The 71,519-nt window shown below is 42.7% G+C and overlaps 4 protein-coding genes and 1 long non-coding RNA gene across 7 annotated transcripts in view; 3 read left to right on the forward strand and 2 right to left on the reverse strand.

Annotated features, from left to right (window-relative positions):
• Positions 1-20,638: 20,638 nt before the first annotated feature.
• Positions 20,639-32,139, reverse strand: galnt12 (UDP-N-acetyl-alpha-D-galactosamine:polypeptide N-acetylgalactosaminyltransferase 12). 2 transcript variants are annotated; one of them, XM_077008737.1, is made up of 10 exons: positions 31,025-32,139; positions 30,197-30,366; positions 29,881-30,070; positions 29,608-29,793; positions 29,029-29,146; positions 28,441-28,617; positions 26,371-26,502; positions 26,155-26,283; positions 24,119-24,274; positions 20,639-23,160 (listed from the first exon to the last, which is right to left on the reverse strand). In XM_077008737.1, exons 1-10 carry the CDS (start codon positions 31,414-31,416, stop codon positions 23,023-23,025), a joined length of 1,788 nt encoding a protein of 595 aa, XP_076864852.1. In that variant the 5' UTR covers positions 31,417-32,139; the 3' UTR covers positions 20,639-23,022. The 2 variants fall into 2 exon arrangements, with proteins under 2 accessions (XP_076864852.1, XP_076864853.1); XM_077008738.1 differs by having other exon boundaries at positions 26,170-26,283; positions 31,025-32,138.
• A 1,065-nt stretch (positions 32,140-33,204) lies between these two features.
• Positions 33,205-45,572, reverse strand: poc1bl (POC1 centriolar protein homolog B (Chlamydomonas), like). The gene is made up of 11 exons (XM_077008742.1): positions 45,422-45,572; positions 42,033-42,462; positions 40,377-40,546; positions 39,526-39,715; positions 38,340-38,525; positions 37,804-37,921; positions 37,091-37,267; positions 36,139-36,270; positions 35,913-36,023; positions 35,223-35,375; positions 33,205-35,141 (listed from the first exon to the last, which is right to left on the reverse strand). Exons 2-11 carry the CDS (start codon positions 42,404-42,406, stop codon positions 35,013-35,015), a joined length of 1,740 nt encoding a protein of 579 aa, XP_076864857.1. The 5' UTR covers positions 42,407-42,462; positions 45,422-45,572; the 3' UTR covers positions 33,205-35,012.
• A 174-nt stretch (positions 45,573-45,746) lies between these two features.
• Positions 45,747-49,074, forward strand: LOC143516871 (uncharacterized). Of its 2 annotated transcripts, XR_013131815.1 has the most exons (4): positions 45,747-47,010; positions 48,123-48,322; positions 48,436-48,733; positions 48,941-49,074. It is a non-coding gene; the product is annotated as an uncharacterized LOC143516871 (long non-coding RNA). The 2 variants fall into 2 exon arrangements; XR_013131816.1 differs by lacking the exon at positions 48,123-48,322.
• A 9,618-nt stretch (positions 49,075-58,692) lies between these two features.
• rmp24 (ribonuclease MRP subunit p24) lies at positions 58,693-68,763 on the forward strand. The gene is made up of 5 exons (XM_077008740.1): positions 58,693-58,983; positions 61,245-61,264; positions 62,065-62,264; positions 67,662-67,846; positions 67,970-68,763. Exons 1-5 carry the CDS (start codon positions 58,886-58,888, stop codon positions 68,112-68,114), a joined length of 648 nt encoding a protein of 215 aa, XP_076864855.1. The 5' UTR covers positions 58,693-58,885; the 3' UTR covers positions 68,115-68,763.
• Positions 68,764-68,812: 49 nt separating this feature from the next.
• The window catches only part of rp9 (RP9 pre-mRNA splicing factor), a 4,019-nt gene continuing 1,312 nt past the window's right edge, over positions 68,813-71,519 (forward strand). Inside the window, exons 1-5 of the mRNA XM_077008741.1 lie at positions 68,813-69,082; positions 69,303-69,333; positions 69,558-69,687; positions 70,403-70,494; positions 70,715-70,776. Of these exons, the coding sequence (XP_076864856.1) occupies positions 68,934-69,082; positions 69,303-69,333; positions 69,558-69,687; positions 70,403-70,494; positions 70,715-70,776 (464 nt within the window). The 5' untranslated portion in view covers positions 68,813-68,933. The remainder of the gene's footprint in view (positions 69,083-69,302; positions 69,334-69,557; positions 69,688-70,402; positions 70,495-70,714; positions 70,777-71,519) is intronic.

Genomic DNA, 71,519 nt, shown 5'->3' on the forward strand with positions numbered 1-71,519 from the left:
TTTATTCATCATGCAGTTTCTCTACATCTTACAGAAGAAAATCTCAGGGACAAACGCAACTGCTTTATGAATTTATTTATCTGTACAGCCTACATGCATAATTAACTAGTGTACACTCTTTTGACATGAACTTTCAAAAGAGAGTCAGAAATATATATTGAATATACTTTGGAAACACAAAAACATGTAATATTTTAGAGATCTTGCATGCTATAATCATCTAGCATCGCTCCGTTTGAAAATGCAAACAAACTAAGCCATATCCATCCCCATATGGAATTAAAATAGGCCCAATAGTGACCAGCCTCACTTCACCAACAATGTCTCAATAAACACTGCGAGCAATGTGCTTAAGAGGCAAACGAGTGTCCCAGCAGTGTCCTTCCATCTGTCATCCCCATCACCTGCTCAGCTGAGCACCAGCACCAGAAAGCCCCCAGTGCATTCAAATGAATGACACACTGTTACCAACAATAAGGAACTAAATTGTGCTTACCCAAAAAAAAAAAAAAAAAACAAACATCCGTGTCAATAGAACACCAAAAGACTCATTTTCCCAGCAAACCCTGAGAGTTTGTGGCATGTCAATGAGCCAGTGTCAGCACTCTGGAGTGTTGTCCCCTGTAAATGTCCAAGTAACCAGCGGTTCCTGGTCTTTCGCAGGTTTGCTGTAGGGCCGGTCCTGCCCCTCCTGCCTGGAGGAATTGGGCCGCTGGACTGTTTGCGGTGGACGCCCAGTGCAAACATTATGCAAAGAGCACATTCCTCTGTCTATCTTCAGCACGAAGAGCCTCAGGAACATCTGAGCACGTGTTGGATTTTGACTCATTCACAGTTTCTTTATTCTATTTAAAGTACATCAGAGGGGTTTGATTCTTACATCAGCAGTTAATGCATGACTCTGCCTCATTATACTGCTTGTGCTTCTCAGCAGAAGATGGTTGACCGGTAGGGAGGTGAATGACTAAACCGTCTAGAAGAATGAAGTCTTGGCTGCTTCTCCCCCTCCACTATAAAATGGCTCACCTTAGTATAACTGGGCCTCCGAGCATGATTGCTGGGCGGTGAGGACAGCCATCAGCAAACTGTGCAAATTAAAATAAAAATTTTTAAAAATCTGCAGTAAACTGAGTGGATTTTTACAAGGAGCAGCAGTGGAAGGCTACAGTCACTCCTGATCCCTCTGCCCAAGCAGCACTTCCACACTAGCGACCCAAGCTGCTCCGTCCATCTGAGCACCAGCACTGCTGTGGCTCGCCTCACCTTCACTCCTACGGCCGCTCACAGGACTCGCCCGTCTGGAGGCTTTACGTGCGACGGCCGATCCTTTAGGTGATCAAAACGGCAGGTAGGACTGGATGATTAACACCTGGAAACAGTCAGGAACCCCCCCAGCACACATCCCATAGAGTGTCAAGGGCACTGGCTATTGGCCCAACCTCCTCAAACATGGGTGGAATATTAGACTAGTCCAACTTTTTGTGACCACTAAAAGGTAAGGATACTTCCCTTCCGTAATTATTAGAGCTGATACCTTGATAGTTCACTGATAGTGTGTTAAAATACAAGATATATTCATGTGAACAAGTAGGCTACATTTGTGTCTCACTTTAGCTTGCAAGAAAGATCTCTCCAGGATCTATCATGGGCTTCTTAAATTGCATCCATATTGTTCACGCTGCTGACCTATTATTCGTTTGTGTAAATCATAGCTTTGTACTAGAGCTGCTGAAACTACAGTCTCTCCTTCCCCTGAAGCCCCCCACCCTCCCCCCCCCAGACAACCCACCACACCCCCAGATACCAACCCCACCCCCCCACCCCTCCAGCCTGTGCACCGCAAACACGGGATCTGTGGAACCAGCACTGAAGGAGCCGTGAAGAGGCACCGGAGGAGCGAACACCTAACAGTCCACCTTGTTGTTCTCACACAGTGACCTTCCAAAACGCAGTAAGAATCCCCTTTATCACCTGTAATACACAGCCTACTCTCTGCCCAATCAGATCAGCAACTGAACCGTTAGTGTCACTTAAATCCTCAACTCCTTCCTTCAGCTTCCGGTCCGACAGCATCAGATCCACAACGCGCCCTACTGCACCTTTCCAGAACCTCCACCCACGCTAACCGCTGCTGGGGCCCTAGCAAGCCACCGTCCCTCCACGAGACACAACCCTCCACAACCCTGGAATGAGCTGGATCCGAAAGAGTGTGTGTGTGTATGTGTGTGTGTGTGTGTGTGTGTGTGTGTGTGTGTGTGTGTGTGTGTGTGTGTGTGTGTGTGTGAGTGTGTGTGTTTGTGAGTGTGTGTGTGTGTTCGTGTGTGTGTGTGTGTGTGTGTGTGTGTGTGTGTGTGTGTGTGTGTGTGTGTGTGTGTGTGTTCGTGTGTGTGTGTGTGAAAGGTTAAAAGCCGGTCCATGATTTATACATGGGAAGCAACTGGGCAGGAGGACTAAATGAGGTGATGCTGGTTTAAAATATGTCCCTGCTGCTCCTGGTATGGCGTGGACTGGAAATAGCTGGGGGATGCCATCAGATTGCTAATGAGCCCAGTCTCACCACGCGCTGTCTGGGAAGTGCAGAGTAGACACACTTAAGCACAGGCGGACTGAGCATGAAGAGCCACCACTCACCACTTCGTTATATTTTCATTAGTGAACACAAGCCTACTGAGGACTGATTCAGACTCGTGTCGAGAATAATGGAGGTAGCAATGCATAAGACTCTTGGACATTTAGGAAGCTGAGACACCAGCTCAGTATATTTCAATATTTAAAGACCTTACAGCAATTATGACTATATTTTTGCACCTGAAATGAATCTTATCATCTCCTGTATGTGGCCAGTCATTCCAATTCAGATGTGTCAACATCCATACATGCAAAACCCATGTGAGATAAATGAGAACATTGACAGTTAATCTGCCAGCAATGATCAGGCTGAGCATACATTACCTCACAAACACAAGCAGCCCCCTGGCAGAGAGACTGGACTCTATCTTTTAACTTTTCATTACCCGTTCCATAGCTGTAGTAATGATGCATACATCATTACAGATAATTGTATATAGATGTTCTGCATAATAACATATTATTTGCATTCTATATTTGGTAAAGTGAGATTACAGATTACCCTATCCATCAAGTTAAATCCAGAGAATGACATTAAATTTAATAAAGGTTCATTAGCAATGTAAATGAGTTAATGAGCATGTTTTCTAAATGTTATAATTTAACTTTTTACTATTTACAAATTAAAAGAATTCATCATTTGTAATATCATTTGTTGAAATTATTATTATTTTTTTCGTTTGGAAGTCTTTTCATTATTTAGATATGCAAACTATTTGCTATATTACCTTACATGCTCAGTGGTCATTTTATTAGGTTTACTTACCTTACATGTGTGTATAAGGCTACACTCAACCCTGGAATATCCTAAAGTGGCCCTAAATGATCTAATCACTAGTATCAAAGTGAACAGTCAACCAAACACCAACACGTGACTCCCAAAGAAACAGTAACACACACACACACACACACACACACACACACACACACACACACACACACACACACACACACACACACACACACACACACACACACACACACACACACACACACACACACACACACACACACACATAAACCCAGTCTCCCTCTCTTTGTCAATAAAACACACACTCACACGCACCCCTGCCCCCCCACACCCACCCCCCTGCCCCCTGGGTCTTGTGGATTTTCGTCTCTGCGTGTTGCCCCATCACGCCATTAAGGAGTGAAGGCACACATCAGGTGACGAGGTCAATCGTTAATGACACATACACTTCTCATTAGGTAGAGAGAGGCCCCACAGCCAGGACTCCTATCCACAATCCTCCCTCTCCATCTCAGCCCACCACATCACACACAGCGGCACCTGCTTTGCTGGAGACTGCAGTGTGGTATAATGTAAACCATGGTGCAGGGTCCTTTGTCTAGGGCACTATTAGATATATTTGATTATTCAACCATTAGCCAAAACATTTTGAATTATGATGAGGTTGTAATATATTAAACACATTCTAAATGTTCAATCTTCAACTATTTCAAAATGTACAACTAATTAAATTCTATATATGGTTTCCAGGTCTTGGAGTGACAATGAACCAGCTTTAAAAGCAGATGAAAGCTAAAACTGACCACTTAAGGTTTGAGTGAGGGGAACAGAACGGGCTCTATTTACACGCTACTTTGTACTCAACTTCTTTGAAGCCTTTCTCAGTCCATATAGGGACATTGCATTCAGATTTCATTTAGCATATTGTGTTTTTGAAATATTGGATAATTGTGAAAAAGTATATAAAGCATAAAAAGCCTTTTTGTTTTACTTTGGGAAAGAACTGTTTTATGTGTAGCACCTAACAGGAAATAGCAAACAAAAAGAAATCCTGATTGCGTTAAAATGTGCGTTAAAATGTTCAAGAGTTTGAATCCAGTGTAACAAAATGGCTACACTGAGAGATCGACATTGCTCATTGATTAAAAATTTGTCATGTGACATCCATGGCCAGGGGTCCACAAACACGACAGACTACATCCATTCATGAGGAAAAACATGAAACGTCTGTCTCTCCACCACTGCTAAGCAACACACCAGTCAACCAGGTGACTGCCTCGTCCAATCAAACGTGAAGTCTGTTTGCTTACCACTGCTATATGACTATATGACTGTAACAGTAGACCTTTCTCTCCCAAGCTGGTAGTAGTTACTGCACTGAGAACTGGCTATGGAAAAACAAATAGAAAGAACATGAGGGATGAGAGTTGTTCGTGTGGCCTGGGCGCCCGCGTGTGGAGAAGGGCAGGCTTCGGCAGAGCTCTGGAAGGAAACCGGTGCTCCCCAGGGCAGTTGTGGACACACAGCGGGCTCCTCAGGGACACGGGCTCACACCACCTGAACCAAAACAGTGGGGGTACCGGCAACCTCGGGCAATTAGCACACTGCCGCTGTCGGTGTGAACTTCCCTCCTCCCGCATGACAGCCATAAATGTTCCGGAGCCCCTGCCGCTGGGCCTCATCGATTGCTTCTTTGAAAAGGTCGATATCTTGGCACGCCAGCGGTGCCCCCTGCCCACAATCTCTTCACAGCGCTCCCATCCTGTGGGAAGAGAGTGCTGAGAGACAGATGCAGTGGCACAAAGAAGGAATCCAGCCGCGTCAAAGCTTAAAAAGTGAAGCTTGCATTTAACATATCCAATAAAGTTCAAGATAATCCCTAGAAGCCCTGGTGCAAATGAGTGACTGAACTCATCGGCGCAACAGCACAGATATGAAGCCAGTATAGGTATGTGAACATAGCTGTAGCCTCAGACAGTAAGGCCTCTTTAGTGCTTTCTGTGGTAGTGATACAGCTAATATTAAAGCTTGTCTCAGTATTCCTGCTCTACCTCATGTGCGTTAGATAGACATCTAAGAAGTCTCTCTTGAGGCAATAAACACATATGTTTAATATTTAATTATTTTAGCAAAACACTTTTTACGTGTAATTAATGACATTTAAAGAACACATTGGCTGAATCAGGTTGGTTATTCGTGAAGATTGTATTTTCACCACATGAACACTCTTTGTGTCTTTAGTCTGTCTAATCAGGCTTCACACATGCCCAGTGAACATAACACAGCTGTGCATCCGATCACATCATGGCCAGCCTGAATGTTATATGAAATAGCAAGTGACCAAAAAAAAGTTAGTTCAGTGCGCAGTTCTGTCTACCAGCGTGTCAGTGCTGCATTGCACTGCAAGGCTGCAGGGTAAAGAACAGTCATTGCACTGCAAGGCTGCAGCGTAGGGAAGAGTCATTCCACTGCAAGGCTGCAGGGTAAAGAACAGTCATTGCACTGCAAAGCTGCAGCGTAGGGAAGAGTCATTGCACTGCAAGGCTGCAGGGTAAAGAACAGTCATTGCACTGCAAGGCTGCAGCGTAGGGAAGAGTCACTGCACTGCAAGGGTGCATGGTAAAGAACAGTCATTGCACTGCAAGACTGCAGGGTAAAGAACAGTCATTGCACTGCAAGGCTGCAGCGTAGGGAAGTCATTGCACTGCAAGGCTGTAGGGTAAAGAACAGTCATTGCACTGCAAGGCTGCAGCGTAGGGAAGTCATTGACTCCATGCTGGTGTCAGAATGCAAGAAAGCATAAAAGCGGGAGGTGTGAGTGTGAGTGTTTGGTGTGAGTGTGTGAGTGTGTGAGTGTGAGTGGATGAGTGTGTGATTGTGAGTGTTTGGCGTGAGTGTGTGAGTGTGAGTGTTTGGCGTGAGTGTGAGTGTGAGTTTTTGGCGTGAGTATGTGAGTGTGTGAGTGTGAGTGTGAGAGTTTAGCATGAGTGTGTGAGTGTGAGGTGTGAGTGTTTGCCGTGAGTGTTTGCCATGAGTGTGTGAGTGTGTGAGTGTGAGGTGTGAGTGTGTTTGCCATGAGTGTGTGAGTGTAAGGTGTGAGTGTTTGGTGTGAGTGTTTGGCGTGAGTGTGTAAGTGTGAGGTGTGAGTGTTTGGCATGAGTGTGTGAATGTGTGAGAGTGAGGTGTGAGTGTGAATGTTTGGTGTGAGTGTGTGAGGTGTGAGTGTTTGGCATGAGTGTGTGAGTGTGAGGTGTGAGTGTTTGGCATGAGTGTGTGAGTGTGAGGTGTGAGTGTTTGGAGTGAGTGTGTGAGTGTGTGAATGTGAGGTGTGAGTATGAGGTGTCTGAGTGTGAGGTGTGCGTGTGAGGTGTGACTGTGAGGTGTGAGTGTGCGGTTGCAAAGGTCCGGGTTAGACCACAGGTCAGTGCCTGGAATGAGCAGTGACCACAAACATTGCCTTCTCTCAACAACACAGGAGATCAAACACATATCTTGGGATTTGAAAGAGGAAAATTCATCTTTGATGAAGCTTGTAATGCTTGAAATTAAGAATTCATAAAAATGGGTTTTTATACTTAAATAAATGTCACTTGTTAAGAAAACATTCTGAAGACAAATTTTACTTTAATGTCTGTTTAATCCAATTTTGATACACATATGCTGGAATAAGCAACTAAAATAAAACATATCCTACATGCTACATCCTACGTCTTTTATTTGAAGTGATCAGACTACGATCCTCCATCAAGCACCAAACAAGCTGCTTCAAAAGTGTCTGCTGAATTTTACCCCCTCAGAACGAAACGTGCTTGTTTTGACAGGAAGTGCCAGGAACATTGGTTCTGGGGTGGAAGGATGAGCAGACTCCATACTTTACCCTGCAAGTGTGATATGTGTTCTGACCGTGCTCATCTCCCTGTCACCATGGAGATGATTTCTCCATTTTAAGGGATTTCAGACTGCTAAGAGTGATGACATAAATGGCATGTAAGCCATCACTATTAACCATTTTGGATTCGTGCCCTGCATTTATGTCCTGAACTTTGGTTTAAGCATATCGCTTAAATGTGTGTATTGATGTATATACTTACTGAGCGTGATGCCCATTGTGAGTCATAATTATTTAATAAAAGCTTTAAAATTATGTTAACATCATCACTTAAACCAAAATGAATGATAAAAATATGAAACAAGTACTGCAGTGTAATCAATGAATACAGTGTGACTATTTATTCTGACACTGTCATTATCTGTATTGTCTCCAGACATTTGCGGATCATTTCCATCTTCTGGTCTCTTGGGTGCCGGGCCTTAGGAGTGTGTGCGGGTGTGCCGGTGAGGGAGGTCTCGCTGAGCTGACAGCTATGTCTGGAGAACACATCTGCCCTGTGGCCACCCGTCACACCGGAGTCTGCCTGCGTGCACTTCAGTTTCCGATAGAATACTCTACAGCTGAAACCCTCCATCCACCCCTGTTCAATGTGTCCCAGCAAACTGCTCAGACGGTCGTAGTAACGGAGGGAACCTGAGCACTTATACCTCCTCTGTCCACACACAAGTTCCTGTACTGTCACCGTGTGGATAAACAGAAGGTCTGTGTAGCTCAGCACCCCCTCTGGCTAGAAATCCACCCAGTCGGACAGGTTGGACAGGCTGGACTCAGACAGTGAGGAGATGTTCTCAAGTCTTCGTAGGCTCACCTGTTGGTCTGCTGGGATGCGGACGCTGCGAGTGACACGTGGTCTGCTCAGACCTGAAGAAAAAAGGAGACAGGACTTTGGTCTGGATGGAGAGAACTTTGTGTCTGAGGGCTGTACCTTCAAACAGTCTGTTGGATTCTCACAACCTGGACAGATATCAAACGTTTCACTTACATTAATCATCGCCTAAGTCTCCTTAGAAAGTTAACAAGAAACTTCAGTGAGTGTTTAAAGTGAATTTCTTTTGGACTATTAGAGAGATTAAAAAGGCAATGCATTTTTGAAACCACCAATGAAAGGCAAAATAATGGCTTTGATTTGCTTTGACCTTTAACAAGGCTGTAAGTCTGTAATAGTAAATCCATCCAAGATACAGACTCTTTCTGCCTGAGATTGATTGCCCCTTAATCTGTTTTATTACATGTCACAGACTTTCACAATTTCCTCTCAACATGTTGACATTATATGAAAGGACACTAGCTCCACTGTAAATCAATTCATCTAACATAACACAATAATAACTGGTCAAAGGACAAAATACCCGATTTTTCTTGCACTGAAACATTTATATTCTTCTTCTTCCACAGAAAGTTCATGTTTTTGGTGTTTAATACATCTGCTACCAATTTCCTGAATAACCATTAGAAACATTCTTGGAGGAGTAATCTGATATAAACAAACCATTATAACATCACCAGTCAGTCCTGTGAGTCACAAGGGTCCCTGCAGCACATAAAAACACTTCAGTCTCTCATTATCCCAATTATCCTCAACGGTAATTTTGGAGGTTTTCATAATGCTTACAAAAGATTTATTCATGAATACATTGCTCCTTACATTTCATTTTAGAACATGAGATTACAAAACATAGAATTTGTTAACGCACAGTTATAGCAATACCTGTTTCTGAAGGGTCTGCACTACCATTGTCTGTTTGACCCACCTTTTTGTAGAAGGTCTCTTGGAAAGACTACATAATACAACAAAGACAGGCAGAATCATGAATAGCCAAGAGAATGAGAGAAACCAATGTCCATCAAGTAAAAATGCACTGAATTATTTACATGCTTACATAGCTGTTTCATTGCATCTTTCAGAACAGTGTTCTAGACAATATGTTTGCAATAAATGACTCTTAAAGGAGATGCTCCTATTCAAAAGCTTCAAGATGAAGTATTGGGATGAATATTTGACTTTAAGGAAGTTTTAAATCCTCTTAAAATCTGTATAAAATGAACAAAGTATAAATCTGGAAGAAGATACTAAATAGATGATAAATAGATAATAAAGTGGCCCAAGCAGCTAGAGGGCGATAGAGAGAAAAAGACATGTGTAGATGAAGTGGTCAGAGAAGCTCGAGCTGATACTGCAGTCAGCGCCGTGAGGAGCTGGGTAATGGTACTAACCTTCTGCAGGAAGACCGCAAACAGCGGTCAACGAGCACCTTTTGACCAGCCCAAAGAAGACTCCATTAACCACTTAATCACTTTCTTACTATAGATTTTCTTTGCAATAGAGTCAATTCTACTTTAGTTACAGTAATTTAACCCCTCTTGGAGAAAAAGCATCTTCCTTCTTCCATGTTGGTATTTTTTTTACCTTCTTGTTGCCCTGGTGACTAGAATTGTCTGTACAATTTCAGTTATGATTCTATATAGGATGAATACAATTCTCTGTAATGTTTGATTTACAGTAAACATGCTATGTGTATCTAGCTGTGGTATCTTCGAAGCCTCTGAATGTCTCTGAAGCCTCTTTTTTTACTAAATCCCTCAGGCACGTGCTCTAAAACCAAATACTGGCAGACATTTAAGATGTATATTTACTCTTTCATTTGCATTTTAAAATCACCTCTCAGTCAGTGGCGTTGTCCTTATTCTACAAAATAAACCTGACAACAAACAAGGCATGTCATAAGGCCATGTGAAAAAGAGGGGGAAAAAACGTCAACTAGTGCAGTTCTAGTGAGGATCTGCACTGCGGTCAAGCCAGCCCTCACTTAAAAAATCTTGGTCAAGCCAGCCCCCGAAAAAATTGCGAAGTTGCGCGTATACCATAGATTACGGTAATGGGTGATGCTGCCTGTGATTCCACATTTAATTCCACAAGTAAATCGTTTAATTCAGAACTAATAAATCATGACTCAAACTGTATTTAATGTCTATGAAAATAAAAACCTTGAAAGTAAATTTAAATTATTACATTTGTTACTTTTACACCGTTTTATATTTACAGTGTCATTAAAAAAAATCCTCCTGATTGCACTGAATAATTTCACTACAGAATGGTAGAACACCACCTACAGATGTCACTCAGTCAAGATCAAGAAGATCTGATGTGGCATTTCAAAGTAAAGGTCCTCAAATTACCATATTTGATAAACTTTATTCTATGTTTACAGTGTCATAAAAAAAATCCTCCTGATTGCACTCAATAATTTCACTACAGAATGGTAGAACACCACCTACAGATGTCAATCATGTAAGATCAAGAAGATCTGATGTGGCATTTCAAAGTAAAGGTCCCTCAAATTTCCATATTTGATCAATTTTATTCTATGTTTACAGTGTCATTAAAAAAAATCCTCCTGATTGCACTCAATAATTTCACTACAGTATGGTAGAACACCACCTATAGATGTCACTCAGTCAAGATCAAGAAGATCTGATGTGGCATTTCAAAGTAAAGGTCCCTCAAATTTCCATATTTGATCTTTTTTTTTCTATGTTTACAGGGTCATTAAATAAAATCCTCCTGATTGCACTAAATAATTTCACTACAGTATGGTAGAACACCACCTAGAGATGTCACTCAGTCAAGATCAAGAAGATCTGATGTGGCATTTCAAAGTAAAGGTCCCTCAAATTACCATATTTGATAAACTTTATTCTATGTTTACAGTGTCATAAATAAAAATCCTCCTGATTGCACAGGATAATTTCACTACAGAATGGTAGAACACCACCTACAGATGTCACTCATGTAAGATCAAGAAGATCTGATGTGGCATTTCAAAGTAAAGGTCCCTCAAATTACCATATTTGATAAACTTTATTCTATGTTTACAGTGTCATAAATAAAAATCCTCCTGATTGCACAGGATAATTTCACTACAGAATGGTAGAACACCACCTACAGATGTCACTCATGTAAGATCAAGAAGATCTGATGTGGCATTTCAAAGTAAAGGTTCCTCAAATTACCATATTTGATTAACTTTATTCTATGTTTACAGTGTCATAAATAAAAATCCTCCTGATTGCACAGGATAATTTCACTACAGAATGGTAGAACACCACCTACAGATGTCACTCATGTAAGATCAAGAAGATCTGATGTGGCATTTCACAGTAAAGGTCCCTCAAATTACCATATTTGATAAACTTTATTCTATGTTTACAGGGTCATTAAAAAAATCCTCCTGATTGCACTCAATAATTACACTACAGTATGGTAGAACACCACCTAGAGATGTCACTCAGTCAAGATCAAGAAGATCTGATGTGGCATTTCAAAGTAAAGGTCCCTCAAATTTCCATATTTGATCATTTTTTTTCTATGTTTACAGGGTCATTAAATAAAATCCTCCTGATTGCACTCAATAATTTCACTACAGTATGGTAGAACACCACCTAGAGATGTCACTCAGTCAAGATCAAGAAGATCTGATGTGGCATTTCAAAGTAAAGGTCCCTCAAATTACCATATTTGATAAACTTTATTCTATGTTTACAGTGTCATAAATAAAAATCCTCCTGATTGCACAGGATAATTTCACTACAGAATGGTAGAACACCACCTACAGATGTCACTCATGTAAGATCAAGAAGATCTGATGTGGCATTTCAAAGTAAAGGTCCCTCAAATTTCCATATTTGATCAATTTTATTCTATGTTTACAGTGTCATTAAAAAAAATCCTCCTGATTGCACTCAATAATTTCACTACAGTATGGTAGAACACCACCTCTAGATGTCACTCAGTCAAGATCAAGAAGATCTGATGTGGCATTTCAAAGTAAAGGTCCCTCAAATTACCATATTTGATAAACTTTATTCTATGTTTACAGTGTCATAAATAAAAATCCTCCTGATTGCACAGGATAATTTCACTACAGAATGGTAGAACACCACCTACAGATGTCACTCATGTAAGATCAAGAAGATCTGATGTGGCATTTCAAAGTAAAGGTCCCTCAAATTTCCATATTTGATCATTTTTTTTCTATGTTTACAGGGTCATTAATAAAAATCCTCCTGATTGCTCTCAATAATTTCACTACAGAATGGTAGAATACCACCTAAATGTGTCTCTCAGTCAAGATCAAAAAGATCTGATGCATTATTTCAAAATAAAGGTCCATCAAATGACCAGATTTGATCAATTTTACTCTACATTTACAGTGTCATTAAAAAGAATCCTTCTGATTGCTCAGAATAATTTCACTACAGAATGATAGAATACCAACTAAAGGTGTCACTCTGTCAAGATCAAGCAGATGTGATGTGCCATTTCAAAATAAAGGCCCTCTAAATTATCATTTTGATCAATTTTACTCTGCATTTACACTGTCATTAAAATGAATCCTTCTGATTGCACAGAATAATTTCACTACAGAATGGTACAATACCACCTAAAGGTGTCACTCAGTCAAGATCAAGAAAATGTGATGTGTCATTTCAAAATAAAGGTTCCTGAAATTACTAAAATATGGAGTAATAATCAAAAAAATGTTTAGTCCACTACAGACCTTTCTATATGTCTGTGGAGTTGCTGCACCTAAATAAAACACTTCGATTCCTGTTTTCAGAAGCTAGACAGAAATTAAATTAAAAAAATAAAACAATGGACATAAGAATACAATCACAGAATTAAAAAAGCATAATGTCTTAAGTAGAATTAAGGAATGAATAACATATAAGAGCTATACAGTTGCTTTATAAAAAGTAAAGTGAAATAAAACAGAGTATCAAATGTTTTGCGCTATATTCATATTCACAGTTCTGTATAGTATCTGTATATGAATGTGGACTGCTGATGACCAGAGTTTCTTTGGGAGTAGTGCTGGCTGTACACGCAATATTCTGTACATCTAGGTGGTCTGCTGATGTGTGGGTTTTACTAGGAGCAGTGTGGGTTGTGTAGTCTAACAGCAGTGGAAAAGATGAAGAAAACTATGAAGACTAAAGTGAAGAAACTATTGACTGTAGCAGCTGTCCAGTGCTGTCTAAGTATATTGCCATCTCTTGCACTGGGTCCAAGAGGTTTATCAGGACAGACCAGGCCCTCTTAATGAGTTGGTCATTCTGCTTCCTGTCTGCAGTCAAGATGCTGCTGCCCCATTATCATTCCATTGCTTAGTAAACCTTGATGTTTTATCATTTATTCAGCAGGTTGCTGCTGAACAATGAATGGGAATTAGTTCAAATAAGCAAACGTCTTCCTAGAATTGATTAAAACAATAAAACAGGGGCATTGGAAAGCCGTTTGCCCCAAATCCCACACACATGCCTAACATTGTATTGTATCTTCTAGGAGGTCAGGCAGTGTTCTTCTTCTTCTTTCTGCTATTCCCGTTTAGGGGTCGCCACAGCGGATCAAACTCCTCCATCTGGCCCTGTCTTGAGTGTCCTCCACTGACACACCAGCCACTCTCATATCCTCTTCCACTGCATCCATAAACCTCCTCTTAGGTCTACCTCTCCTCCTCTTGCCTGGAAGTTCCATCCTCAAGACCCTCCTACCAATATACCTCTCCTCCCTCCTCTGTACATGTCCAAACCACCTCAATCTCGCTTCTCTAACTTTATCTCCAAAACATGCTACATGTGCTGATCCTCTAATAAACTCATTTCTAATCCTATCCTTCCTCGTCACTCCAAATGAGAATCTCAACATCTTCATCTCAGACACCTCCATCTCCCTCACCTGTCTCTTTGTCAGTGCCACTGTCTCCAGTCCATACAACATAGCAGGTCTCACTACTGTCCTATAGATCTTTCCTTTCATTCTTGCTGACACCCTTCTATCACAGATCACCCCAGACACTTTATGCCATCCACCCCAGCCTGCCTGCACTCTCTTCTTTACCTCTCTTTCACTTCCTCCATTACTCTGTACCCTTGACCCTAAGTAGGTAAACTCGTCAACCTTCACCAAATCAACTCCTTGTAACTGGACCTGTCCACCGTCTGCCCTCTCATTCACACACATGTACTCTGTTTTACTCCTGCTCACTTTCTCCAAAGCATATCTCCATCTTTCCAAGCTCACCTCCACCTGCTCCCTACTCTCACTACAGATCACAATGTCATCAGCAAACATCATAGTCCAAGGGGACTCCTGCCTAACGTGCCTAACCTCGTCGTCTGCCCATGACAATTGCAAACAGGTGTCATATTCTGCCCTGCTTCATTCTTGTCTTTCTGTCTTTGTTTTCATTGTCCTGTCAGTGCCATGTGCCTGTGTTTACATTTCTGCCATGTGCTCCTAGTGTCCGCCCACTGTCACCGCACCTCACACGCTCATGAATGAATGAATGAATGAATGTTCAATTTATATAGCGCCTTTCAGGATACCCAAGGCGCTTTACAATTTTAACACTGGCAAACTCCCTTATCCAGAGCGACTTACATTTTTAGCTCTTTTTTTTAACATACAAGTGAGCAATTGAGGGTTAAGGGCCTTGCTCAGGGGCACCTCAGTCATGGCCTCAGGTCTGGGAATCGAACCTACGACCCTCCGGTCACAAGACCAGTTCCCTAACCACCAGGCTTCAGAGGTTCCAAACTTCAGAGGTTCCTGCCCTTTGTTTCTAATTGGGATTATGTGGCTGAACACATTGAGCTACCGGGGATGACAAGTCTCACACAACCAATCACACACAACGGCAAGAAGCAGCAGCCAACTGCGCACTCTCTACCAGGATCCACAGCCCCCTGTGGGACTGAATGGGGTGCAGGAAGGGGAGAGAGGACAGACCCTAGTGACAGAGCACCATCCACCATTGGACATACAAGCATAGACACTCAGACAACAGACACAGATACACACTCAGGGAGAATTTGTCTGGGACTGCCAATTTACCTAACTTCCATGTCTTCGGACTGTGGGAGGGAACCGGAGACCCCGGAGGAAACCCACGCAAACACGGGGAGAACATGGAAACTCCACTCAGATAGGGACTTGAACCCAAGACCCCAGTGCAGAGAAGCAAACATGCTTTCAGTTGCTCTGGTTGTCTCCCTCTTGTTAGCCCCAGCTGTTTGTCATTTGTGCCTGTATATATCCCTGGTTGTTTGCCTTATATTTGCTTGGAGTTTTTTATTATTTTATTGATTTGCCAATAAGTCAGTATTTCTACTTTAATTTTGTCTTTGTTCTCTTGGTTTGTTTGTTTCTTGCACTTGCATCCTGCCTCCTCAGATCACCTGATGTGATAGAAGGTAACTCAGGATAACAGGTGGGCAATGATGTCATTAAATGAGATACATTTATTGATAATGATAGACAGACTGTGACGGGCAGGTGTGAGCAACGAAAAGGAAGCGATCACGCCAAGTCTCAGGGAAAAAGGATGGTTTAATAGAAAGTGTGCAAACCAAAACCCGTGCAATAGATCCAAATTAAGGATATAATGACCAGCGGTCAACTGGTACAAAGACAAGACCTATATAGACAGACAAACGACCATCAGGTGGGAACGGATCACGGGCTCCGCCCACCTGAGGGGCGTACACGACATCACAAAACAACAACAACACAGCCGCTGTGGACGGAGGCGACCGGTAGGGGGCCGCCTCACCGTGACACAGACTACTTAGAGTAGTCTCTCTATATATAAAGAGTCCATATGAAAGAAAGTCTGGAATACAATAAGGGATGTTATTGGTTCAGTAAATTGTTATTATTATTATTATTTAATATTATAAAATATTAAAAATATTTTACATATACACTTTATTTTGAAATGGCACATAACATCTGCTTGATCTTGACAGAGTGACACCATTAGGTGGTATTCTACCATTCTGTAGTGAAATTATTCTGTGCAATCAGTGGGATTCCTTTTAATAACAGTGTAAATGCAGAGTAAAATTGATCAAAATGATAATTTAGTGGGCCTTTATTTTGAAATGGCACATCACATCTGCTTGATCTTGACAGAGTGACACCTTTAGTTGGTATTCTATCATTCTGTAGTGAAATTATTCTGAGCAATCAGAAGGATTCTTTTTAATGACACTAAATGTAGAGTAAAATTGATCAAATCTGGTCATTTGATGGACCTTTATTTTGAATTGACACATCAGATCTTCTTGATCTTACATAAGTGACACCTGTAGGTGGTATTCTACCATGCTGTAGTGAAATTATTCTGTGCAATCAGGAAGATTCTTTTTAATGACCCTGTAAATATAGAGTAAAATTGATCAAATCTGGTCATTTGATGGACCTTTATTTTGAAATAATGCATCAGATCTTTTTGATCTTGACTGAGAGACACATTTAGGTGGTATTCTACCATTCTGTAGTGAAATTATTCTGTGCAATCAGGAGGATTCCTTTTAATAACAATGTAAACATAGAGTAAGATGTATCAAATCTGATAATGTGGAGTGCCTTATTTTGAAATGATACATCAGATCTTCTTGATCTTGACTGAGTGACATCTCTAGGTGGTGTTCTACCATACTGTAGTGAAATTATTGAGTGCAATCAGGAGGATTTTATTTAATGACCCTGTAAACATAGAAAAAAAATGATCAAATATGGAAATTTGAGGGACCTTTACTTTGAAATGCCACATCAGATCTTCTTGATCTTGACTGAGTGACATCTATAGGTGGTGTTCTACCATACTGTAGTGAAATTATTGAGTGCAATCAGGAGGATTTTTTTTTATGACCCTGTAAACATAGAAAAAAAAAGATCAAATATGGAAATTTGAGGGACCTTTACTTTGAAATGCCACATCAGATCTTCTTGATCTTGACTGAGTGACATCTAGAGGTGGTGTTCTACCATACTGTAGTGAAATTATTGAGTGCAATCAGGAGGATTTTTTTTAATGACACTGTAAACATAGAATAAAATTGATCAAATATGGAAATTTGAGGGACCTTTACTTTGAAATGCCACATCAGATCTTCTTGATCTTACATGAGTGACATCTGTAGGTGGTGTTCTACCATTCTGTAGTGAAATTATCCTGTGCAATCAGGAGGATTTTTATTTATGACACTGTAAACATAGAATAAAGTTTATCAAATATGGTAATTTGAGGGACCTTTACTTTGAAATGCCACATCAGATCTTCTTGATCTTGACTGAGTGACATCTCTAGGTGGTGTTCTACCATACTGTAGTGAAATTATTGAGTGCAATCAGGAGGATTTTATTTAATGACCCTGTAAACATAGAAAAAAAATGATCAAATATGGAAATTTGAGGGACCTTTACTTTGAAATGCCACATCAGATCTTCTTGATCTTGACTGAGTGACATCTATAGGTGGTGTTCTACCATACTGTAGTGAAATTATTGAGTGCAATCAGGAGGATTTTTTTTTATGACCCTGTAAACATAGAAAAAAAAAGATCAAATATGGAAATTTGAGGGACCTTTACTTTGAAATGCCACATCAGATCTTCTTGATCTTGACTGAGTGACATCTAGAGGTGGTGTTCTACCATACTGTAGTGAAATTATTGAGTGCAATCAGGAGGATTTTTTTTAATGACACTGTAAACATAGAATAAAATTGATCAAATATGGAAATTTGAGGGACCTTTACTTTGAAATGCCACATCAGATCTTCTTGATCTTACATGAGTGACATCTGTAGGTGGTGTTCTACCATTCTGTAGTGAAATTATCCTGTGCAATCAGGAGGATTTTTATTTATGACACTGTAAACATAGAATAAAGTTTATCAAATATGGTAATTTGAGGGACCTTTACTTTGAAATGCCACATCAGATCTTCTTGATCTTGACTGAGTGACATCTAGAGGTGGTGTTCTACCATACTGTAGTGAAATTATTGAGTGCAATCAGGAGGATTTTTTTTAATGACACTGTAAACATAGAATAAAATTGATCAAATATGGAAATTTGAGGGACCTTTACTTTGAAATGCCACATCAGATCTTCTTGATCTTACATGAGTGACATCTGTAGGTGGTGTTCTACCATTCTGTAGTGAAATTATCCTGTGCAATCAGGAGGATTTTTATTTATGACACTGTAAACATAGAATAAAGTTTATCAAATATGGTAATTTGAGGGACCTTTACTTTGAAATGCCACATCAGATCTTCTTGATCTTGACTGAGTGACATCTCTAGGTGGTGTTCTACCATACTGTAGTGAAATTATTGAGTGCAATCAGGAGGATTTTATTTAATGACCCTGTAAACATAGAAAAAAAATGATCAAATATGGAAATTTGAGGGACCTTTACTTTGAAATGCCACATCAGATCTTCTTGATCTTGACTGAGTGACATCTCTAGGTGGTGTTCTACCATACTGTAGTGTAATTATTGAGTGCAATCAGGAGGATTTTTTTAATGACCCTGTAAACATAGAATAAAGTTTATCAAATATGGTAATTTGAGGGACCTTTACTGTGAAATGCCACATCAGATCTTCTTGATCTTACATGAGTGACATCTGTAGGTGGTGTTCTACCATTCTGTAGTGAAATTATCCTGTGCAATCAGGAGGATTTTTATTTATGACACTGTAAACATAGAATAAAGTTAATCAAATATGGTAATTTGAGGAACCTTTACTTTGAAATGCCACATCAGATCTTCTTGATCTTACATGAGTGACATCTGTAGGTGGTGTTCTACCATTCTGTAGTGAAATTATCCTGTGCAATCAGGAGGATTTTTATTTATGACACTGTAAACATAGAATAAAGTTTATCAAATATGGTAATTTGAGGGACCTTTACTTTGAAATGCCACATCAGATCTTCTTGATCTTACATGAGTGACATCTGTAGGTGGTGTTCTACCATTCTGTAGTGAAATTATCCTGTGCAATCAGGAGGATTTTTATTTATGACACTGTAAACATAGAATAAAGTTTATCAAATATGGTAATTTGAGGGACCTTTACTTTGAAATGCCACATCAGATCTTCTTGATCTTGACTGAGTGACATCTCTAGGTGGTGTTCTACCATACTGTAGTGAAATTATTTAGTGCAATCAGGAGGATTTTATTTAATGACCCTGTAAACATAGAAAAAAAAAGATCAAATATGGAAATTTGAGGGACCTTTACTTTGAAATGCCACATCAGATCTTCTTGATCTTGACTGAGTGACATCTCTAGGTGGTGTTCTACCATACTGTAGTGAAATTATTGAGTGCAATCAGGAGGATTTTTTTTAATGACCCTGTAAACATAGAATAAAGTTAATCAAATATGGAAATTTGAGGGACCTTTACTTTGAAATGCCACATCAGATCTTCTTGATCTTACATGAGTGACATCTGTAGGTGGTGTTCTACCATTCTATAGTGAAATTATTCAGTGCAATCAGGAGGATTTTTTTAAATGACACTGTAAATATAAAACGGTGTAAAAGTAACAAAATGTAATAATTTACTTTTTACTCATTCTGTTCACCATTTAGATTTAAATGTGGAATCACAGGCCACATCACCCTTTACCGTAATCTATGAAATACGCGCAACTTCGCAATTTTTTTGGGGGCTGGCTTGACCAAGATTTTTTAAGTGAGGGCTGGCTTGACCGCAGTGGATCTGCATGGGTCAGTGGCTAGCCTGGTTCCGTCAACCAACTGCAGCACGTTTCAGAGGGGAAGGGCTTGGGGTGCGCACGGACCCTGTTAAACAACACACGGGACGTAGGCGAGCAAGCTGCCTCAATATCAAAGCTCTCAAATGTATCACTGTGATGTGTCAGCTGTATTTACCCGAAAGATCATTTCCATTTATATTGCAATTTCTTAGATTAGAAGTTGGTACAGTAAAATGTCGTATAAAATCTCATTTAGTGTTAAATATAGCGCATCAGACTGCGCGCGTGCAAGGTTGGGGCACACCGACGCCTCCTTGGGTTTCGCGCGCTCACTTGAAGAGCGCGAGCTCCGTGGGAAAAAAGAGGACGGCGGCTTGATTTCGGGTCCCGTTTACCGAACGCCCACCGGTGTGTTCCGTAGCAGTGCGGTTATAAGGGGCCGTTAATCCCCTCCCGCCGCCCCAGTGCGAGGCAGATGACACAAAACAAAGGAGGCCCACGCACAATATGAAATATCAAACAAACGCGCATCATGAATGAGTCATTTAGGACGAGTGCGGGGCCGCGCGCGGAGCGAGGAGCCACTCGTCACGAGCGCGCGCTCTTTCTCAGCTGCACGTGCAGGGTCCAGTCAGACATGCTGCGAGTGAGCAGAACTAATAATCCATTCACAAGAATGTAAATAGTCGTGAACAAAACATTTCGTTATGGATGGTAAATATTACTTTTCTTGAATTACTAGCTAGAAATACACAGTAGACATCACAGTACCACGCTCAAGAAGGTGCTACTTGTTTATTTCCCATTGTTATATTGCAACTACAAATAACACCTATGTACAAACAACACCAGAAACATCTCATCCTTCAAATAAACTAACAAAACAATATATTTATAGTACAAATTAAGTCTGAAATCACAGAAATATTAACCATTAATGAAAATACAAAAAAATAGTAAAAAGTTCTGATGTTAAGGCCACTCAAGCAACAGCAGCAACATTAGCTTGATTATTTTCTCCCCAGCATGTACATTTTTCATTCTGAATCCAAACCCTTCATGCTACCAATGAAGATGTACAACACTCAATAGCTGGAGACTTTCATTAGCTGGAACGGTCTGGTATAGCTGCAGCTTTCTGTTAATGCTTCCATTGTGACATTGGTTCACAATAAAGTGCATAAGCCAGTTGTGTCAAAAGCACCACAACTTCTCTGGATATTTATCTTGAGAAGTCACATCCTAACCGTTGAACACCGAAATTAACACCAGACCACATAACATACCATAACAGAATGCATAACAAATATTCCAACACTCCCCTCTCATAAATGACTCAATGTCACCACTTACAAAGTTCAATGGATGTAATTACAGTGGATCATAGCTGGTTCCTTGAGGCGTCATAAGCATCAGTATAAGAGGCAAGCGTCCACAGGTCTGTCTTCTCTGGTCTCACTGTTAGTCACAACATGCCAAGACAATCATGCCAGGTTATCTGGGGAGACTTTAAGTTTATGTGGTACTGTGCCACTGCTGTGTGCCCTCAACAAATGTTTCCTTGATTTAATACACTTTGATATATTCAGTTTCTTAGTAACCTGATCCTATTACAGCAAAAGATACATCAACAAACAGACATTAAGTTACATTTTGTTACACAGTTCAATGGAAAAATCTTTTTTTTACATTATTTCTAAAAGAAGCCAAGGCACTTTAAACATCGGTGAGATAATAATAAGTTACATTAAAATAATTCTTGCAGTTCCTTGATGTGCTGCAGTACCAGTCAATATAGCAAGTGACTGTACCAAGAAATAAGCCTGAACATAAGGTTAATCAATTGATCTGTTAACGTATGGACTGTGACAAATCAGTGTCAAAGTGAATCAACCTCTTGCTTCTATTGACTGCTTACTCAGCACCAAACCTGACTCCATCAGTCTAAAGAGGCACACATCCACACTCTACGCGAACCGTCATTCATTCAGTGTATGAATTGAAATAAATAAGTACTTGATTAAAATGATGACCGTACCCCTAGCATCCATCACCATACCCCCCAGCACGTCCTGAATAAAATCAATGGGAGTGTCCTCCAGATAATGATGCTTCTTCAAAACATGGTCCCACCAGTCAACCATTTTCTATTTCCTCATCAGCAGTTGGAGGACTATAAATGGTAGGCACTAGTGTGTGTGTTTCAATCTCAGGATGTTGATCCGTTTGTACTGTTAACTTCTAAACGCCTCTGCCCTGCTAACATCGTCAATCTGAAACAGTGGTATGGGAGAGAGTCAAAGCGGAGCCATGTAAATGATCAGAGCTGAGGAGAGAACATGGAGGATGCTGTAACACGCCATGTGGTGCAAATTGGAGTTGGAGTTGGCGCCATCGAGTGGTGCTAATGCGAATTGCAGGAAAGCGGCTGCACATGTCACCATGTCAAAAACCAGTGGAGAATGCACACACCAGTCTGCTGCCAGGCGGTGGTGCTGGTGGTGCTGGTGTTCTAGCCTCCTGCGAGAGCTGACCAGAGGTGAACATCAGACGTGTCCTTGCAGTAACAAAGTAAAAAACAAAACACAATCTCAGAATACAACAACTTGGCCACGAGGAGCTGACAGCAGAACGCTTTTAAAAAAGGCCCAAACCAGCAGCTTGTGCTACAGCGAGGAGGTCCAAACACAGCAGTCGTGCTTGGAGAACATGGATGGGGCAGACGTGTTGCACATGATCCAGCCTGCACCAGTGAGACGGAGAGAACATTCCCCTGCACTGACATATAGAAACGGATTCAAAACGAGTACAAAAAAAGATTAGAAATAAAAAAAAAAAGGATCAAAGAGAGTTTGCACTCATGTAAGGTATTAACTACTACCCCCCGTCTGGTCGCCAGACTACACTCAGATAATTTAATCTGTATTTCTTATCCAATTACACGTGAAGATCCCACAGCCCCTCCAGACATCAGTAATTTCAGAACGCACCACCCACATTTGAACGAGGAGAGTCTTAAACACAGCCACACATCTGCAGTCAGCCCTGGTGGGGTGAGTGTGGATGAACACTGCAGAGTGGTGCCTTTGTGTGACTGCCTTTGTAGAACGGCCTTTTAGACCTGTAGAGGACGTGCTCTGAGGTAGCGGAGGCTCCCCTGGGCTATGTCCTCTCCTCAAAGAACCACTGCTGTAGGGCGGACCCAGAGCAGGGGCGGAGAACAGGACCGGGCCGGTCGTCCACCGCCTTCTGCTCAGCCTGGACACACTGCTTAGACTGGACATGATACAGGGTGCCATCCTGTTGAAACACAGACCGGGGAGATTAATGGATGAAATATCCGCGCCGATCGCATTTAAAAGCACTTTTCATAAAACCCGGGGATGCATAATAAACAAGCTTTTGGCAGACGAACGGTCCCTAAGCTGCTTTAATTACCACTAAGAGTGATGGGCGCAATCTTTGCAGCGCGCACCGTAGTTACCGCACATGTAAATGATCTCATTCGTCTCCCTCAAAAAGGAGTCCGGGACGAGCAATTTGCACCGCCCGCACGCTGGCGTAAGGACGGGCTGTTTGTGTTCCGTGCTGAAACGAAAGCCCCGCCGGCCAGCTGCAGGCACGCTATTGAAGCACGTGCGGAATGAGAGAACCGAACGTCTGCGCTTTTGGTTTTGCCGTCTGCCAGCGGTCCAAGGCCTCGGGCACCCTCGCGCTCTGGCTCAGGACACACGGGCCTCTCCCAGGAAGCCCCAGAACCAGAAGGGAAGCACTTTAGCACCGCAACCACCAGGGCCCGGTCCTTCCTGCCATAGAGCCTTCTGTGGCACTCTCGCTGGCCTTAAGTACCCCATGTCTCTGGGAGGGAGGTTATTCTGAGGTCCGTGTTTATAAAGTATGTCACAATAAGAGTGAGGCTAAGACACAAGAGAGTAGCTGAACACCGAAGAGCAAACATTCAAACCAATGCACAATTCAGAACAGTGATGTTTAGAGCCACCATCAGGATTATGCTGTCTAACATTTATACAAAACTACGAGGTAGGTTAGACTTTGAGGTAGGTTAAACTATAAGGTAGGTTAGATTTCTGTGTTATTTACAACTCAGAATTCCACACCACATCCGTATGGTACATCATTAGGTTTCTCTAGAAGAAAACAATGAAATCTTGACCTCAGAATTGTAAATCACACTCTGATCTGATCATCCTGACTGTATTTAAAGCGCGACCCTCGTGCACAGGGAAAAGCGTGTCACCTCTCTGAGCTCAAACTTCTGGTCCTCCGGCACCGCCTCCCTGGGCTTCCTGCATGGCTGGATGCTGATGAGGGTGGAGACGGGGTCGGCCACAGCGCAGCCAGCGGGGTCCCTGGTGTTGTAGCGGATTTCTCCATCTGAAGAGAACTCGAAGAACTGGAGCACGGAGAGAGAGCCCAGAGGAACGCTTTAGTATTTAACCCAGAGCCTCACCGGCATCAAGATATTTGTTAACTCATGAATTCACCAGTATTTCTGAGAGTCCCTGTAGAATAAGGTGTTTGCTTGGTTTTGGTGCCTTCATGATTAGATAAAGGTGCTTCAGAGGACAACTGTGCTTCTTCAGTTTTTTTGCATGTGCAAAATGTAAAACTGTAAAAAGTTTCCCGTATTTCAAATAATGGATACTAAATTTGTATAGACGTCACAGCATCGCAACACAGTCTAAATATTTGGATATAGTCAAACCCTCAAATAAAAAGGCTAACGTGCTTTTAGAACTTACAATCACAATATTTCTGACCCTGTGTACAAATGTCATTATACAAAAGTAAATGGTAAAATGATCATATACGGAGAATATTATGATCTTTACAATATTGTGTTGCCCGTTTTTAACTGTATAGACGACTAATGGCTAAATGTGTGGTGACGTACATCAAGCGTCCTTCAGGTACCAACACACTGCGCTCATCTAAAGCCCTTCCTGCACATCAAGGCTGTAGTGAAGCTCATACGCAGCAGGCAGGTGTGAGTTCTGGGAGCGTGTGCACACCACATCTCACAACATCTCACCACATCAATGGTCAAGTAAACTGACTGGCGAGTCACATCTACACCCCTCTTCACTGTATGCAAGACAGCTACAGCGGATAGCGATGGCTATCCTAGCTGATAGTAGACATCCCTTGTACAGTGAGTTCCAGTACCTTCCCTCTGGGCGGAGACTGATGGTACCAGGCTGCAGAACAAATAGGTTCAAAAACAGTTTTGTTCCAGCTGCGATTACACTGTTAAACAAGAGGTAATCCCCCTTCCTCCACATACCAGTTATGTCAGTACAGTTTGTACCTTTTTATTTATTTTATTTTTATTTATCTGTTTTTTTTTTGTTTTTTTCTTTTTTATGTATGTGTTATGTGTTTGTAGTCTATATGTATGGACATCTATACCTTTCTCATGAACTGCAAAACCAGTTTACCCACGGGTACTAATAAAGTAACTTGAACTTGAACTTGAACTTGAACATCACACCACATCACACCATATCCCTCAGAGAGCTGTGCTGCTGGGACTGACGTGCACAGCCAGGCAACCATGGAGCAGCAGTGGCGTCAACAACAACGCTGCCTCGACCGGAACGCTCCGTTACTACCGTACTATAACAGCGCTGCCTCGACCGGAACGCTCCGTTACTACCGTACTACAACAACGCTGCCTCGACCGGAACGCTCCGTTACTACCGTACTACAACAGCGCTGCCTCGACCGGAACGCTCCGTTACTACCGTACTACAACAGCGCTGCCTCGACCGGAACGCTCCGTTACTACCGTACTATAACAGCGCTGCCTCGACCGGAACGCTCCGTTACTACCGTACTATAACAGCGCTGCCTCGACCGGAACGCTCCGTTACTACCGTACTACAACAGCACTGCCTCGACCGGAACGCTCCGTTACTACCATACTACAACAGCGCTGCCTCGACCGGAACGCTCCGTTACTACCGTACTATAACAGCGCTGCCTCGACCGGAACGCTCCGTTACTACCGTACTATAACAGCGCTGCCTCGACCGGAACGCTCCGTTACTACCGTACTATAACAGCGCTGCCTTGACCGGAACGCTCCGTTACTACCGTACTATAACAACGCTGCCTCGTCTGGAACGCTCCGTTACTACCGTACTATAACAGCGCTACGTCAGGAGCTGTGCAACAGTGTTTGGGGGTGTTACAAAATGCTGGAGATGGGTGACGAGAAGGGGCAGAGTTACGGTGCTCAGCTGTAAAGGAGTGAAAGCTTTAAGTTCTGACCTGTGCGGTTCGTACCTGGTTCTGACCCATGCCGTGACATGAATACAGGATGATGTTGTTGCCCCCCACCGTGTGCTCGTTAGGCGGGTTGTAGTCGAAACAGTAGTTCTCCATTCCTCGATTCTTCAACTGTGAGCAGTGGAGGACAGATGAAAATGAGGAGTGGTGCCGTTTAAACCACGAGCAGAGGTGATGCGGTAGCCATGGTTACCTCACCATGCCAAACATGCCCGGTCGGTCTTCCGGGACGTGGATGTCGGGGTAGATGTTCTCCAGGAACCATTTGAAGTTCTTGCAGCCCAGCCGCATCCTCAGCTTCCGCCTCTCCGTCACGTCTCCATACGCCTCCTAAACAGGAGGAGCAGAGGAACACTGCAGGCCACTTCACGAAGGCTTCAGAGGAGATAAAGACATCCATCACCTCCCAGCTCAAACACCTCAGGACTACTGTACAGTTCGTTTATGCTTTTATTCTTTTAAACCTTTATTTCATTTCATAATTTACAGTTTGAATATAAAGCACTGTGTACGTTTATTTTAAAATGTGCTATACATTAAAACATTATTATTAGCAGTAGAGGTGTATGGTGACATTTGGGATATAGAGAATGCTGATTAGCATCATGAAAATATTGTCCCATACAATCGTGTTAACATCATAGGGCTGCTTGGAAAAGTAATGAGAAAGAATAATCTACTGCAGACAATATTGGCCAAGGGGAAATAGGAAGGAGACTTCAAATATAGACCGTATATTCAAATATAGACCGTACATCTGCATTTCAGCTCCAAAACAGTCCAGCAGCATCATCACCCCCCACCCAAAAAACCCCAAACCCACATAAACATCCATCCACTCCAGTCAAGTGAAACACTGCCCTGTTCCAACAGCTGATGAGCCTTTCAACACCAAACCCCTAGTGGCGCGCTGACACCATCTCCTATCCCCTGGCATAGCGTGTGTGTGTGTGTGTGTGTGTGTGTGTGTGTGTGTGTGTGTGTGTGTGTGTGTGTGTGTGTGAAGGGCTGTGGTTTGTCCCTTCTCCACCCACTGGGCGGCGGCCCACAGAGCAACGCTGCAGACGCTCTTATTTCCCAACAACATCTGTGGAAGGCAGAGGCCTGTCGGGGCCGTTTAACAGCCCTGCACAGTGATGGATGACAGAAAGAACAGCCCTAAATGAGCCACGGGCTCTCCTACTGATGGAGGAGTCCTTCATCAGCTACCGATGGGGCCAGTCGCAACCTGGATATCATTATTGTGCATGTGAGTCATAATTCACCATTGTGATTAAGGATAATTTTCCAGGAATACAATGGTTCAATACAAATATACAACATTCGCAGCAGATTTAGTGGTCAAAGTGGTCTGACCGAGAGAGCTGATTCATCACAGGGCATCGCTTTGATGCCACACTGACATAAACCACAAAGATCCTCATCATTAATATATGTTCATGGCTTTAGGAGGGAAAGAGAGAGAGAAAGACTGAGGTGAAAAAAGAAGGATGGGGAGAGGGAGGCGAAGGCAAAGATGGAGAGATTAACTTAAAGATGGAGAGAGGGCTGAGAGGAAAAAGACAGAGAGTGACAGTGGGACGGAGATAAACACGGAGAAAGAAAGAATGAGAGCACGGTGCAGAAGGAAAGAGAGAGGGACGGCTGACGAAGAGTGACGGAGCGAGAGGAAGAGAGAGTAGGATGGAGAGAGATAGATAAGAGATCCTTTTTCAAAACCTCCTCGAGGAGGATGAGACTTAGTCACACTCGATCCGCCCTGGCAGTGCCAGTGTTTGCCCAGAGGAAGAAAGAGTCTTATCGGCTCCATTTCCACCTGGCACCACCTCCCTAGCACAGCCTCCCTGACGGGGAGAGACGAGAGGCCCCGATCTGCACTAGAGAGCATCTCTGCCTTTATATACAGGCCTCAGAGAGGCACGGGCCACGGGCTACTCATGGCCAAATGGAACACCCGCACACCGCAGCCACCGCTCACCGCCGTAATCTTACACCCAGCAGAGGAACTGTGGCATCACTGGCTGACACACTACTGACCGTCACTCAATAGGGCCCTGCTTACAGCTTGTGCATAAGAGTCTAGGTGGATCTTATTTCACAAAGACCTCATAATCAATCTGGATGTCTTTAGCTGACATTAAACTGCCTTTAAGATGACTTTGTGATAAACTCGCCTCATGAAGCAGGCAGACAAACAAACCGAGCCCTAATGAGCACATACTAATGACCAGTGTAGTATTATGTAACATGTTTGGTTGGTAAGCATACCAGCCGAGCGTGGGGGCTGCGGTGGTAATACACCTCCTTGTACTCGTCCATCCAGACCTCGGCTGCCCGCACACTGTTGGCCAGGGCCTTGCTCCGGGAGTAGGGGGCCCTTTTGGGGAAGATGTGGCCCACGTGGGAGCAGGGGTGGATCTCCAAGCTACCTCCACATTGCCAGATCTAAGCAAAAGCAACATGCCAAGGAAGATATTAAACTCATACAGAGTTAGGGTGCAGCCAATGGGCAAAGTCATCTATGGAGATAATCGAACAATAGCTTTCAGCTCCTGGTTCTTCTAGCAAGGAAACACATCAGTACAACATCATCAGTACACCTCACGACATTCAAGACATAATTCTGCTATTGTTCAGGAAGCAGTTATGTAAACTGCAGATTCTAAAGTAGTGCATTCGCTGGTGGAATCACTTAAAGAGCTGTGGTGATCAAGCCCACCAAATGTTTTATTTAGTACAATGAATATAGCACAGACACACACTAAGAAAACACCACTGCATTATCTTGTGAAATAGATCTATAAAGAGAATTGTATATACAAAACTCACACACACAAACAAACAAACTGCACTCACTCTAAAAGAGAACTCCAGGTTTTCTCCTCCCCACACCTCCATCCCCGTGTCATATGTGCCCAGGTAATGGAAGTACTTCTTTCCAACTGCAAAAAGGCCCCCTGCCATTGTTGGAGATCTGAAAGAGAGTAGAACAAACATGGAATAGAGGAGCTTGTTGAGCTGCGTGTCTATTCCTACGCGTGTTAAAGGAACTCTCATGTTGCTTGTTGAGCTGCGTGTCTATTCCTACGCGTGTTAAAGGGAACTCTCATGTTGCTTGGAACATCCCAGTTATAACTTTTTAACTGAAAATGTGAACATAGCCATAAAAGAACCAAGACATTACCTTGCTATTATTTGGATGCTAGATTTTGATTTTTACTAGATTTGCTATTTATATTATTCTTTGTACAGAGCAACACAGGCTACAGAACTATATGTTAAGCCGGTTAAGCAGCTTTGAAGTCAGCATATTTCTTCTCAACTACTAGAATACACCCAGGCAACTTTGCATTGCAAACAGTGAGCTCACAGACACCTACGCTCTTCACCCGCTAAAACCTGTCTTAATGGCCATGCCTACGTGGAGTTACACACCTGATAACATCTGTTGAGGAACGCCTTCGTATCTGCTCGTGCTCAGGAACTTGGTGCCACGTAAACACAAGCCGCCAGTCAAAGCCTCCAATCTGAGGCTGTCCTGGGTTGCCCAGGTATTCAAAAGTGTTCCAGTCGATGACATCTATTACCGGGCACACCACAGCGGTGGGTTCCTCCTTTATCCTTCAAGACATGGAGAAAGGCAGTGGGAGTTTAGCGCAGGGGCTGGAGCACTGGGGGCCGGTGCGAGTGGCGGGCGGGCGCTCGTACCTGTGAAGCAGGGGCTCCAGCCAGCCCTCGTGACACTCACAGTGACAGTCCAGGAAGGTCAGCACGTCGCCTGTGGCGATGGAGGCTCCCAGCAGACGAGCCCTCACCAATCCCTCCCTCTTCCTCGCTCGGATCAGACGCACCTTCCTCAGACCGGCTATGTAGTTCTCCAGTGGCTCTTTCAAATGGTCTGACGGAGCAGATCCACAAACCATCACGCCGGTGCCAGAGCCCTCACTTTGTACAAGAGGTCTTACACATAAAATACTGGTCTTGTGAATTTCAGAAATAAATGAGGTTGCTGGTGTGAATGTACCTCTTTCGCTGTAGTCATCCACCAGGATAATTTCTTTAAGCAGGATGTCGGGTGATGTCTCCAGAACACTGTGCACTGTGCGTAGCAAGGTGGACCAGGCCTCGTTGTAGAAGGCAATCACTACTGTGGTGGAGGGCAATGTCTGGTAGTCATACTTCAGGTTTTTACATCTACGGATAACAAGAAGAGGTGCGTTGTGTACAGAACACAGGGAGCTGATGCAAATAATAACATTACTGGCATGCAGCAGCCTTTTATTATAAGGTAAATACCTCATTTATAAACAAACTATATATACAATATACAATCTAAACAGTATGATAAAACAATCATAATAACAACAGTTTAACTGACCGTATGAAACGATGAATGATAATTTACAAATTAACCTCAACACATCCTGTGCCTGAAGATAAAGTGGTTGCGAAAAAAAAGTTGCAACAAACTTTCCTCAGAATATAAGAAGTCGGTTACTTCTTTATAAAGAGTTTCAAAGAACAGCTAAGGGTTAGGGTTACTGTAACGATTATTTTAATGATAAACTACCAATAAGACACCTGACTACTACGAGAACCTATTCTAAATGATTATAAATGACTTGGTTTCTACAAGCAAACCTAAAGGATACACAATGAACTGTGCAACCATTATAGGATGACATGTATAACCATGTTCTCACTTTATTTGTTATTCCAATGCACTGACTAAACATTGATGTGGCTGGTCCTTCCTGACATATAGCTTTTGTTAAAGGTCCCATACCTCCAACTTAGGGAGAACAACCTGTGATTAAAATAAATGTACAAGAATGCATAAAATTAAACTTACAGAGGATTCCATCTTTCAGGTAACCTGCGGTGGAGAGAGATTTTGTCGCTAAGATAAATGTTTATCTGGTGTATTTTAATACTCTCGTCCTCTTTCCTCTTCTCTTCTCCTGACAGGTCCAGCCTGACTGCTCTCCCCATCTCGCCCAAAGAGTTCAGGTCTAAAGGCGGTTTGTCGTAGACGGGTCTGCTCAGATGTTTAGGGTCGTCCACATCTTCTCCAGATGACACTCCTCGTCGGTTTTCTCTACTCACATCGCCTGAAGTATTTTTATGAAACGTGAAGTATCCAAGCACCGAGGCGCCAATAATTACAAGTATTAACTTTGTCCGACTCCTTCGCCCACACACTGCCATCATCTCCCTCCGATGCTTTCTCCGAGTTATTTGCATCCAAAGTTCAATTCCATACGAATTATGAGAAGTTTCTTAATTTCTACAAAAGCTTTCGGTTCATATGGGGTGGAAAAAACGAATTAAGTGTCATTTCTTCAGTTCAACTGAATGTTTACAGCTTTTGTGAGGAACGCAACATCAACTGACGGTCCATCTCCGTGTCCACAGCTGCCACATCGAGGAGAGATGAAGCTCTTCTCAAGGCACAACGAGGGTTTACCCGGTTCGACGAGCTAAATAGTGACTAGATTAAACTAGAGCTGGTATAAAGACAAACATCCAGGTCAATCTCAGTCTTCTAGTAGGCTACACGGCGGAGAGTTACTCCGTGTCCTCTCGGCGCGCGCTCGCGCTCCAACGCCGCTTTGTAAAGTGTAAACCAGTCCGTTTTGTAAAGTGTAAAGCGGTCCGAGCTCCTCCACGTCGCTCTCGCTTGTCAAAATGTTTCGCTTTACACTTAAAGTTGAGGTCTACTGTAAATGTGTTCACACTGGTCTTCAGGAAGTTGAGGAGCAAACGATGATAACTGTCTTGCCGTTAAATCATTTTCAGGAGAAAAAAATCTTTTCTCACGCTTCTAAATTCGTTTCGCATATGTCCCGCGTGTATATAACGCACCAAAAACGTATGTCCTCTGTAAATAAACTTACCACTTCTCCAGAGTAAGTTTTGATACTACTTGTCTGCTTCCGGGAGGGCTGGCTGGCAACACTTTATTGCGCTGGGTCACGTGATAATCATCCACGCTTCTCCAGTACACGCGTGTTCGGGTTATTAGTGTGGTACTGTTACACTGCTACACATCTCACGTAGCTCATTTTGTCCGCTTTCGCTAGTCAACACAAACCTGAACAAATCCTAATCATTTTTAGGTACATAAGCTGGAACACCATTAGGCGCGAGTGACCAGAGGCAATGTATTTTAATGTCCCGCGTTGACCCTCCCCTAAACATGTGTCGAAACATGGCAAGATTGTGGGTTGGGGTCCGACCCTCGTAAAAGATACTTGGACACCCCCAAAAGAGGTAAAACGTGTGTGTGAGAGGAGGTGTCGAAACATAAATATAATGTATCATTCTTACCTGTAACTGTAAATATTACAATATATTCCCGTGAAAAAGACTACCCCAAATGTCACTGTATAATTCGCACTCTGCCCCAAAGCCTATCATGAAGTTGAGTCCTCAATAATGAACCTAATGTGGATAAAAAAGGGTAACTTGAGTGGCTCAAGCTTTTGATTTGATTGCAATCTTTGTAGTCTAATAAAAGCGTGCAAACCAGAGACCGTATATATAATACGGTCTCTGGTGCAAATATTTGCCACGTTGCTCGTATCCGCCCCCCCGGGCACAAAAGATGTTCATGAATACTTCTCACACTCACTTCTCATATAGGCACCACGCAAGCAACATTCATTCTGCAGATGAACATGTTTTAATTCCGATCATTTTCGTTTACCTAAAGACTATGCCACACCAAGAAGTTTTTTGGATGGAAATAAAGTGATTTCACATTTTAGCGGGAAAAAGCACCACAAAACATATTTCCACCACCAGATGGCACTGCAGCAGAAAAGGCACAACACAGAATATGTTTATGATACCTTAAGTAAAAATTTCCTTTTTGTTCTCAAATAGAACAATCACAAATTTGAAAAAAGAAGAATAAAACAGAAGACAAATTCCATATGATGTGCTTAAGCAATAATTTTAAATAACAAATTGTACCATTCCTTTATGGTCCTTTCATACTAGGTTTCATCTATGGACAGACACTGTAAATTCATCTTAAGAAAGCATTGAAGTTTATTAATCTGAAAACGGCCAAATATTTATGCAGTGACATGAACATTTCTTGACACCATAGTTGCTTTTGTTTTGTTCATGGAATGATGATGCAGACCAGTGGAGAAACTGGCCCTGGACCCACATCCTGTTTGTCATTTGAAAATCTGATGAGGCTTTCTGAAACTATTTTATTTACAGCATACTGATCTACAGTATGTTAGTTCACCATCTAGAAGACATAAAGGCAAAAAGGTACTCTAAACAGTTAAAATGTTCTCCTTTGGCTAACATTTGAGGAAACCTTTTTAGTCTTTATACATGCCTTTTGTTCCCCCTAAAGGAAAAATGCAGAAAGCAGCCAAGTGAAGTGGCAAAGGCAGTTTCTATGTTTCTTTTCACACAAACATGTAGATATTCCATCTGAACTACATAAAAACTAAAAGGCCTGTTTCAAGGCCCATTTTCAGGTCTTCTCTCAACATGACATTTTCTTTGGCCACTGTATTTGAACTTCATTAATAAGAAACGTTTTTAGACCTGACCTGGATCAGTCTCTAGGTGACCAACTCTACTCTAAAGCCAGTAAAATGATGCAGCTAGAGTGAACCTGATATACTCACAAGGACAAACATCCTCTTTAATGCCTGTGTGTAAGTTTCACTAGAACGATCATGTGAAAAGGGGAACACTTCTGGGCTGGTAAAAAATAATCTGTTGAAGAAGGCACAAGCGGTTTGCTGAAAAAGGCACAGCAGTTCTCACAGTTTCGTACTAATTTGAGGACAATTTCAAAGTACAGTTTTTGACAACCTTCAAGTGTAGCTTCTATGGGCATTCCTTAAAAGGAAACAACTGGGGGAAATGTGACCTACAGCCAAATCTCAGTAGTTTTTTTTTTTAAGCTGAGATCACATATATGAGACTCAATGCGGTGGTACAGAACATTGTTGTGGTGCTTAGCCAAAATATACCCAACATCTTAAATAAAAACAATCCTCCAGGTCTTTGCTCAAACATCTACAGCCACCAGTGCCAACAAATAAAATAGAACCAATCATAATTTCATAAAGGGTAAAAAGTTACAGCAATCCAAAAAGTTTCTACCACTCCCTGAAACATCAATTTGAATACAATCTTTCATAAATAGAATAGCCCAGTCATTCCACCAACTAGTGGCAAACCACAAAGCTGCTGAAGTATTAATTAATTAAAACTCTGCAGTGCAATCATGTAAACACTAATCCTGTTCCAACACAATATCTTCCCATGTTGCTGCAGAAGGCCATTCTGGTGCGGTCTTGCACCATTATTAATAATGTACATCACATACAAAGGCAGGGAGCCATGGGATATCGCCACAAATGGCACTCCAAACATTGAATACCTTTTGTTTGCAAAGGCACAGCTCACAAGTTTCATTTGTCTATCTCGTATGCTTTTCCAGTCCACCGTTTTTGTGGAAATGGGCTACTGATACTGTTCCTTTCTGCCAGTGAGGAATGGCTGTCAGATGAACACGTTTTCAGTTTTCATGTTTTGAGCTTCTGCACCTAGTTTTGGTCCCTCTTGGTACCTCTCCATTAGGGTAGATGGGAAAGTGTAACAAGAACACAAGACACAAACTCACAGTGCAAAAATAAAATGAAAGTTTCAGGATGGATGAACCAGACCAGTTAACAAACGTATGACGGCTTCAGTGTTTTAGTGGCCTTCAGTAAGTTTTTTTTTTTTTCCTGTGCTCTTTGTCTAAAGAGCCATCTTCATGTTAATTGCACTTGGAATACAGTCACGTGATATTGAAGTCACTCAAACTTCCATCGCTGATTTTTGTCTTCTGGAGAGCATCTGGCCATCTGCACATCGGTGGTCCCTTTTGGTGTGCGGTAGGAGGTTATGCATGTGTTTGTGTGAGGGTGATATATACTTCCGTCCTGGAAAGACAGATCACATTTGGTGAGGCAGGGTACACAAGGAGCTGGAGAGAGTGTGATTAGGGTTGGAGGGACACTCACATCCCTGAACTCCCAGATGATGCTGAGGGGTACTGGCTCTCCATCTCTAGAGCAGTGCTTCATCCCTATATAGTTCTGGCCCTCTGGAACCTCAGCACACAGCTCGGTCGCAGAGTTAAATCGGATCTCCTTGTTGGACGTATACTCGAAGTACTTTGAAATGGACACACAAAAAAGGAGAAACATTTCTTATAAATTCCAACTGGTCTTGAAACCGCAGCCCGATCGTCAATGTAACATTTCATTAATGTCACGCATTGTCTGGCTATCAAAGCCACCGACACAGGAGATGAAGTTAATCATTAGAAAAATGCTGGAGGCAAGTATTCTGCCCTTGATAAACGTTGCATGCAGAACTCTATTAGGATAAAGGTTAATAGGGAGGCGTGGCTCTGAGGTTTTACAAAGAGAGGCCGCTCTGTCACAGGTGCCACATTCATATGCAAATGTGTGCTGCCCTGCCACATCAGACTGAGCACTCTAGAGCACTGGCCCACATTAAGCCCCCAACCAGAAGTGACATTAAATTTAGCAGCACTGACTTATACGAATGTGCGAGCTGGTCTCAGCCAGCAGAGGGCGTGCCACTTCACTGAAGAAGCAATAATTAATCACCAAACTTATTCACCATCTTTTTTAGAGGTGGCTGGTAGGCACGAGAACAGGGAAGAGACACTGATCTTTAATCACCTGATTGCCCCCTTGTCCGTGACAGCCAAACAGAGACAGGTGAGCACCTGTGGGATTGTGATCTGGGGCGTTGTAGTCCAGACACTCAGAGGAGATCCCATGACTACGCACCTGTCCCACATGCCAAGGTAGAGGAGAAGAAAAACCAAAATCATGTAGAGGAACGTGACCAATGTGTAATGTGTAATATCAAAGATATTCCCCAGACACCACCAGACACACTCACAGCTCCATGCCAGCCATCTCTGTCCTCCGGCACATGGAGGTCAGGGTAGATGTTCTTCAGATACCAGTCAAAGCTCTTGCACTTGAGCCTCTCCCGTAAAAGGATCCTCTCAGTGATGTCTCCATATGTTTCCTATGAGGCAGCACACACCTACTCTTACATATAGTATGGAAGCAATATAATCCAACATTCATTCATTTTACCTACATTTAGTAACAACAAAGCAGGGAATTAATTTTCTTCACAACTGACTAGGTCATGGTTCTCTGTTAATAATAGAGAATAATCAATCATTAATAAGAGAGAACCCTAGCTCTATTTATACCCGAGCTCCATATTCCCCAATCAAGTCCTCTAGGAACTGCAGACAGTCCAGTTAGATCCTGGAATCCACTGCAATCCTGTGACCTTGACTGTGTGGTTCAGGTGAGTTGGGGGTTGGAGTTGTGTACAGGGAGCCCTTTGACACCACACCATCACACCAGTGCAAATTAAACACAGCCTACCGTTATAGACCAAGACAGCCCTGCCTACAGTATCCACACCCAAAGCAAATCACAAACGCAAAGTTAGGGTGTTTACATTGCAGCAGGATGTAACTGAAGAACCTGATTTCCATATCCGGGTTCCATCTGGGCCAATAAGACCCATCCATCAACATCGTGATGACCTATTCAGGATGTTCAAGCCTGCCGGTCTCACCTGTCGTCAGTGTCTTTCTGTCTGCGGATGAGGGAACGATGTACCTTTTGATCAAAGGTTCCCGTCTTTAATAATGCAGCCATGTTAATGGAGTGATATAAATTCAGGAGCTGCATGCAAATTTTATGTAAACTAACATAACAAAGACCAGGGAGACACAGCACATGCTTGGGTTATGTTCCTCAGCAGCTTTATTGACACAGTACAGGCAGAAAGGTGACACATACGCTGGCGAGGGCCAGACCCGTACCTTCCGAGCAGGGGGGTTGCGGTGATAGAAGTGATCCTTGTAGGAGTCCATCCAGACTTCTGCAGCTCGCACTGTGTTTTGCAGGAAGTTTGGCCTGGCGTAGGGGGCCTTCTTAGGGAAGACGTGTCCCACGTGGGAACAAGGGTGAATCTCCAGCGAGCCACCACACTGCCATACCTGCAACAACATGACATCAATTTTCATGTTTTTTTTTTTTGTGTGTGGTTTTATCAATACACCACTATCTTCCAATCACACAGAATTTCAGAGAGTTGGGAAGTCACTACGTCATTAACTTTCTGAGAGAGTGAGACTCTAATTTCTGAACTGTTTGTCCAGAACCTTAAAGATGAAGTGACGTCACCACAATATGCTCCATAACACTTGCAGGTAGCAGAACTGAACTTCAAGAAGGACAGTGACTACATTTTTATTTTGGTGTAATACTGAACCTTTTCTAACAGAAACCCAATGCCCATCAATTATACATGGCGAGTTCCTTAAGTCCCTTAAAGACGCTGTACTGTATTCTGTTTCCACATGCATAAAACATTCCTCAGAGGTATTCAATCAATCTTTATTTTTATCCACATGCCAGAAGAAATCAAATCTAATATGTATGATACATCTAATCATTTTGAGCAGTTCTGATCACGAGGGCGTTATACTACCCACCAGGGAAAACAGAAACAATGAAAGGAGAAAACCATTACCCTGAAAGAAAGCTCCAGGTTCTCTCCCCCCCACACTTCCATGCCCATGTCGTAAGTGCCAAGGTACTCAAAGTAGGCCCTGCTCACAGAAAACAGGCCGCCTGCCATGGTGGGAGATCTGTGAAACGTGGAGGAGGGTAAGATTGGTAGAACATCAGAGATTTCCATCAGCACATGCTTGCCAATTCTACAGCAGGTAAGGGCTACTTAGCGTGCCATCACTGACCCTGGACAGCCACCAGGCTTTCAGGAGCTGAGTCAGAATCTATTTGTGAGCAGCAACGAGTATGTGCCACCGAGGTACACATGAATTATTAATATTCACATTCATTCAGCCTTTGAAGCCCATGTTTACTGCAGTCACTAAGAGGGATGGTAACATAAGGACATAATGTGTCTTTTCAAACACATCCGCAAACCGCCAAAAACAGAGACCCATGCCTGCCCTCTACCGGCTTAAGGGTTCAGAACTGTTCCTTCGACTGCCAAGAAAAGTGGCAGTCTGGTGCTCTCAGAGAGGTTGACTGAGCACCAACCTAATGGGGTCAGTGCGGGATTTCCGTCTCTTGCGGTCCACTTCAGGCACCGAGTGCCACTGGAAGGTGAGCCGCCAATCAAATCCACCCACCATGGGCTCGTCAGTTTGCATGTAAAACTCGAACGTGTTCCAGTCAATGGTGTCAATCACCGGGCATATGACAGTACTCTCATTCTGTCTGATCCTGCAAAAGAGAACACGAAAACCAGGATAGAAGATGAACATTCAAGTTGCAAAACAACCCTGCTTCTTATAACTGTGTATATGCTTCTTATAGAACTCTTAGGCTAAACCATCTCTACATAGAGATCACTGAAGTAATTGCTTTGAGGGAAAAAAAGGAAAAGTGTTACTGTCCTGGGCCCCGTAATCAGGAAGTAGAAAAACTAGCACATAAATGGACAAACAGAGCATTACACATGCCAGGCCTTGGAGGGAGGAGCTTGTAGAACTGCTAGGATAAAGGAAGTATGATTGACGGAAGTAAGTTGATTCATTTGGTGGCAGTTTAGCAGAACTTTGTAAGAACTGTTACAGCAGCACTAACTAACAAAATAGTTCACAACAGTCCAACAGATCAGTCTTTCTTCTCCATTTCTGTCCTTCCTTTACTGGAACATTAAACAGAAGCACATGCGTCCTGCTGGGCATCACGTGAGAATGTTTTCATGGATTTTCCTAACTCGAATGTAATCTCAAATCATCAACATGTGTGATCCCTACAAACCAGCCAACAAGATACAAACCCAGTGGAGATAAGAACCCAGACAGTGCTAGGATGCCAGCTGTGGAATTTCATTCTTTTTTTTCTGTTCAGTCGTAAATCTTGGCCTCAGATCACAGATACGGTTTGAAAGGGGACATGAGACTGTCGTAGGCTGAACAGTCGCTCACCCATTGTGTAGGGTAATGGATATAGGGTGATGGCTGTGGTGTAAGCCCCCTGCACCCTAACCTTCACCCTAATCCTAATCCTAATCCAGCAAGTTCTGGTGAGCGGAGGATGACTGCCGCGCCCTGCCTCATTACGTTAGCAGCAGACAGATTCAAACTGCAAACGTCCTGACCTACATCCTTCTTTTAACCCCTGGCAGCTCGTTAAAAAAAGAAAATCCTCATGTCAGTCAACCACTGAATGTTCGTTTAACGGTGCAGGAGTAATCGGTGAGATTGTCTGAACATACCTGTCTAGGAGGGGCTCGATCCAGCCTGGTACACACTCGCAGTGGCAGTCCAGGAACGTCAGCACATCTCCCGTGGCATAGGTGGCGCCGATGAGCCGGGCTCGGACCAGGCCCTCCCTCCTATTGGTACGGATAAGGCGCACTCGCTCCAAGTTGCTTATGTACACCTCCAGCTGGGACTTCAGATAGCCTGCCAATGCCAGCAAGACACCTCAAGTTTTATTGACAAGACCTGCACAGTACTCAAACATTTTAGAGAACACCTGATCCATCAACTGTTCATTAACTATTATTTGGTAGCAAATCGACTGAAAAACAATACTAGAGGAGCTCATGATGAAAATGTGAATGTGTAGTTGCTGTCAGTTCTGCTGTCAAAATCACAGTACTGGTCTACTAATTCAAATTTAAGTTTCATTCTTATATATTATAAGATTGAAACATTATTCTTTTTTTCTACCACTACATCTTCCTAATCTACTTCTACATTGTACTTAAAAACAAGCAATTTCTTTTGAATGATTTAGCTATAATTACATACTCTTAGAAACATGATTCAGAGAAGGGTAAAAACCACCCAGCAATTGCAAAACTATTTTTCCCCCCAGTAAGAGAAGCATGTCTTCAGAATGACTCGAAATTTCTGGAAGGCCACTGCAGAGGAAATAGTTTCTTATGAGATCAGTTAAGTCTTATGAGACTCAACCTCACAGCAGTAGTGTAACGTCTGAGAGGAAGACAAGATCTAATCCAAAGTGCAGACTAATGTTCCTATAAACAACAGGGAGTGAGACTAGATGAAGTTCCCTCCCTCACACACACACATACATCACATTCATTTTCGGTCTCACCTCTGTCACTGAAGTCATCAACCAGTATGACATCTTTCAGAAGAACAGCAGGCGTGGTCTCCAGCACACTGTGGATGGTTCTGAGCAGGGTTGACCAGGCCTCATTATAGAAGGCGATGATCACTGACGTGGTAGGAAGATGACGGATATCATACTTCTTGTTTTTACATCTGCGTGTAAACAGTGGAAAACGGAAATTATTAGCCTTCGGGCAATTCTTTAAGCAAACAAAAACCAGACAAGAAATCAGAGCTTCTACCGTGTAAAATGAGGCACGTGTTCAAGAGCAAAGCCAAACCAACGTTAATAAATATTTAACATCCTGTTATACATACTAGAGGCAGTTCTGCGCAACTGAAGGATTTCTCTTTTCTTTCTCCTTTTATGAGGATGGGATTACAGAAAGACATTAAAAACTCAGGGTACTGATCCACTGAAAGAAAGGACGGAGGCACAAGACGCAGCAAAAGGCTCTTAGCGTGTCACCTACACATGCCTGAGCTGTTCTCACAGGGGTCTGGGGAACAGGCGTGAGAGTGCAGTGGCTAAGGGGGAGAGGCAGCATTGCCCTTGACTAAACAGAGAATGACAGCTTAAGCTTTTATGGCTGCTACTGGACTCAGTCCAATGCACTATAAGGGCTACAATGGCGGAGGCACCTCGCTTTCACCAAGAAGCACTGAATATCTAGCACGGATGTTTTCGAGGATCACTCATCACGAGAGACAATGAAAGAAAAGCAGCAAGGACAGAAAACAAGCAGGTTAATGCATGTTATGAGTGACTTGGAGACAGGCACAGGCTTGCCCAGGAGCACATCTGAAAAGAAGGTGTCAAAATTTTACAGCAACCGACAAGAATCACAGGTGATGCCAAAGCACCTCTCAGCACACGGCTTTGGAGACAACTCAAGCCCGGCCAAAAGACTGTGAGGGACAACTGCACTTAGTTCATGTCACTCCCTGACTTCCAGAGAATTCTTTAAAAAAATGTTTTCTTAATTAATACATTCATTAGCAAGAGACTCATTAGCAAATAGAGACACCTCATCACCAGCGGAAGATCTTTCAGGGCCGACAGGTCACCCATGACTCACGGCTGGAAAGGCAGACAAGTTTTATGCACACGTGTCTGTGTCTGATTACAGAGGACTCGCCACGTAATGTAACCACACAGTGAATGAGCTGCTCCCTGGGGACGTGGGAGTGTCTGGAGAACACACATGTGGAGAGTCACTGGAGCGTGTTCCAAGAACGTCATAAACAAGTGCTGCATTCTCATTGGCTGGCAGGCTGTCTGGGCAACGTGGTTACGTGGATTGCTATGGCGATCCATGTCAATGGAATGAACCACTACATAAATTCTACTGTGTGGTTCATGTGCGATAAAGCATTTCTTAGTTCATCAGGGTTTTCACAATTCATGCAGAAAGCAGGACTAAAGGATGCAGAGGCCATTATTGAAACGATGGGGTTGTGGTTTATTATATAACCCACTGCTTTAATTAAATAGCACTGGAAAAACACATTCTTTAGTATCACACGCTGCTTCTTAAAACTCCTTTACTCAGTATCACGACGAGGAAATCAGTCTAACTCTGATGTAGTTTAACAGACCCAATGGCACACGGCTGGCAGGGGAGAAAGCTGAACTTACTCATGCATCCTGTTATCCTGAATGTGCCGATGGAGAGAAATCTTGTCGCTGACAAAGATGTTGATGGCGTAGCGTTCTACGCTGTCCTGCTCCTGTTTCTTCTCCTCCGAGGTGAGGCTTAGCTTAGCGGCTCTCCCCCACTCTCCTGGGACGGAGTCGTCTGCCGGTGGCTTCGTGTAAACTGGACGCAGGAGGTTCTCGTGGTCCTCTTCTGGCGTCCGGGCCGAGATCCGCCAGGCCACGATGCTGCCGGCGTCTCCGGCAGGGGCCACGGAGGACGTACGGAAGAGGAGGAGGTAGAAGAGCCAGAGGGCGCAGAGGAAGGAGCAGGCCTTCGTCAGAAGAGCCAGCTTCCTGGACCAGCGGAGCCTCATCTCCCCGGCCACAGGCGGCAGACGGTCCAGTCAAACAGGTCCGGTCCTCCCGCAAACTAAGACAGAAAGGCTCAACGTCAATAACACACAGGTGCGCACCGAACGACAAAGAACGGATACGTTCACGTAGAGGTAAATGCCAAATCCATGAGTGGACCGTGAAATTAGCCGATTAGGTCCAGCACTACAAAAAAACACCCACAAATTGAACAATAAAAGAGCCCCTTTGTTAACAGGTACAGAGGAACTGGTGTCTTTTTGCTCCCATCTGGAAAAACGTGTTCCTCAGCAGCGCCATTATTGTCTTGAAACAGTTTTGCCTGCTGAGGTGTCCTGCTAAGCAGCCGTCTCCCACACACACTGTAGTTTAACACTCCTGGCAGAATGCCCGGGCCTGAACAGAATCCATCATCATCATCATCTGATGCCGGCAGTGTAATCACATAATTGGACTGCTTTAATATTTCAGCAGGCAGGGATTTGGACAAACAGTAGCAGTGACAGTCTAATCTCAACCCTCAATCTCTGCCACTATACTCTTAAATATATGATAAGTCTACAGATACAGATCAGGACTGCATGACCTGACCACAGTCTACTGTACTGTAGTGACATATTTCCTACAAAACTGCAGAGTAACTAACACTAAAGAGAGAAAGAGCCAAACATGTAAAAAGCAACAGCAAAACAACAACAAACAACAGAGACGTATGGAGACAGTGGTCCAGGATTGGACCACACATCGTCTTCATTTTCTCTGTACAGCAAGATGAAGGCTGCCTCTACAGGATTAAGGAGGGTTCTCACAGCGGAACTGCATGCCACAGGAATTAACGGACAAGCAAGCAGGGGGATTTACTCGGCAAGAGAAGGTGATCCCTGGGATGCTGGTCAATATTTCAGAGGAACCTGCTGCATTAAATGATCTGACTATGTCTAAACAAATTTCCCACCTTGTATTAAGGCATTAGACTATGTTGATAAACTCTCCATTAAATTTTGTAATTACCCACTGCTCAAAAATGACTGACCACTCTCCATATAGACTATATAACACAGATTATTCAGTATGCTTTGGCCAGGCATTTGGAATTTAACATTTACACACTGATAACAAAAAATTATAAAATCACTAGAATATGTCATTAAATCTTTCCTTGAAAATAGCTTCAATAGAAGTCAAGATAATGTAAGCTATTTGCTGTGCCAAGGCTTCTGTACCAAAAATGGTATTTCATGCACAATAAAAAATACTTTGAATAGTTACATATTTAAATAGTTTAAATGGCCTTGTGAAAATGGACTAGGCCAAAATTTCAAATTTTAGTTTTATGAAGAAAGATTCTTAAGGGGCAACAGATAACATTTGTAGCTGCATATATTAAAACCTTTAATAAATCCATTTTCTTTTCGTTTTACCAATTTAAATTGCTCACCTGAACTTTGTATTATATCTAAAATCCTATATACATCAAAATTAAACGAACACAAAGGTTCCACCAAGGTTTTCAGCAGCCGGACTGGATTAGCCTATCTATTACATTTACATTTCTTAGCCCATATCAAACAACTTAAAAATGTAGATGCTCCAGTTTTTTTTTTACACGTCTAACACGTCTATAATATGCTTTTTAAAGCAAATTCCTATCTGACTAGTTTCTAAAGGTCACAACAACCCAGCAACAACAATGACACGTATATGAAACCCAGAGCAACAATGTGGTGCCTTGACACTCTCTAACACACACAACAAGGCCACTGCAACATCAGCCTTAATGCTGAGCTGAGAACAGGCCACCATCCAAACAATATCTGGTCAGAGGTGATCTTATGATCAGAAACCAGTATTAAAGAAATAGGATAGAGGGTAGCTGACAGACTGTACATGAGAACATATTCCCTGCAGTCTGTGTGTCCATTTTTAAAGCTTTTGAAAGCCGTACCTTATGATGTGAACAGTAATTACGTCATAAGGTAAGTAGGTATGTGTGCAGCTCTTCAACTTTTCTTTACCATATTCCTAAACTGGGTGGACTAGGTTAGATGGTTCTATAATGAATGCCTATCTGCCACATAAAAAAAACTAAAATAATCAACTTTAGACACTACAAATAAGTTAAACGTTTTCACTAATGAATAAAATGTTTCGCATGTAGCTAAAAGTGTGCATACTAGGTAAAGCCAGCTTTGTGTTCTTTAATACAGAAGTACAATAATATTACGAGCAGTGCTGCGTTGGGGCACATGACTTTTATTTTGAATACCTCGGTGCATAAGAATTCACGGACTTGTGCATCGGCGAAGCTCGTGCTCTGTCATTTTGGCTTCCTCGGCGTATTTCATACGGTTGCAAACATTAAATGTAAATACGGTTTTCAATAGATGTCATTTATTAGACGTGATTGTTTGCTTATATTCTTAAGTAGTGAAACCATCAGTTTCGATGTGTGGGTTCGTCTACTACCGAGCCAAGCGGTACAAATCACAACTTTTAACTTGGAGAAGAAAAGGAGTCAAGAGTTCGTTCATATGAGCTGATGTGGAGAGTGTGTATGGTCACTCGGACGGTTCTGGACACGAATAACAGGACCGAGTTTGTTCTCCCCGGCTCATTAGCTACAGCATCGCTACGCCGTCAACAAGCCCACGTCTAAACGCGGCAGAGAAGGCAGGAACTAGTGCGAGTGTGATTTTAAAGACTAGTTTAACTCTGAAGTATTATAGGACACTGTGCGTGTCTGTTTCGTGGCGTGGAGCGTGAAAGAAAAGCAGCTTCGCGAAGGAGAGAAGGGCTTAGCTAGCTGCGCTGTCTGGTCCGGCCAGCTGGCTTTTCCTGTTCAAACTTTGTTATTTTTGAAGAACGGGTTCGTCCTCACTTATCGTACAGGTGCAGAGGAAACGATGTTAATATATATATATGTATATATATGGATAGCTTTATAACGGCATAATGGTCTAAAAACCGCACTCAGACCGCTTGTTTTTTAAAATAAAGCATTTAAAAAAAGGACTCACCTGCTCTCCGCATTCCGTGCCCGTCCAGAAGCAGCCGGACACACGACGGAGTCTGAGCTCACGCTGAGCCGAGTGGGCTAACCAGGGCTGCTGCCCGCGCGCTCTCGTGCACGCGCTGCCAACGCCGCGCGACGACCACTGGCGTGAGTGCGCGAGACGGTCGGGCTGCCGCCGAGTTTTAACTCACGAGCGTGCCAGGCTCGCTGGAACGCGCGAACGCGCCAGCCACCGGAATAAGCAACACGATCTGGCGTGCAGTGCGATTTACGTTTTGTGGCAGGCAGATGCAGCCTCTCTCGGACATATCTTGCAGCAACATGTGCGGCTAAATGATCGTATTTATACTCATCCTGCTACTGAAGCAATGGGAGCATGTATTAGCTGTGAAATTTCAACTTTTAAAACTTCATTGTGGTACCTTACGTCACTGTTCTTTCGCAAGCTCTAAACTAAACTTGCTACATTGCAAAGCTTTACGTTGACCTGTTGGTACTTTAAGAATGTATTACATAAGACAGTGGCAGTCATTTGACATTAAACTCTTCCTGTGGTGAGGGTGAGACAAACTCGAATAACAAGTCTTTAATGTTTCAAATGTTTCATTTCATATTTTCACACAATTATACCAATCAAGACAAACCTTGTGGGCAAATTTTTGTTAATACATCAATCATTGCTGTGATCTTATTTTCGTCTTGCCTTATTAATACCTGCTCAAGAACTATTTTTTATTTATTTATTTTTTTCAATGATAGAAACCAGCTTTTCTCTTCTGTGCATAATCTTTTGTGTAATACATTTTTCAATCATCACAACAGCCAAAGTAGATCTAATTAAACAGGACTGGACTTGAATTGCAGGTTGACCAAGAAGGTCTGCAAAGTGGAACTCAACTTAATTCACACTGCACTGCTTTGATCTTTAATTAAAACATTTGTGTTTATTCTCATCCGTCACTGGGAACACCATCAGCAGTCTTTGGCCTCCATACTAACATAAGGCCTGGAATTATATATTTCCAATGGTTACATAGGTGAACACCCAGACTGACAAATAACGACACATCACAGGACTGGAAGATTCAGAGCGTGTCTGCATAAGACCAAATTGTTTAGAGTTATATGGATAATTTTATGAAGGCCTAAAATTTTACGCAAGATGTTTGCTTCTGCTTTTCTACAATGTGTAATATAAAACATAAATGCCTGTATCTAAGAAAAGTTCAGCATATACATACATAAGGTAGATGTCAACACGTTGAAATTATGGAAAATTAGTGGACCTCCAACATGCAACTATCTTGCATGGTTTAAAAGCCTTAATTAATCTGTATTTAATTTGGTCATGTGTTCTTCTGCACATGGAATTACTTTTCTGCAGTCTCCGCCCAGTTTGTTGACTTTGGAGAGACTGGTGTGTCCCTCCCAACATGTCCTGCTAGTCCCGGATGCCGTCTGGTATCTGTGGAGCGTGGCGATTGCTTGCCAGGCACCTGTGTCGCTTGGCATTTCCCCAAGCATGCTGGACTTTGCCTCCCTTTCTTTTCATTATCTCCACCAGGAACCTCTGTGCGATATATTACCAGCAAAGTAAGTGCTAGAGTTCAGTTTCCATGATAACATCTCAAGCAACTTCTGCAAGGCAGGTGCTTATACTGCGTGTCTTATATGAACCCTTTCTTTAGTGCACCACCTTAATAAGCTGCCAACGACTTTGTAATAGTCCTTGCAGTGGAGCTTTGGATGAACATGAATTTGCCTTTGTTGAACATAATTTGTACTGAATTACAGTTGATTGTGCTCTGTTTTGAAGGACAATAGATACATGTAGGGCTTGAAATTGATTAAAACCATTCTTTTCAAGCTTATTACCAAAGATTTCAAGCATATCGTTGTGTTTAAGGGGTTTTACTATTTAAACCCTTCAAAATTTTGTTTTACAGCATTTAAATAAACAAGTAAATGTAAAGAGTCAGGTTTAGGAAAGTCATAAGCTGTTTATTGGTAATTAAACTCAAAATAGTCATTGTATTTGGCTGTTGAAGCTCACACAAATCTAATGAATAAGACTATGCTGTCATCTAGTGGTAATTGCTTGGTATCAAATGTTCTTGTTTGTTCGGTTTAGTGACATGGTTTCTGTACAATGTGTATTCAAATGATGAACATACTGCACTTATTATCCCTTATCACTGTCCCAGACATAATGGCAACATATATAGTCATGCACTGTGTATGCAGTCATAGTTTCAAGAACTCAATTGATACAAAATTCTGTTAATTAAATTAAAATCAAAGTCATAGGCACAGGCTCAGATTTGCAGCATCCATCGGAGCTTAGAAAATGAATTGAGATTTATTCTGTTTCCTTGCCCTAGCCATGATAAATAAATCCCTCACTGGCTGTGTTTGCTTGTATTGCTGGAGGTCAGAAATCCCTTAATTGAAATAGATTTTGGACCACTCAGTCTCATCTTATACAGAGAATAATAATGACAGCAGTGAGCTGACAGGCCCTTCACTAGTCAAGCTTGCTCATTTAATCTGGCTTGATCATGCAATTTTATTGAACCCTGCAAAAACACCCTACATCATGCTCTAGACATTCTGTTTGTTGGGTTGGCACGGCCAAATTTATAGTGAATTGTATTTTATTTAACATCATTGATCTTTTATTTAATATCTCTTCATGAATATTGTAGTGAACCCTGCTCAACTGAGTGGGTCACCGGAGTCATTTTGCCACTTTAAGCTGGTCCAAGGTCACTAGAAGCCGGGCACCATCCAGTGATTCTTCAGAGCTTAACATTGCAAGCAGTGTAATGAGAAACCAGCAAACCAGCATGTGATCCCTTTCAAGCTGATCTGAGAGCAGCATGGCGGGTTGTCCAACACCAAACGGGTACATTTGAGAATGGAGAAGTTGGTTCTGAATCATGTTAAAAACGGGGGAGGGGAGGGGCAATGTTTCTGATTAAATTAACATTTAATCAGAGAGCCTTTCATTCCTCACAGGTCCTCACCCACCACTTACCCCTGTGACCTCACCAACCACCCCACAGATACTGCCTTGGAAACCAGCTCAGTCTTCAGACAAAAGAGGGAAGTGTGTGCAGGGGAAAGTGTTGGTGGTGAGCGATGACACTGAGCCTTCTTAAGAGCGGAGAGTCTTGAGGAGCAGACTGATGGCCAGCCAGTCAATGCCAGCCAGTTGCACTGCAGCAAAATGCTGGGGAGTACAGCACTGTCCATTTACTCTGGACTCTGTGAGATGTGGCAGAGAGAGCCATTTAACAACGATACCTTCAACAAGGTGATGTGGAACTTCAGAGTAAAGAAGAGGCCGTCCCATGATGGTCCGAACAGCTGGTAAGACTGAATAAATGTACTGCAGGTGCATGAATTTTAGAGCACTGCATAGTACCAAAGAAGTGTGTGCTCAGTAATCTTAACATACTTTATGATGGTTACATAAAACAAACTTTTATCTTGTTCATTTTATCTTCTTCTTCTTCTTTAGGCAATTCCCGTTTAGGGGTCTCCACAGCGGATCAAACTCCTCCATCTGGCCCTGTCCTGAGTGTCCTCCACTGACACACCAGCCACTCTCATATCCTCTACCACTGCAAACCTCCTCTTAGGTTTACCTCTCCTCCTCTTGCCTGGAAGTTCCATCCTCAAGACCATCCTACCAATATACCTCTCCTCCCTCCTCTGTACATGTCCAAACCATCTCAATCTCGCTTCTCTATCTATCTCCAAAACATGCTACATGTGCTGATCCTCTAATAAACTAATTTCTGATCCTATCCTTCCTCGTCACTCCGAATGAGAATCTCAACATCTTCATCTCAGACACCTCCATCTCCCTCACCTGTCACTTTGTCAGTGCCACTGTCTCCAGTCCATACAACATAGCAGGTCTCACTACTGTCCTATAGATCTTTCCTTTCATTCTAGCCGACACCCTCCTATCACAGATAACCCCAGACACTTTATGCCATCCAAACCACCCTGCCTGCACTCTCTTCTTGACCTCTCTTTCACTTCCTCCATTACACTGTACCCTCAACCCTAAGTAGGTAAACTCGTCAACCTTCACCAAATCAACTCCTTGTAGCTGGACCTGTCCACCGTCTGCCCACTCATTCACACACATGTACTCTGTTTTACTCCTGCTCACTTTCATTCCCCTGCTCTCCAAATCATATCTCCATCTTTCCAATCTCACCTCCACCTGCTCCCTACTCTCACTACAGATCACAATGTCATCAGCAAACATCATAGTCCAAGGGGACTCCTGCCTAACCTCGTCCGTCAGTCTGTCCATGACAATTGCGAACAGGAAGGGACTCGGGGCTGATCCCTGATGTAGTCCTACCCCCACTTTAAACCCGTATGTCATTCCTAACGCACATCTCACTGCTGTCACACTGTTCTCATACATATCCTGCACCACCCTCACATACTGCTACTCCTGACTTCCTCATACAATACCACAGCTCCTGTCTCGGTACATCATAAGCTTTCTCTAAGTCAACAAACACACAATGTAACTCCTTCTGTCCTTCCCTATACTTCTCAATTAACACTCTCAAAGCAAACATAGCATCTGTGGTGCACTTAGCTGGCATGAAACCATACTGCTGCTCACAGATCTCTACCTCTCCTCTAAGCCTAGCTTCCACTACTCTTTCCCAGATTTTCAGGCTGTGACTGATCACATTTATTCCCCTGTAATTACTACAGCTCTGAACTTCGCCCTTATTCATGAAAATTATCTTGTTCATTTTATAATAATTATAATAATAAACGCAAACAAGATTATCACAACATGCTTCAGTCATGCTGTTTGTAGAAAAAAAATCCCCAAATTTAATACATAAAGTAGAAATATAACAACAGATTGAAATGAGTAATATCTTAATTTTGTAACATGATAGGCATTGACTGACAAGGGGGGCAAGAGAAATAGCTCTGTCACTGTGTGTGTGTGTGTGTGTGTGTGTGTGTGTGGAGAGAGAGAGAGAGAGAGAGAGAGAGAGAGAGAGAGAGAGAGAGAGAATGTGTGTGTGATGGCGATGACGATGATGTTAAAAATGTATTTCTAACCCGGAATGAGAGATTGTTCGAATGTCGTTCCCAGTTGCTAAAGCCAGCTGGATGATGCATGGATGATCGGCGGCTGCGCAGTGCGAACGGTGCAGATGGGCCTCCTGACTGCCTGTTTGCTCCTGATAACACTGGAGGAATTGTTCTTCGCCTCCACCAGCATATTTATCAAAAGCGGGCCCAAGTCCATTCTTCAGCGCGTTTGCTTATTGAGACGCATTCATGCCTGCAGGCCATAAACTCACATCCTCATGTAACTCAAAAATCAATCACAATCCGACGTGCCTTTTTTTGGACGACAGCGGTATACAAGCTATTTACACCCCACTATATTCCTTACATCATGCGTGTTACAACCAAAAGTAAAAGTAGAATAATAATTATTTCAAGAGCGTAGCATCAATACATGACATGCATGCAGCATAATCGTTTAAGTTAGTCTATTACTATGCCTTTCATTAAAATTTTCCGTACCTAATATTTTTCTCTATTGATGATAACATATTTAAACATATACGAGGCATATTTTGTCTGCTTCGATTGATAAACATTTAATGAGAAAACATTAAGCAGGAGCTAAAAAATACAATGTTTTATAATTCCTGCTTTTAGTGACACAACAAGAGACAGAAACATTCATTTCAAATTAATTTAATGCAATAATCGTCTGCTCTATTAGCTCGCCGATATATAATTTATTGGCGCTTTAGAGCACAATGCCAACGCCTCACACAGCACTGCTAAAACGTTTTTATCTCCATTACCATTGGCCGCAGTGCGCTTCTTTGTCCTGGTTTAGGGATGAATAAGAAGCCAAGCGTGTCACGAGCTGTCTAGAATGACAGAGAGAGGTCACAATGTCTGGCCGTCCTGCCATTTCTCTCACCTGCGTCTCCACAGCTTGTTCCGTCCAGTGTCATTTAAAAGGAAGGAAGTTGAAAGGAAAAGGCTTCCGCTTCTCTGTGTGGAAGTGCATGCAGGTTCCAGACACTGAAAGCTGACGCCAGGAGCACCTTTTAGGTGCCTGAAGCGGAGGAGTTGTCACATGCACGGCCACATATGCTGTGTTAGTTCCCTGGATTTGAGGGGCGTTTTGTAAGTCTCAGATATCCATGCAGTAAAAAATGTCCTAAAACCTTGTTCCTCTATTGAATTTTTAATCTGAGTGAGTTAGCACATAGTGCAGATTCTGGAAGTGCAACACTTATATGTACATTCATCAAGAGTTTATGCTGATATACTAGTGTGAAGTGTTGGAGCAGTGCACCTCTCTACAAATGATTTTGCATATTTTGCCTAATTGCAGTAGTTCTAGGCCCTGGGAGTGGAGCAGATGGTAACGTGCATCTTATCCTGTGCAGGCAGCCAGTCCTGTCTCGCCCTGCAGGGCTATAGCTGAAAACATCTGTCTGTGTCCTGTCTGCTATGCCCCAGTGCCTTCACTGGCCCACTGCCACCCTTACACACAATGTCCTTAAACCTCTGCAAAGTCACTGCGATGCTTCAATGTTTTTATAATTTGGTTTAGTTGATTATGTGTTGCTCTGACCTGTATGAGTTGCCTCAGCTCTGGGGATCACAGCTGTCGTATGTAGAGGTATAGCAAGGTGGTTTTAATAAGGTCTCTCTCTCCAACTGCACATCACATCTCTAAATAAAAGTCTCCTTTCTTCATCCTCTGGGCAGGAGTGCAGCAAACACGCCATCTTTGAAAGGCCTTCTCAGGTAGGGAGGTGTTCTTACCAAAGGATGTTACAGCAGACTTCGGACGAACAGTGGCAAGAGCTAGTGTCCTTTTCCTGGGCACAGAGATCATGCCAACCTTATGTGCATAAATGAAAACAAAAGAAGAATGGTGATAGGGAGCTTGATGAATGTGTGCATCTGAGAGCTTCCCCTCTGGCTCCAACCCGGCTCTTCATGTTTGATGTAACGCAGGGGCAGACTCCAGCTAAATCTCTGCCTAAAGGTCATGGCAGCCAGCCAACAACCTGACTCCACCAATCAGAGCGTCCTGTAGTCCGGCCACTGGTCCGTATTACAAGGTTAAGTCAGAGACAAGGGAGGACAAGACTGCACTCTGTTTTTATTACTTATGTGTTCCTCTACAAGAGAGTAATGGGGAGGCCTGGCTGATACAGCAAGAACTATGAATGAAAGTGAACACAGAATACTTTGAAGGTATAAAAGAAGGGAGATGAAGTTCCTGAACAAAACTTCATCCAAAGGCATCAAGAAGTCAACATCACTGAGGTGCCTGACAGCCGCCAAGCCTATGGCATCTGTCACAAGACTTTATCTGCTGTGTGATGCCAAGTCTTGCATTAATTCATTGAAGGCGGAAAGCTTTTCAGCTTCAGATGACCATCAAAGCACAAAACGGGAGGTAATCGTACTATTTAAAATGGCTTAATGTTCATATTTCTTTCACAACTTATTTTTTCTCAACTGAAAACAACATGGTCTCCTGACTGTAATTGAAAATGTCATTAAGTAGAGAATCAACCTTTGTGTTGTCACACCATTTTGAAAAAGACCTCTTAAGTGCTATTACCCTGAAAAGCAGTCAGTCCTATAATGTTGTATGCAAAACATGACCCAATTCCTTTGACACAAAGCATTCAGACGCCACTGAAAACAATGCCGGCTTCCTGGTTTTACTCGGGGGTTTGAATTCCAATCAAGTGAAAGCTCTGACAGAAAATGACTTCATTTCACAAGTTTAAATTATGCTTACCACCCTGAATCCGCTTCCTTCAGCCCGACTCCTCTCAGTTGACAGTGCAACATGATCTGAATATTTAGTCCTGGCTGCAAAAGGATCCCCATTCTGTGTGTGAATGTAAGCCCAGAATCAGCAGAATAAATCTTCTGGACTATCCATGCCTAACCTTGAGGAAGATGAAGAACTGTGAATATGAAGGTAGACAAGTAGTGCATGCACACACACACGCACGCACGAGCACAGGCACACACACACACACACACACACACACACACACACACACACACACACACACACACACACACACACAGGTGCATTATTAGCAACCTTGTCTAAGTCTATTGCTCTGCAATAATGTTTACTTTTGCTAGAGAAGCACAAAGTTCTATTTCAACTAAAGGTCAAACAAACTTCCTGTGATTTGCTGGATATGCCTTTTATTGAGGAGAACACACACATTTCTGTACAGGCCAATCAAACAAGGGCTGGACATTACAGAAGGAGGAGAGTAGGATGAGCAGAGTGTAATGACGCCCGGCACTCAGCACGGTGTTGGGCACGTCCTTCCCATGTGCTCAGCATGGCGTCGGGGGCGCCCAGCCCGTGTGCTCGGTTCAGTGTTGGTGTATCCTGCCCGTGTGCTCAACACGGCCTCGGGGGGCGTCCTGCCCGTGTGCACAGCGCAGCAGTTCCACTGGCTGCAACACAAGACACGAGCAGGAGTGAGAGGCAGCTCCCATGTCCTGTGTTGCAGCCCCTGGCCCAGCCACAGGTCACCTTCAACTCTTCTGTTCCTGCTGTCACAAAGCCAGACCGAGAGACACAGAGTGAGGAAGGAAGAGGGGAGGGAGAGAGAGAGAGAGAGAGAAAGAAAGGGAGGGAGAAAGAGAGAGAGAGAAAGAGGAGAGACAGAGAGAGAGAGAATGTTCTGCCATGCTATGGACACATTCATTACAAGCACTCAAAATAGCCCTCTTGTTTCACCTTGCGTCTGAGGAGGGCAATGCCTCTCCCGCTGCTACCCCAGCAAAAAAAAAAAAAAAAAAACTGCCATGGCCCAAATTGCCTGAAAGTGAGGTTAATGACATCTTAAGTCACCTTCCAGCAAAACGAGGAAACCTCCCGAGAGCCTTATGCCTCAGAAATCGGTCATTCTTGGAGGAGATTTTCTATTTTTATCTTGTGCATTTGAATCCCAAAGTCAGTAGTAAAATCAGTTGGAGAAAATATTATAATGAAAAACATAACTGTCATTGGTTCAAGGTGTTTTCTAACATTATTTAAAAAAACAAAAAAAAAAAAAACAACTCCACCAATCTATCAGACACTGCGTTTTTGCACACATGTGTTTATAGCAATGTCACTCCTTCCCAAACTCACTTTGTACCACAAAGTACACAGTCCTACTTCTCTCATATCAAGGTGAACAACAGCAGATCGTTGAAACCTCACAGTTCACTATGTGAAAATAAATCCAGTCCACTTCTGAAACTGCAAAGCTAAGCACGCTGTGACACCAGGCAGCCAAAGGACAGCAATGCGATCAGAAAGAGGAATCGGTGGTGAAAACTTGCACACTGGCAAAACAGTGAAATCCAGCCTGTGCTTCATCAGATAACAGGGAAGTGAGAGAGGACTGAGAGAGCTCCTGGAACAGCTTTGACATTGTGGGGAAAGAAAACAGGCCAATGACTCGCAACCAAGGATCATATCTACTGAGGATAAATAGCAAAAAGTGAAATGCACCAGCCAACTAAGGTTGTGCATTTCACAAGGAGAATGCTGTCTATCTCACTTAAGCCATCGTTTGCAAGACCAAGGAGAACTGACTAAATTGCAGTTAGATGTGCTGGTGCGTTCACGCCGTGCATGATGGGACTGGATTAAGTGAAAATGGAGGCAGCCATTAATGTATTTATTCCATTGCTTATTTGAATTGATTTTTAATATCAGTGCAACAGCAAAACAGATTGATTTAAAATCAGTTTGCAAGGTGCCTCACTGAAGCGATTGTGGGGTGATTAATGAGACATAATTAAAGTATTGATTCAAAGTTAATAAGTAGCACTTAAGCAATCAGGACAAAGGGTAGAATGGAATGGATACGTGCACAGCATCATCGCCGACCCACTCCATCACTGAACGCAGGATCTCGTCCTAGCTGCTTTGTCCCACTGAGCACTGTGACAATGGAGTAACTGTACGGGCAATAGCAATGTCCATGGAAGAGAGTGGCACCAAAGTGGATGGGAATAGCAGAGAATACTTCAGAAAGCGTTTCCCACCTTGGGGGGCTGGTCAGAGCCGAGCCAGCCCGTGTAGGCTGTGAAGGGGTCAGTATGAAGCTCCTTTGTGCTGTGTTCTCTTTGTGACATGGGCCCACCACAAATGGACCCGTTGCTCGGCCTGTCACCAAAACAATGCGACATAGTGTTCCACTAGACCACTGTCTCCCTGCACATGCACAATCCTCGAGGTCAGCGGCATCTTTCCTCGGTGCCAGGAGCAGCCATGCTGCATATTTAGTGACAGGAGCTGAATCTTTATCGTGTCCTGCCAGACAGGGAATTGCAGGAACTTTATCCTAAAGACAAATCTAAGGGCTTAGAACCTGCCATGTATGTCAAGTCCTGATTCACTTGATGTTTGATTAGAGCTAACCAGGCTTGAAAACGAGAAAGATTTCTCAAGAGAAGCTCAGTAAGACGACATCAAATGACGTGTGTTGTCAAGAAATGCCACCAGCAAACTGACGACCCCCAAGAGAGCTTAAAAAGTGATCGTCCGTCTTTGAGAGAACCCTCTTTCTGAGTTTCCATCTTGTCCTTGCACTATCCGTGCTGAGACAGGCAATGAAAAGTCTGGCACTGGCTGAGCACGAAACCACATGACCCCTTTGAAAAGCCTGGCACCTTTATTCTCTTAAACCCGATTATGCATGACAGCACAGGGCATTCTGCACTGTGTCTCATGCAGGCATCAGGGGAGATACTGCCTACAATATCGCTTTGATGAGGAGGTTTAAATAAGTAAAGCATTAAAATATTCTGGAACACAATTATATTAGAAATGACCCTCTGTTTTTATATCCTCGGACACCTATGGTATTAAACTGGGCAGCTAATGCTATTCTGCTATTTCCAGAAGTTTTGTGTGTATATTGGGGGGGGGGGGGGGGTGTTGGGGGATGGTTGGATCCATACAGATGCAGCGGATATAGATTCCAGAAAACAAAACAGAAAAAAAAATACCCATTTACATAAAGTACATTTATTTTAAAAGCTATATTTTAAAGTCATACTGAGAAGCATAAAATAGCTATTTGTTTTGGCCCCGGCTTTCTAAGATTGTTTTTTAACAAAGATTAGATCAGATACACATGGCTAAAAGTGTTTATAATATAGGATACAGTTATCTAATCAAATTTGGGTTTGATACGTAACCCAAACGTTCCCTACAGTGCACTTGTTTCTATTTTCTTTGAATATAACAATCTTTTCCAAATCTGTTACAACGTGCCTAAGAACTCTTGGCTGTTCAAAACAGCACAAGGCAGATTAGAATGATAATCGTTTACTTTTAGTATGAGTGAATAGTTCTAATAGTAACAGTATTATTGCTACTCTGTATACACAATGAAGAGGCAGCTAAATGGGGTATTTAGAGGGATCTCATAATATTTTATGGATGAATAAAAGAGATGAATCTATAGGGGTGGTTGCCTATGCCCTGTGCCATAATTAATTGATTTGAAAATCTACTGATAATTACTGAGTCATTCTTAACGTCGATGCCCAAAGCCTACATGCATTTGTATTTCTAAATGACAGTTACGTGAATTAAACCGTAGTCTAAATCCAAGGTTAACGTATTAAGTCCATTAACGATCAGCATTCAGCTTACTTCGTGTAAACTGATTTCACTCTTGATAGGTCATGAAGGAAGATGCTTGTTCTGGCACCCCGCGACTTCACCCTAGCGGCTGAAGCAAAGCTCGTATTCCTAAAGGCACAGCACTCTGAAAATATCTGCTAAACATGTTTAACTTGAAGATCAACACTCCCGCATATAGCCTATGTTAAAACGGCCCGGATTTAAATGACAGTTCTAAGAGGTACACGAACATAGGGGAAAACGCTATGGGACCAAACCCCTATTTCTGATAACACAATCCAGAAATACATATTTGCGCAGCAGTAAGTACATAGCTTACACTTCCTTGCGTATTTATTCTATTCAGAGCTGTTTCTTTAAAAAGAACACAATTTACTCAAATTTACTTAGACGAGCAAACCTCACCTTGATGTTCAACGACTAGTATAACAACAGTAATAAACAAACTATAAAGGAAAAACTATATTCCATTGCGTTCAAAATGTTGACCATTTGACAAAGTCGCGGGATCAATGTAATTACCTGCAGTTTGTGCGGTTGGGAGAGTGTGCAGGCTCCGCGGGGAGGTGTTGGGTGTAAAGCCTCCAGGTCCATCACTGTCATCAAGAGCGCTCCACAAAGCCTCGCCGCTCACTTCTTCTCCGCAGAGCCGCTCGTGCGCCGAAGTCGAGCGTTTGCTCCGTTTGTTCCGCGCACGCGTCCGGACCGTGCGCGCGCGCGCGCGTGCGTCTGCAGCGCGTGCAGGGGAAGATATCCGCTGAGTAAACGCTAACGGCTCCTCGCCTTTGAATGTCCAGTTTCACGGACACCGCACCACCATGGGGCCGCTTCGCCGAAGTCTTTTTCCCCTAAACACGTTCCAGAGAGGCTGTACAGCCTTTGTTTTTTTACTATATGAAATGGTTGTAAGAGTACCCTAAAACATTTCAGTCAGTAAGCGTCATTAATTACAGACAAATCACAATTCCCTGATGAATTCATCCTCCCGGAGCGCTTAAATACCCACAACCTTCACTTAACTTTATTACGCAGACTTACTTCACACTTCTCGAGTCCTTGGACTACATTGCATCCAGACATTTCTCACTTAGACAGTAGCCTAGTCTTCTTGACCTTGACATGCCCTAAAATTACAGATATAACGTTATTGCAGTAGAATATGTAGGCTAATGCAACATTGCCTGGCATATCATAGTAACAGATCGATCTTGGGCTCAAATAGATTATATATGGTTGAAATGGTCGCCTAGTGTTATAGTCTACGTATGGTACATCTTTCATTCAGCATTTTAAGGAAGACTGTTAATTTTCTGTTCAATGCATGTAATTATGTAGACAATTATGCTTTTATTTATGCATTATACTCATGAGACAATTACGGTAAGCAGACCTAATTAATGTTAGAAATAATTATTATTTTGGTCAGTCTAAAACACTGCTTAAGCACTGCCCACTGAACTGTCTGGAAGCAGCTACAATATTACAGTCTACGTCGCTATGTTATTTTGACGTTTTGATAACGAGGGACTTCAATTCCCACAATTCATTGGGCCCGAGCGAAGAATTGTGGGTAATCTGAGGACACGTTCCTTTAGCGTGTTGCTTGTGGAAGAGGCACTAAAACCTGCTTTAAACGTTATATATTTGTGTACTTAAATATATTATGGTTGCTTTGTGCCAGATACGCACTTGAGATTTGTTAGGTTTCTTCGCTGTAACGGTTGTGGGGAAACCATGGTCGCCAAAAATCTCTGTAGTAAAACGCAGCGTTTTCTCAGTAATGCCTCGATACTTTACAGAGACACATGTCCAGAGCAAGCGCGTTTCCTCATGTAAGTATCTTATTATTATTGTATTATTATTATTATTATTTTACAATATTATTATGATCGTATCTGTATCTTCCCGGATGTGTAACATAAGATTGGAGTAACTAACGCTAGCGTTGTAATTGCCCTGGATGACCCATAGATGGCAGGCCCACTCTTCACTCTTCACTCATGACCAGCCAGTTCCACGTTTCAATTAGTTCGTTAGTAATTAGCTTTAAAAAACTTTTTAGTAATGGGAAACCGAGTGTGGAAACGTATAACACTAACTAAAGTTAAAGTCTAATCATTTTAACATGCTACTTCGTAAGTTCAGCATGTGCTCTGTTAATGTCAAATGCTTTCTGTTTAAAGCCTTCTGATCACCCATGTATACAGTACTGCCCACTTATGGTGTAGGTATAAGAAAAGCAGCTACCAGAAGCTGACAATAGCATATAATGACAGTATGAGACTGTTGATGAAGCTACCTAGGTGGTTTAGTGCCAGTTACCTCTTTGCACACTCCAATGTGCCTGGATGTGATGCAGTCCTGAGAAATGTCATCTACAAATTCATGTGTAGACTGGATTTCTCACAAAATAGCATAATTGAATCTTTAGTTAATCCAGTTAAGAGTTCGGTGAGGTTCTCATCTAAGCTTAGGCGACACAGGAGAGAGTGTCTGTCTGAGGGGTGTGTACCTGTCTTGTTTATTATTTTTATTTTCTTACTTTATCTTGTTTTGTTTTGTTTTTCTTTCTTGATATGGACCATGTACCTTGTGTCTGAGGTAAATAAAGAATTGAATTGAATTTTGTTCCTACATACCTAAATACTAATATACTGAATCTCACAATGGCTTATGGCTATATGAATATGGTGTTTTTTTTAGGTTAGAGGTGTGTGTGTGTGTGTGTGTGTGTGTGTGACGTATACATGTCTAAAATGGAATGTACATTTTTTTTGCTACAGTGTTGAAATGGGTAAAATTTCATAATGATAAGTTTAGCTGTTTCATCTAAGTCTTGCTACCTTTTGTACCAAGCTCAGCTAACAAAAGGTCAGAGGGGCTTAAAAGTAAATGAAGATGTTTAAGTCTCTGAATCTGACCACTATAAGTGGTGGATGAAAACCCACTTAGCCTAGAAGCAGTGTGTCAGTGGTCTGTGAACCGCCACAGCCAACACTGATATATAGTTCTTCTAAGGGCACTTCACCACTTTCTTATTTAGCAGTCTGAAAACCAAGTAATTGGCCCAGTAAGAGCAGATGCCGCTCAGTGTGACACCAGTGGGTGTCATACAGCCCTGGCCATTGGCTGGTTTCAGCTGGTTCAGTCCTTGGTTGGCATCAGGTGCTCCTGAATGAACTAGCACAACACAATCAGTGGATTTTTGTAGCAAACAGAATGTTTTGTCTTACCACTGGATTTTATCTGGGATCTGATGAAGCAGCTCTCTCATTCAAAATGCTTTTTTGATTATTATTATTATTATTATACATGCAGCAAAAAGGGTTCACGTTGTCTCTCGCATGTACTGGCCCGAGAGTGCACTCATAAGGACATGCATGAGAGGGATGTTAATTAGACTCGAACAAGTGCCCTTTATGGTGGTCACATGTCACAAAGACTTCCTCGTCCAGGCGAGCAGTAATGCGTCTGGCAGGAGGAGACTGGTAAATCATGCTTCAGTTCAAAAAGGTTTCAAAGTCGCTACTTTTAAAGCTGTTCGAGCCAAAATGGACTCTTGAAACTGATCAGTATCATAAATAACATAAAACGATATCTGACCTCCTGAATCCAGCAGGAAGATTCTGCATTTTTTGGCCCTGACTTGTGTGCGTGGTAGACAGCCTGTCTGCACATGAGCGGAGCTCTCCCAGGGCCGGTGGGCTCCGCCCAGGATGGGTGGAGCACTGGGGATCTTCCACTACTGCTGCTGACACCTGCGAGCAGGAAGGAGATGCATCACAATTGATAGTTTCCCAGTGTTTCCATTGTGCCCATTTCTCAAGATTCCCTTTATTCATGGTCCAATTATAGTAAGAATTTAGAAGGATTAGTTGAAGTGGGTTGTTGCATCAAAGCTGTCTTCCAAAAACAAAACCAGTACAGGGAAAGGGGATTTGAAGCCAGTTATTCTGAGACTCACATTATTTATTGTTGACGTTTAATATGTGTGGCCCCTTTTGCCTATTGTCGATGACCCTATTGTCGAAATGATTCTTCCCTGACTATACAACAGCTTAAAACAACTGTGTTTTTCTTCTTTTAATTTCAGGCAGAGACATCAAATGAATGGTAAGTTATATGAGTCTTTTATATTTGTATTGCTTGTGTGTTTGTTTATTCCCATTGAGCTGACTGGGTTAGCCTCTACAATCAACAATCCATTGTGTAAAAAGACTGCGGATGATCTAGGGCAGGGGTGCCCACACCTTTTCAGCTTGCGAGCTACTTATAAGATGACCAAGTCAAAATGATCTACAAATTTATTTCTTCTATGTTACGATTTTTTAAGTTATTATTATTACTATGTAATATTGTGTATTCTTTCTTTCCTTTTCCTTTTTTTACTTTTATGATAAAGTATTTTATTTATTTATAATTATATTGTTATTGGAGGCTAGCTACACAGTAAGGTAACTGAACAAGTTGCATAGGTTGTCAGAAGTTCAGACGTCAGATTGGCTACCCTGTATGTCAATCAAGACAACTGCCAGTGCAGATGGACGATAGCCTGTCATTCATCTCCTACTTTTTAATGTCATGTGATCTACCCTCACTTCCTTCGCGATTGACCAGTAGATCGCGATCGACGTATTGGTCACCCCTGAACTAGGGGCTAGTGAGACTGGAGCCCCCTGCTGTCTGTACGTGTGACGGCACTCACCCACTTACAGTAATTGCAGTCTCCACGTTCCCTGACCCTTTCCCAGCCCCATGGCCTTCCACCCGGCCAAGCGCGATGACTACGTATCGGAAAAGCCGCAATGACTTCTATAAAATAAATACCTGCCAGTCTGGGAATAGAGCACACATCACCTGTTGTTTGTTTTCTCAGGCAGCGCTCTCTTACAGGCGTGTGTTCTGTGTCCCAGGCCCCCCCATGCCGGACTCCGAGCTCTGCCCCTACTGTTTCCAGTGGCGGCAGCCAGGCGAGTACCACGTGCGCGTGCGGCCCAAGCGAGCGGCCTCGCCACAGGTCAGGAAGCTGCTCAGGTGGGAGGCGGCCAACAGGAGGCTCAGTGCTCAGCAAACCAAAGTCCTGAACAAGTTCAGAAGGTCCTCCAGCGTTCTGGTGAGCACCAGACCACACCGCCTGCAACTCGCACCAGAGCTTCACAAAGTCATCCTTCATTAAAGTCATGTTCTAGTTGTGTTTAAAAAATATATAAATACTATATTTCAAATAAAAGATATTATAAATAATAGCCCTGTTTTTTTGGAGCAAACATGGTAATAGCAGAGGGAAAAAATGGCAGAATCTTGTCTGAGGAAGTGAGCGTCTGTTTATTATGTAGAGGAGTGCAGCATAGCTGGACCGGCTGCTTGCTAGCCCCTTGGGAATCTGGCCTTCATTGTGTTGGGCCCTGGCTCAGGCCCGCATTAGCGTGTCTGCTAACAGACTGATATAAGTAAGCAGCTCCCTGTTCACCACCTCAGTGGGAAAACTGTGGCCCCCTACAGGGTCTGCGCGGCTGGGGCTAAGAGGATAAGACACCATGGACGTGGCCCGCCGTGTGTGTCCTGTCTGTGCTCAAACTTCTGTGGTGTTTACCTGCCTCACCGCCACTACAAACATGAAATCCACAGCAAACGCAGCAGTCGTGAATCCCCAGTGGTCCGCAGAAGAAACAAACGCATTACTTGCGATGTGGCCATGAAGTTTATAGGAAAGATGGAACACCCACGGCCACATGCATAAGCGCTGGGGTCTTGGACCAGTGGGAACGTAGGTCCGTTCTTAAGTGGTTCGCTGGTTTATAGGAACCGGCTCCAGCACCAGTACCCGCACTTTGTTTGTGGCGAGGTGGTATTAGACAGTCTAGACACATTCTCTAGCCAGAGGCCTGATTTCTGTATTCCAGCAGTCGTTTACTGGACATGCTGATCTGTGTTTTCTGCGTAGCTGCAGGTGAGCCTGTGTCATATACAGGAAGGCTCTATTTTTGGTGTTTCCTTTCTGTCTAATGTTAAAACCCAGTCCTGATTGGCTCGCTTTGGGATTACACACATACGTGTGTGTGTTGGAGGAGGGGAGAGCATGAGTTATGTGCTACCGGAACACTGATGCACCTCTGTTTTGTTGAAGAGGTTGAGGCGTGTGTGGGGAGATTAGATGGAGTATGTGCGCCCTGTTTCTGTGGTGCGTGTCGTGTGCGGTGTGTTGGGAATGCGTGGTGCGTGCACGTATTGTTTATGTGCGCTGTGTGTGTGTGTGTGCGCGTCAGTGCGCGGCAGTGCAGGCAGGGATAAAGGGCATGTGAATGATCTGAGATCAGCAGAGTTCATCTGTCAACCTTGCCACTTACATACTTCTGTGCTAAACACAGAGAGCAAAGATCCTGGAGCCACAGGCATGTGGCCCAAATGCTATTAATTACATTGCCTATGACCCTCTTCCACTTGTGTCTTTATTTTCCATGTTTTATTTGATACCTTGGATTGTGTATGTGTGTGTGTGTGTGTGTTTATATCTCTAACACACACACACACATTTAATGATCCATACATTGGAATATTAAAAATTGCCCTCAAAATATGTAGCTTAATTTGAACTCTCTTATCAAATTTGTTCTGAATAGAGCAGTTTTGTCTTCATGACTGTGAGTGCCCAGTGCTTCAGTTCCACGTCATCTCTGCAGAGCTGCAGAGGTTCATGTGTTCAGCTCCTGTGGGCACATCTTTTAATAGGGCCTTTTGGTCGGTGGTCTCATATTGACCCCTGTGGAGATGGAGATGGAGATGTGCGATGTCCTCCTGCTGAGTGTCTGGAACACACACAGTTGGATGCTGGCTTCTGTTCCAACATGGAAATCTACATTGTGCCCCATGCATTCATCCTCTCTGAGGTTCTCTTCCCCGGAGCTGATGGGGGTATTTAAGGCAAAGTTTTTCTTTTTCCATTGAGTAACCCAGTGGGGTTGATGCTCTGTGTGAGTGGGTGGATGAAATAACTGGTAGATGGGGGGGCAGTAGAGTAAAAATGGGCCAAACAAACCCGTCCTGCACAACTGCTGATCCTGCAGTGTCCCGAACCAGCACTGCCAGGTCACTAATGCAGTATTAAAGCGTCCTTCTTCAGTAACACCACGCTAGGTTAATGGCTGTATCATCTGACCTTCTAAAGACACAAACTCGTAGGCACAGTGTATGGATTAGAGCTTAGACCTCATTACGGTGTCCTTTGAAGGAGTGAAGCTTTAGTAGTGGATTCAAAGAGCTGCTTCCTTCTTTGAAATGCTATCCATCTTCACTCAGCCTCCCGAAGGTGTAACAAGGCAGCCGGGGGTTTTGGGCCATGGGCTCAAGACCACACGCTGGATCATGTTGCCGGTAAACACTCCCCACGGGCTGCATCTGGCATGCGCCTCTGTTCTCATCTGTTATTACCCCTCTTAGACGAGGAATGAAAAGCATGGGGATGTAGTGAGGATTAACGCGCCCGCCCCCCCCTTCCCACCTCCACGTTCGTGTGATTGACCCCGCCGGCCCGGAGGGCTCTTGTAGGTTAACTCCATAAGATATCTGGCGTGTCGACTCCCCAGGATGAGCTCAAAGTAACTGTGTTCCTCAGTTCAACAGCCTACAGCCACAACTCACAAATCTCCTTTAACTGGAGATGGATTAAGGCAATTAAAACAGATGATGTAGTCCCTATTTTATCACTTGTACATTGTTTAAGTCACACAGGTTCTTAATATAACTAAGACAAACAATGTAACGCTTTTTTCTGTCCCTTGGGAAAAGCGGAAGCCGCCGGTGTTGGAGTTATTTGATTGGTTAAAGTGTCGCTCTCACATTTTCTGTGACTTGATGTCTAACTATTCATAATGCAAAAACTGCTCTGTAATTGGTCTTCATTATTGAGACTGTGGCCTTGTATGCCTAAGTGTAATTTATTGGAGCATCGTAATGTCTGAAAAGCCTTTGAGAAGATGACAACAGAACGGTCTTCCCCTGTCAGTCCAGATCCCTGATATCATTGTTTTCCCTTCCACCAAATGAAAAAAGGGGGATTGATCACCATGGAGAGCAGATGGATCTCACTGTTTCAATAATGGCACGAACACACACGCGCGTGCACCCGCACACACACAGATTTGCCACTGTTCCTCATCAAGGGCAGCTCTGTGTGATAAAGCCGTGGTACCAAGGTCACAGCAACCAGTGTGGTCCTGCTCGCAGCTCCTGCAGGGGGAGGGCCTTTTAGGAGCCTGGCCTATTAATAGATGACAAAGAGCCCATCTGCTAGATTGATTTCTTCTTTGTGGGTGCTGGTGTATGTGGTTGGGTGTGAGTGTGTGATCGGTGAGACAGAAACTGTATATGGCGAAATACCTGAGTTGAAGCCAGCCAGGGGTTTCTTCCAGTCTGAAAAGAGCCTGGCGCCTTCCAGTGGGACAGAAGTGAGCTGAAGATATCTCCTCCGCTCCTTCACACGCTCCAACATCACCAAAACCTGCATGTTTTTAAGTCATGGGTTTTTTTTTAACCTCTCAAGGTCAGTCACGTGGAGTGTCTGACCTCTGACCTCACTTTGACAGTGGCACGACAGTGGTGTGCTGTGAGTTCTCCATGCTGGGGATCTTCTGGAGCAGCTCTGTATTCTGCCCAACACTAAGCTATATCCAGACACCGTGCCTCCACTGCACATGCTGTCCACACACAGCTGTTGACTGATCGCAACAATCTCACTGGAGCCATTTAGATTTTGATGGTATATGAGTGCGTCACAGGCCCCAAAAATTCTTCCATGTATTCATAGCAACCCATGTGTGTGTGTGTGTGTCTGTTGATTGCAGAAAATAAGATGTGGCTGTGGTAAATAAAACAGACGGTGTAGTGCTTGGCTATTTTGTAACTAACATGCATGATCCCAAAACATTCTGTTCCCCTTCCCTGATTACATCAGAGCACGCCGAAAAATCACAATGTTTTATAAGCTGGTTGGTGGGAGAGACGGTCTGAGATTTTCTGCCTCTGATGGAGAATGGAGTTTGCACCTGAGCTTTTATAGAGCAGTTTTAACTACAGTTGGACAAGCACTCAACACTTTGCAGTGCTGTGCACTGTGGTCACCTGATCAGTACTCATGCGCTTTCATACATTTTCACTTCATAGTGTCTGAGCCAACAATGAAAACACCCCATATTAGGCATTCATGTATTTATTACCTCATGAAGATGTTATATTTTTCAAGCTTCTACTGGAGTGCTTTTCATGTTTTATTAAACTTTTGCAAACATCTAGGATTATCTTGAATTATATTTAGGGTAATAATGGTGGCGTTGATAACCAATGGAAACACTGACTTAGTTGGAGCGTCTCCACCTCAGCTGAGCTGATTGGCTGGAGGCCTATATGTGTGACGCGCTGGTCTTTAATACAGAGCTGGCGTTGTCTTGTAAACACAACTCTCAGACTACCTGAGCTGTGCTTTGAAACAGAACGGGCATCTTGTAAACACAACGACTGTCTCAGTCTCCCTGGAGCGGTGCTTTGAAACAGAGCGATTCTCTCAGACCACCTGAGCTGTACTTCTGGTCCTGTGCTTTAGCTGCACCACCCGTTTGCTTCAGCAAACATGACCACGTTTGTCTCGGTAAGTTGGAGCTTTCATAAGCAGGACTTGCTTGGTTTGCCTGTGGTGGAACTACCTGTGTGTAAGTAAGTGGGTAAACTTACAGCCCCTGTTTTATACATCTGTACCAGTAGTGGAGTAAGACGTTAGTAATGAGCTGTGGTGGACTTCATTGTTCAGTCCAAATCGCCATCTGTTGTCTCTTGATTTCTGCTGTGCAAAGTATTTGGTGCTGAGGAACATATTTATTGGTATGCATGCAGCCCTGTCTTGTTCTAACGTAAAGGTCATAAAGATCTTTTACACATAGGGTGGCTGTATCAGTACTTGTCCTTGCTTTGTATTGAGATTTTTAAATATAGAAATCTGTCTCATAAGAATGTGTTCATGGTGCATGGGATGTCACATTAAACCAGAATATCAATAGAAGTGAGTTATTCAACACTTTCTAGCACATGGTAAAATTATTTGAGTTATTAGCAGTATGAATGACTCTTGGCAGCTAGCCGCCACTAGTTCATTTGCGTTTACACAGCGGACGATTTTATGAGGCTCATGTTGTACCATGATGACCGTGAAGTCCCCTGCTCTGCATGCCTAGGAGAGTAGCCCACATTGTTGACCCACCACACCATGATTCATTAGTGGTGGTGCTGCTTTCTGACAGCTGTCACCCGGGCTGCCTCTGAGCAGCAGACTGAGGCCGGTCCACACACTCCTGGTCCGCTTGACTTTAACATGCAGCGAGATGGGGCTGCTTATTTTATCCAGACACAATGCGATTTCACAATGCTCAAAACGGACCATAATGACTTTATGTGAAGGTGAAAACCTTTTTTGTAATGATTTGCCTTTTTAAATTGTTGATGTCTTGCTCCCTGTCTTCCACAGATGGCCACGTGTCACTCTTGCAATAAGACATCCAAACAACCTGGACTGAAGCGAGAGTTTTTGGAAGATTTCTCAAAGCTCACCAGCACCCCAGTGATTGCAGGCACAAGCAGAACTCCACAGCCAATTAAGAGACCCGCTTCAATGTCTGGGTCCTATCGGAAAACGCCACGCGTCACACCAACGTACGTTACTTCGCCTGCCACAAAAATTCATATCTATTGATGTTATTTATGTTAGAAGTGTCTAGAACTGCCAGCTACAGTTGTTTTTGATTATTTGTTTGTTTTTTTCAATTTCCTTCATAGGTCCGCGTCATGTCAAACTCCCAGCTTACCGAGGTCTGTCATACAGAATTTGTCTGGCTTCTCTCGCTTAAAGAAGATCTTAATGCTTGCGGAAATGGAGAAGAATAAGACAGGGAGTCTGAAAGACTTCCTGACCTCCCTGTGAGGGTTTTGAAGACAACAGGAACCCTGTAACAACGTACTTTAGGTAGCCCTCCTGGATTTCAGAGCAATTTGCTTAAAGAAGGAATGGGGGCGGTGACTGTTTGAACTACAGTGCCACCTGGTGGACGAGCCACAACAGCCTGGAGCACAAATGCCAAGCCTCCTGCAGAAGTGGCTCATACTATTGTCAGGATCTTTGTCCCGTTCGAGCTGAGGACTTTAGACATATCCACAAAATTATTTTTTCTGCCTCCATGATGATTCTTTTTTTTTTTTGCTAACTTCATACACGTTTGTATGTATGATCAAGATAAAATGATCAGTCACTTTTTTATACCCACATCTTTGTCACAGGAATGCTGTTTTGTATGCTTGAGGTACACAATTATCAGAAGGATAATTACTATTAACAGCTGATAGGACTTCAATTGTTTACTTACATGTAATGAGTTGTTTTGTCCTGAAACTAATGGTAAGATATGCTGCTTTATAAGTCACTCTCTGATATTTTATGCAGCTTGTGGTCAAATTGTGTGACAGAACATATTGCTATTTTTTTAATAAATCAAATGCAAAACAAGATGCATTGCACTGATCTATGATGAACTGCCTTATGTATGTTTCTTTAATAAATGTTTTATTGCCGCGTTTCTTATGACTCTTATTATGACTCGTTGAAAGAGCTTTTTCACCCGGAAGTGGTTTAAGAGGCTGCACTTTCGTTAGCCTCAGCTAAAATGGTTTTCACCTTGCCAGTGTTTGTGTTAAAGTGTTAAAGTAAGGACACATATGCACGTCTAAAAACTCACACGTAGCTGCGATGTCCGATAGAAAACGCAAGAAAGAGCGTCACGAGAAGAAACGAGATAAAGAGAAGGTTAAAGATTGCAAACATGAGGAGGACAAATACAAGAAACAGACTGTGAAACTCAGCCAGGAGGTGCAGAAGTTGAAGCATGTGGAAACTTTGTGAGTTGGAGCTTTAACTAACTACGTGTTTATAAGTCTTTAAAAGGTTACGTAGGGATCACCTTTAGACATTAAATCTATCTTGGCTTGCTTGCTAGCTAGATTAATTCCTAGTTAGCTATGAGGCTAGCGAGCAAGTAGACCTACATCTCAAATAAACGTATTTAACCATTCAACTCTAAACTGATGTTTCACAGAATATCTGTCCGCCTCTTTTCAGCTATGAAAACCCTCCACCTGGGCTTATAAAGGTTTGTAAATGATCAATACATAAACAAACGATTCCCAGACTACTAACTACCATTTATAATATTGTTTACAATTTTCCTAGTATTATATTCCCATTAATATAAACATAATGTTTGTCTGATTTATTTGTTTATAAACAGCTAAATTAGTTGTGACATCTTAATGTTGTTGCTTGATGAAATGGCGATTTTGAATATTGGCAATGCTCAGAAGGCCATTTTTATAGGAAGAGTTTGACAAGCCGGAGGACTGTATTCCTGATGCCCCTGGAAATGAGCAGGCCAGAGATTTTTTGGCTCATGCCCCCACTAGGGGATTGTGGATGCCTCTGGGGAAGGAGGTGAAAGTCATGCAGTGTAAGTAAGACATCAGTCTGTCATCTCTCAGTTCTTGGAAACTGTCATAAGGTTGTTCAAGTAAGTTACGGTCTCTCTCAAGTTTGCTTCTCGTCGGTAAGTCGGTAGTAAAGGAGCAGACATATTTACTGCTTCTCTTTTGGCAAGATTGGATTGAATATGCAAACAGACATAACCATGACTGTCAAAATAAGTACACGAGGAAGACATTTTAATGGGCTTGTGTCCTTCATTTTTCTTTCCTTTGATGTCCACTTTAAAAATTGATGTGGCTTTATTTTCCAAAAATATTTTTACACTACGGTTCAGTTTCCCACACTAGGGTTCTTTTAATCCATGTGGATGTACAATTGTAAATCTGGAAAGTATTTTTTTAAAGTATGTTATACATATAGAGAGATGGAGAGAGAGAATGAGGAAACTGAAATCCTTAAGTACTTGCTTCAGGCCAGTTGGTGTCACTTTTGTTCATGCACTTATGGCCTGAATGTTTTGATTCACTGGCAAAGCTAAGAAAGCACTAGCTTCTTTTAATTTCAGTAATTGATATTTCCTTTGGATTTGGTGGAAGAAGCTCAATGTGGCATTTCATGCATTTAGTGCAGTGACTGTCATTGAAAAATATCAATGGACTTAATGACTGGAATATAAAAAGGCCCTTCTCCCCTCTTCTTCCAGAGAAGGTGACAATTAGACGGGTTTGTGTTTATTTTAGGCTGGAGATGTAAACGGTACGGACACAGGACTGGTGACAGAGAATGTCCTTTTTTTATCAAGGGGAACCAGAAACTGGAGCAATTCAGAGTGGTGAGTCCCTCAGTGAAGTGTCATCTCTCAAGGTGATCTCATTGTAACACGCAACAGCATTCAATGCACAATCATGCGCCATCTTGTAGTGGCAGAAGTTCTGATATTTTTATGCATCTCCAGGGAGAAAATTGTGAAAAGCATAGGAAGAATTGACAATGAAGTAATATTAATTTATATTAACTTTCACAAACTGTATTTAATAGTTATTTGCTTACAGGCACATGAAGATCCGATGTATGACATTATTAGGGAAAACAAACGCAATGAAAAAGAGACAAGGTAATTTTGCCTGTAGTACACTACACAATATTATTAGACAAATGTACTGCCTTCTATTCCTGGACTTACAGTGGAGATATATATATATATATATATATATATATATATATATATATATATATATATATATATATATATATATATATATATAATGACTCATCAGATGTTTTGGACATTTTTCTTCAGCAGTTCACTTTTGCTGTAATGAAGGGCTAAACTGGCATTCTATACAGTAATCAAGTGTGTAGGCAAGTAAATGCATTAAATAAGTACTAAAATAACCATGTGTTGCACAGTGACATGTAAACCTGTGAACATCTTGAATCAAACCACTGCGTTACTCATCTTGACATCTCCAAAACAAGACACACATGAACGAATTTAGTCAAATATACAATGCTCAGTTGAACTGGTCAGAGGAACATTTATAATCTATTTTAATCCATGAAAAAAACATAGATTGATGGTGCTTTAAGAAATATAAGCTTTACTTACCAAGGTTTTTTTTTCTACAATTTTTTCTTCTTTAGTTTTTGCTTGGGCAATACAAGGTGCATATAATAAGTAACAGAAACTTCTGACCAATTGACATTTTGGATTGGTATATTAATGTTAGTCAATGGCAGATGTGAACCACTGTCTGGACCCCTGGCCACACATGACTATGGCACTGTCGATGGTATTTAAGTATTGGTATCAGTTCCCTTTTCATGTCTTGAAACAGTGCTTTTCCAAAATGCAAG

Source organism: Brachyhypopomus gauderio, chromosome 6, assembly GCF_052324685.1.
Source record: "Brachyhypopomus gauderio isolate BG-103 chromosome 6, BGAUD_0.2, whole genome shotgun sequence".
In the NCBI taxonomy this organism is placed as follows: domain Eukaryota; kingdom Metazoa; phylum Chordata; class Actinopteri; order Gymnotiformes; family Hypopomidae; genus Brachyhypopomus; species Brachyhypopomus gauderio.

Excerpts from the sequence above, each read along its gene's own strand:
- galnt12 (XM_077008737.1), bottom strand. The coding sequence starts at position 31,416 with ATGCAAATAACTCGGAGAAAGCATCGGAGGGAGATGATGGCAGTGTGT. Across the intron at positions 30,367-31,024 it reads CCTGAAAGATGGAATCCTCT|ATGTAAAAACCTGAAGTATG; the intron begins GTAAGTTTAATT and ends TGTTATCCGTAG. Across the intron at positions 29,794-29,880 it reads CTGGAGCCCCTGCTTCACAG|GATAAAGGAGGAACCCACCG; the intron begins GTACGAGCGCCC and ends CATGTCTTGAAG.
- poc1bl (XM_077008742.1), bottom strand. The coding sequence starts at position 42,406 with ATGAGGCTCCGCTGGTCCAGGAAGCTGGCTCTTCTGACGAAGGCCTGC. Across the intron at positions 39,716-40,376 it reads TGATGACTTCAGTGACAGAG|GCTATCTGAAGTCCCAGCTG; the intron begins GTGAGACCGAAA and ends TGGCATTGGCAG. Across the intron at positions 38,526-39,525 it reads ATCGAGCCCCTCCTAGACAG|GATCAGACAGAATGAGAGTA; the intron begins GTATGTTCAGAC and ends TCTCTTTTGCAG.
- rmp24 (XM_077008740.1), top strand. The coding sequence starts at position 58,886 with ATGGTCGCCAAAAATCTCTGTAGTAAAACGCAGCGTTTTCTCAGTAAT. Across the intron at positions 58,984-61,244 it reads GAGCAAGCGCGTTTCCTCAT|GCAGAGACATCAAATGAATG; the intron begins GTAAGTATCTTA and ends TTTTAATTTCAG. Across the intron at positions 61,265-62,064 it reads GCAGAGACATCAAATGAATG|GCCCCCCCATGCCGGACTCC; the intron begins GTAAGTTATATG and ends TCTGTGTCCCAG.